Raw genomic sequence first — 69,915 nt, forward strand, 5'->3', positions numbered from 1 at the left:
CTCTATCCTCCCATTATGTCCCCATTCACAGAAGCATTTCTCTCTCTCTCTCTCTTGCTCTCTCTCGTTTTCTGGCTAACTGAATTCTCCTCACTGTCGATAATAAAGTGCACTGAAGCAATTACCTCATGAGCTGAGGCTGCCGCTGGGAGATCTCAGTAAAATGCTCCAGTCATTTCGCCCAGCCGTGCTCCTGCAATGCTCCCCAGACATCCCTTTTTAAGAAGGAATTCCTGCTTCTCTTTACCGGTTCCGTTGCCCATTTCTTGGCACATTCATTCTAATGTTTTGTGTCATTATTATAATATATTTTTCTGTTTCACAGGCTGGGAAGGAATGGGTAATGGATGCTGCTGCTGTTTTGGGGATGTTGTGCTTGTGTGCTGCATGACGATGCAGCAAGGGAGACACTTATCATCTTATCAGTCCTTCTTCACTGACTTCCTTTCCATTCCCTTCTATATCTCTTTCTCTCTGTCTCTCTCTCTCTTCTATCTCTCCCTCTCCTCTCTCTGTTTTCTCCTGCATTCATAAGTACACTCAGGCACGTAGTCTCCAGCTCAAGCCCTGCCGGTCCGACGGGCCTGGCTCTGCTAAATTGAGTTGTGAATGTGATGTAACTCAACACCGGCCCTGCTAGAGAAAGAGAGCGCAATAGAGATGGGAATCACTGATACATCATACTGCATTATGCTCTATTATAATCGTCATCATCAGAAGAAGCACAAATGAGTCAGGGCCATAATACTCCTACAGGGCAGAGCTGGGTCAAAGACATAATGGTTTTGGATTCAAATACGTCTCTGTGCTGGATTGATTACGTCTGGTGCAACTGAGTCTCAAAACTCAGTAGAGTGTAGAGTATTTGAATCAAAAACATTACGTATATATGACCCAGGTCTGCTACAGAGCAGGAGATATTAGAGTGTGCATCCATACAAAGGATTTTATGATCCTGTAATGACATATAAAATGTACACTGCAAATAAAGTTGACATTATTAAAAAATATATAAATATATTTATTCACAAATTGTGCTATTTTACATAATGTAATCAACTGATAAAACTGTGTATTGTTTATTTAACACATATGCACACATCCTCGAACATTAGCATAACAATAAACATATTGGGATTTAAGAAAAGGTTACAGTCATTACAGTATGATTTACAAGTCTCAAAAGAACAGTATTCAACAGTAGCATTTACACATGTTGAATTTGTTTAATGTTTTTGGACCAGCGCAGAATATCCACTCTATGAAACTCCTTAAGGCATGTAAACACTTTAGTTTTCACCTGTGGGATGTCCGCCTGCTAACCATTCGTGGAACCACAATGACCACTGAAACTAACTGTGTTCCTTGAAGCAGTTCGATGTGCACTTCAGCCTTCCACCACCAGAGGGAGTAATTACCTCAGTTATATCATTAAGTATCGCTGGATAATTTCCTCCAGACCCAACTTGAAGTGGTCATTTGCAGTAATTCTGGATCATGATGTCATTTCTGAATTTACAGAATTAAAAGCTAACACAATGCTTCTCCAGGAGGTCTTCAGATCAGAAGTGGGAGCTTTCACATCCATGATGATCACCAACATGATAAGCTCATTCACTTTAATCAAAACTATTTAATCAAATCTAAAGTGGAGAAAAAGGACCAGAAAGCAAGTCCTTCAGAAATGGATACATGCACTACATAGCTCTTACATGTATGACACTATATCTGATTTACAATCTTGAGGCTGTAACTTTGGTTTCCAGGTCAGCGCTGATATAATGAAGGTATTTAACCTGAATTGCTTCAGTAAAACACAAGCGTACCAAATACAGTACGCACCAACCAAGCCATGCACTTTCTTTTCTTTCGCTGGAACAAGTGTCCATGAATAATTTACTTACTATCTGAAATATTGTAGTTACCCGTATTACCTTTATCTACAGTGTATTTATAAATAAAACTGCATTCCGCTTCAATACAGAAAAGGGTGTATGCTGTCCTCTGAAATTAGTCTAATATTACAAGCATATATTACAAGCAATATAAGGCATGTCCCTCAGAATGTGACAGGATGTATAGCGTACTCATGAAGAATTTATTTTCCAGTATCAGAGAATTTGATTCCAAACAATAGCACACAACATGGTTTCATTTTTCTATAGAATGTATGAACGCGGTAGCCTGGATGTGGCCTACCGCGATAACCTTTTCCCTAACCGTGGCGTCATTTATGTTACCAGTGGATACACGTGCATTGTCTTTTTTCTTTTCTTTTCTTTTTTTTTTTAACGTATTTATCAAGAAAACGACTTGTCAGGAAACCATTGAATGCAGCCCACAGATAGCCTTGAGCTTTTACGGATTGAGCTTCATCCGATTGGGCTCAATATGGTGCGAGCATTAAGCGGTCTAAAGCTTTTTTCACTAAAACAATCAGAATTTCCACTATTGATAACTTTCGAGGCAAACGAGGATATAACGTGAGTAACTATTTTTGATGTAGGCTATATCTTTAAATTTGTCCACGTCGACCTTCTGTCCGCTGTTTTTAATATTCATATTAACAATAATAATAATAATAATAATAATAATAATAATAATAATGCTTTTGCTGTTGTTCTAAATTCAATTCCAGGAAGCCCAATTCAACTAATGAATCTACACTAGCATTAACATCAATTTAGACTAATATTGTCTGCATTAATATCTGTGTTTGTTCAGAAATTTACTTTGGACTTTCAGCAGCCTGCAGGATTTATACGGAAGGTCGAAGTGTTTGCTTGAAGTGGACAACTGGACATTACAGTGACTTCAGTGCTCTGTCCGTTCTACTGAGTGTGTGTGCAGTGAGTGTAGCAACTGGAACTAGTGCGCGGCGGTGGGTGACGGTACCTAGGCTATGGACTCTCCGTAATACGCAGACCGTGCGCTCTGCCCTTCTCTGTCTCCACCAGAGGAGTCATGAGCTGTTATGTTCTCCGGGACTCGTCTTCCGTTTTGAGCCGTAAATACAAGCCCGAAGCGACCGTCTTCTTTATCGCAACCAGTCCCAGCCCGAACTGCACACCGACCTAGAACATCGCCAGCGCGAAGCCGTGCGTGAAAGCCCGACGGTGCTCTCGCTGTGGCAGCGACGCCAATGCTCGCCGTGGCGGCCGGTTCAGGGGATGTCGACTGGCCGTCACTTTTGACATCGGCCTCAAACACAGCTGAATGGGGTAGGAAGACGACGTGCCCCCGTACACTGCCACTGAAGCCCTGCAGCTTGGTGCAGCAGCTGGCAACGCACTGTATCAGCAGCTGACAGTCCGTTTTCTTGCTGAAATGGCCCTAACCAGCTACCCTGCCTCCTGGCTAAGTTAGCCAGCTAACGCTAAATCACAGCGAGTTAAATGCAGGCTAAGCTAATTTAGCTACCCGTTAGCTCCCTGACACAACATGTCTTCGCTGGGTAGTTTAGCCTGCTGATCAGGCCTGGGTTCCCATCCATGTGACCGAAGCCATGTCATTTTGCGTCGTTATCCAGGCTAACCGCTTCTTACGTCGGGCAGTTTGTTAGATAATTAGCTAATCAATGGTTAATAGGTGTTTGCATTTTGATAGCAACATCCACTACCGCTGCATTTAACGTTAGCTAGCTCGGTGACACCAGTAATCCAGCCAAGCTAACTTAGCTATACTGCGTTTGTTCTGTCAGTTATTTTTTCTCTTTAAAAAATTATATTATATTCCCTATTAATATATAGGGAATATATACATGTATTGAGAATAGTCTGCTTGCTAGCCAGACATGCTACACGGATAAAACTGCTAGTTTGCCAGTCGGCTGTTTTAGCCAAAGATGTACTTGAGACTTTGGTGTCTGCAGCTGGGGCAAAATACCAGAAGTTAACCGAGACTAACGGACGTTACATTACAGTTGGCATAAGCGAACTATTTGCCATTAAGTCCCATTCGACCCTTGTTTAGTTGTGACATAGTTAACTGTAACGTTAGCCAATTTAGTAATTATTTTATCGGTACGGAATCAAGTTTTGACAAACGAGCCATCGTCCATTTCAAGTTAGTTTGGCTAGACAACGTCAGCACCAAGTTCAACAGCATTGACGTAAATGAGCTAGGTAGTTAAACAGTAGCTTCCTAAATATGCGGGGTTAACGTATTGAGAATATGACATTTAAATTACGTCAAAATAACGTTTACTAGCTACATGCACACCCTCCCTTGGTCTCAGAACATATGTTTTTTTTCGTTGTTCGCTAATTAGCAATCGTTGCTGAGGTATGTCAAGCAAGCATTTTTAAAACTTGGCATGAGCGAGTGATAAGACTAGCTAGTACTGCCAGTGCTACAGGTAGTTAAATTGCATGGATCGTTTAATAACTGCAACCAATCATATTTGCAAGCTAAATGACTGTAAAGTTCAGGGTATGTGTTTGCCAAGTATAATATTTGGCAAACACATACCCTGAACTATGAAATAGTTAAATAGATAAATCTTCTGTGGTCAGGGAGTTGTTACAAGCGAATGACCGAACAAATATGGGTTATTGGGTTAGGTGTGTTATTACTGGTATCTTTATGCTAGTTGCTGCAGTTGTAATAAGCAGGCTGCAGAGTGAACAAACATTTACTAAATAGGAGTCTGTTTCCTGTAAGTGGCAGAAACTGTTTTATACTGCAAACAGATACACTCAGTGATCACTGTCAGATAGACCTGCACACCAGCTTGTTAATGCAAATATTTATTCAGCCAATCATGTGATTGCAACTAAATGCATACAGGCGTGGTCAAGAGATTCAGCTGTTTTTCAGACCAAATGTCAAAATGGGGAAGAAATGCTATCTACGTGACTTTGACCGTGGAATGATTGTTGGTGCCAGACAGGGTGGTTTGTGTATCTCAGAAACTGCTGATCTCCTGGGGTTTCCATGCGCAACAGTCTCTAGAATTAGCAGAGAATGGTGCGAAAAACAAAAAAAAACATCCAGTGATCAGCAGTTCTGCAGACAAAAACACGTTGTTAATGAGAGAGGTCAGATGAGAACGGCCAGACTGGTCGAAGCAGACAGGAAGGTAACAGTAATGCAAATAACCATGCATTACAGTGGCATGCAGAAGAGCATCTCTGAACACAACGCATTGAAATTTTCAAGTGGATAGGCTACAGCAGCAGAATACTTAAAAAAAAAAGTCTAATAAATACCTAATAAAGTGCTCACTGAGTGTATATTATTATTAGCTAGCCAATACTGCAGTTTTTCATAGCTGACATTCCAAACGTGCAGGCAGTGGAACTATCAGATTGGATGATAATGGCACTTTATTTGTAATTTTCCATTTCCTGTCTTGCTCCTCAAGGCTATGATGACGTGCTGGTTGTTCTTGTACATTTCTGGCACCTGAATCACATGTCCAGTCCTGCCTGACCAAAACGGACCGTGCTGGGCAGATGATGTCATTTACTGTTACAATTGTTTGTGACCGTGAACTAAAAACTTCTATTGTTTGTTTTTGAGGGGGAAAATTGAGTGTGGGAACATTCTCGGATAGTGTATGGAATTCTTCATCAATTACCCTTAAGCAAACTGCCAGCATAGAATTATAACACAGCACGCTGTCATGATGAATGAATTCTAACTAGGCCTACTGGTTGCAATGTTTTCCTGGGAAGTGTCTGTTTGTTGCTGAAGTTTTTGATGTTAATCAGCAATGTATCTCTCTCTCTATATATATATATATATATATAGAGAGAGAGAGAGAGAGAGAGAGACTTTGACACTGGTCCCCCTGTGATAGATAAGTATTCATTGACAACTGGGGTCTCCCTGTGGTTTTCACGGTGCAGGGTGTGAAGTGCGGTCCGCTGGGTTTTCCTTGGCATGCTCACTGCACAGCTAGTGTCTCCAGATCAGTGTTTGCTGTGAGTGAGATATCCTGCCCTGGCTCGTTTATTTATAGCACCAAGCGAACAAGGTCTGCAACTCGATCCGGCCCCAGAGTGACGGGATTGTCAGAGGGAGCCACAGCCTTCCTCTTCTTGGGCTTCCCGAACTCCGCTCGCACGCTAGCACGTTAGCACGTGAAAATCTGCATCTGGCCGCCGTTCGTAATTTATGTTTGAGCACTGTACGTGGTTCGCACGTAGCTTGCCCCAGTGCTGGATTGCAGCAGCTAGCTCAGCTAACCCGTGACCTTTGACCCACAGTGTACACGGAACCGAGTTTTGTTTGGGAAGCCACAAAAGCGATCACCGCATCCGGGTAACAGCATATACCTGGATCTGTGTTTGTGTGTGTGTTTGTGTGTGTGTGCGGTAACCACGGTGATCAGACCAACACTCATGCTCAGAGAAAGGGAGCTGCACTTGGTCTCAGGGTTTAGTTTGTTCGGTTAGATAGCAAATAGTCTCCACCTGTCATAACCCATAACCTGAGCAGGTTTGGCACACTGCCCTGGTGTAAAATCCAGCGATGACCAGCTTGAAATACCAGCTACCATTTGTTTCAAAACATAGCTTGAGCCGGTCAAACCATGTTGAGTATGGAGCTGGTCTGACTGGTAAAAACCTAGCTTGAGCTGTTTTTTTCATCAGGCGTGTCAGTGACACTGGATAAGATATGTAATGTAATGAATGGGTTACCCTGTTAACGTGGGGCTTTGTAACCAAAAGGCCTTTTTTGCCTGGTTCGTTTCTGCCTTATCCTTGGCCGACCACCGTTGTTGAGCCAGTTCTTGAGCCTCGCTCCGCAGCTGGTCCCAGAACGAGCCTTGAAGCTTGTACTGTGATGCTCGCTTTAGGCTCCCGTGGCTGGTGCGCTGACACTCTTGAAGCAGCAGTTTCAGAGTGGGGCTGGTCGACAGGGCAGGGCTTCCAAACGTAATTAATAGAGGGTTCTGGGATGGGGGCAGATTTTGACGATGCGCTGCTCTCTCCAGGTCCCATTTGGGCTCTATCCAAGCTTTTAGAGAGGCTGTCACCCGCACGGTCGATCAGAAACACGAGTTAGAGTGTACTGAGGGCGCCTCTGTACACGGGACTCGTACATAAATTGTGAAGCGATGCATTGATTTAATACTGGCACTCAACAGTGAAGTGGTGTACAGATGCAGGCTGGGGAGAAGACAGGAAGACAGGGGCCAGGGCATTCTGGGAGCTGTAGTCCCGGTGTCCAGATGGATCAGCTTTGATGCTTTTTGGCAAGGGTCTCAAACCAGCAACTCTACAGTTACTAGAGCAACACCCTACCACTACACTATCAGAAATAAAGTGACAGTGGTGGTACCTTTTTCTTCTTCATGGATACATTTCCCCAAATATACCCTGAAAGTACAGTAGTGTTCTCTTTGGGTACAAATGAGTACATTTAAATAGCAAAAAAATATGCAAATTATATTGCTGGCTTGGGGTAAAATTTTATGCATCAATAAGGTACCTCCCCAGCGACAAGCATTTGGAGGAACTTTTTTGTACCTTTATTTCTGAGTGAGTCGGCTAACCTGCCACCCAAACCACCCAAACCTGTTGATGTTCTGAGCGTGTTCAGAAAGCCCTTTCTCCAGCAGTTTGTCTGTGAACACTAGGCCTGCGAGGTGCCCGCTGACAGCCCTAATGGCGGTGGAGATTTAGCGGTGGCCAGGCCGGGCAGATTTAGTGCGCTGCTGAAGAGAGAGAAAGAGAAGAAGAGTCTCTTATCTGGTCAGGTGATCTGAGAGCCCGCGGGTGGGTTACACACCCTGCTGCGGAGGCGGCCAATGAAAGAATAATGTGAAACGGAGACGGTTTGGGGGGGAGCGTCGGGGGGTTACGAGGGGGAGTGCGTCGGAACGGGCCAGGCCTGGCAGGATCTGGCTCTTTCTGTGTCAGGGGCTTAAGGCTTTATGGGGATTTGGGGTTTTGTGTCTGTCGGACACCCAGGGTCACGCTCATACCCGTGTGATATGCCCTCCTCCTGTACCTCAGATACACCTCCTCCCTCTCTCCTTCCCTCTCTCTCTTTCTCTATTCAATTCAATATGCTTTATTGGCATAAAATACACTCCCTGTAATCTCTCTCACTCCCTGTCTCTATCAGTTTCAATTTCAAGGTTCTTTATTGGCATGGCATGCACTGTGTTGCCAAAGCAAATGTTATAAAGAACAAACAGCAGTAAAAAAACGAAAAACTAGTCAATTCTACAACATAACTGATATACACATATCCACATTCAATATGACGATCAACAATATACACACGACCGTATGTGTGCTGTCTGATATACAGTATGAAATAATTCATTAAGTGCAGATGTTATCAGTCATTGCGCTTGGGTGTCGGTGACTGGTTGCCAGATATGGAGCAGCTCGTGGGGCTGTGTGAGATATCCTGCCTTCACTGAGGGGAACAGAGAACATTTGCTTATCAGTGGCAAGTATTGGAAATATTGTTTTAATTTTGACAAAGAAGTCCATGCAAATTTCACTATGTGCACTCCAGTGTAGAAGAGGCAGTGTCTTTCTCTCGCTTGGTCTCCCTGCTGTCTGGACCACAGGGCTGCAGCTCTCTGTTGTTATTTCCTTGCTCTAGTTGGCTGCCCTCCCAGAATGAGCTGGAAACGATACAACCCTTGACCCCCCCCCCCCCCCCCCTTACGTAAACTGAAGGCAGTTCTTTCCTGTCCTGCCATGGAGGGGAAACCCTTGAGTAGCTTCCCCCTATAGCTCAGCGCATCTCTCTTTCTGCCTGTCTCTAAAAATACCCTCCTCCCCCTGCTGTCAGTGCCTCTCACCCTGTCTAGTCCTAGCGCTCTGCTCTAGGTACAAGGATTAGCCTGGCACTTAGCCACGGGTACAGGGATTAGCCTAACGCTCAGCCACAGGTATTGGAATTAGCGTAGCACTCAGCCACGGGTAGAGGGTTTAGCCTTGCATTCAGCCACAGGTACAAGGATTAGCCTTGCATTCAGCCACGGGTACAAGGATTAGCCTAGCATTTAGCAACAGCTAAGGGGACTAACCTTGCACTCTGCCACAGGTATGGGGACTAGCCTAGCACTTAGCCATGGGTACAGGGATTAGCCTAGCACTTAGCCACAGATATGGGGATTGATTAGCCTAGTGCTCCGGTAGTGGACACACACACACACTGCCACACTCATCAACTCACCACTGCAGCAACATGATGCGGAGGGTTTGAACCCACCTACGCTGCCAACTAATGCCAAAACAGACTCACATACTCTTTGTTACTCCCATTCGGACACACGTACCATAACCTCACACAGTCTCACACTATGGGGGCCCCAGGTATTTCACTTTATTACTGAACACTCTCCTGCTCTCAGCTATGAATCTGTGTGTGTGTGTGTGTGTGTGTGTGTGTGTGTTTAGCCAGTCCATCTGTCTGCAGTTGAATCATTCAGGCTCCAATAAAAGAAGTGTGTGAAGAGCCACATCCCCGATGCGATGGCTTCTCCTTCATAACAGCACCGTAATTACATTCAGCTGTCTTCCTCCAGGTCCTCCAACACAGGCTTTTCACTTTCTCTCTCGCTCCCCTCTCTCCCTCTGCGGTTACCTTTCCCTTCCCTCCCATGGCTTCTTTTCACTCTTCAATAGCATGAACTCACTGCTCTGACTGGCGCATATCATATTTTTGGGTGCCATAGCAACCTGCCCAAACTCCTCCCCCCTCAGCATAATGGCTGTCATGATAAGAGCGTTGGTTGTGACGCTCTGGAGTTTCTCCCTTCAGTGCTGGGGTGGGTGTGTTGTTGTGGGCGTTGTTACTGTCCTGTCATTTCCTGTTCATTTCGTTACCTTGGTTTGGCCAAAGCAACTCACACTAAGTGCGTACCAAAGGCCATTGAACAAATGCAAAACACCAATCAGATAAGGTATAATTCTCATAAAGTATCGGTTATCCATAGCCATGAACACCAGGTCCAGTTCACATGGTAAATATAGGTATCAAGTCAGTAAATTTATGGTATGTCATGAGCTAGAAGTGAGGCAGAATTGCAAGAATTATGGTAAATAACTACAACTTGTAGTACATAGTACGACAACAACAAACTACAATTTCATCATAGGACCCCAGATAAAATGTAACATTGTCCTGTACTGGTAGACTTTAGCTGGTATCGTATATCATAAATATCACGCACACACACACACGCACACACACACGCACACAGACACACACACACACACGCACACAGACACAAGCACACACACACGCACACACACACACACACACGCACACAGACACCAGTAAACCCAAAGCCCACATGAAACTGTATATCAGTAGGGGACCCTGTACTGTTAGAGTCTGGTACAGCACACAGTGAAAGTAGAGCTTTGAGCCGTCAGGCATGCTCACTGTGGGATGCTGATGGAGAGGTTTGGAAGGCGGGGGAAGTTGTCTGTCTGATTCGGTGGAGAGCTCTGGGCTTCTTCCTGGATGGGGGCTGTCTGTGTGAAGCTGGGTTTCCCCACTGTGTGCTTGGGAGAGCTGAGAGAGACAGGCAGATTAACGCACACACACACGCACACCCACACGCATACGCTGGGTTTTGCCCCTGGCTTGTAGACAGACGGCTTGACTCAGGAGGGAGATGACCTGTAGTAACCCCCTACTCCGCGTGCTCCCTGTCTTGCTCTCAGCAACATGGCTATTAGAGAGAGAGAGCCTTCTGCAAGGGGGACAGAGAGAGAGGGAAAGAGAGGGAAAGGGGGAGGGAGGAAGAGGGAAAGAGAGGGAATAGTCCCCAGTCTGCTTTACTGGTGTGACATCACAGGTTACTGTAGTAACAGAAACAACAGAATGTGTTGTTTGCTGTAAGGTCACACAGTTTTGATCTGTGTGGTAAACATGCGCCCTGACACAAAAGGACCCTTTCTGCTGGGTTAGTGAGTCAGACAGCAGTCCTAGTTTTCTGTTTCTGCTCTGGGACAGGGTGTGTGCAGTACTCTGGGACAGGGTGTGTACAGTACTCTGGGACAGGGTGTGTACAGTGCTGCTCTGGGACAGGGTGTGTACAGTACTCTGGGACAGGGTGTGTGCAGTGTTCTGGGACAGGGTGTGTGCAGTGTTCTGGGACAGGGTGTGTGCAGTGTTCTGGGACAGGGTGTGTACAGTACTCTGGGACAGGGTGTGTACAGTACTCTGGGACAGGGTGTGTGCAGTGTTCTGGGACAGGGTGTGTACAGTGCTGCTCTGGGACAGGGTGTGTACAGTGTTCTGGGACAGGGTGTGTACAGTGTTCTGGGACAGGGTGTGTACAGTGTTCTGGGACAGGGTGTGTGCAGTGTTCTGGGACAGGGTGTGTGCAGTGTTCTGGGACAGGGTGTGTGCAGTGTTCTGGGACAGGGTGTGTACAGTGCTGCTCTGGGACAGGGTGTGTACGGTACTCTGGGACAGGGTGTGTGCAGTGTTCTGGGACAGGGTGTGTACAGTGTTCTGGGACAGGGTGTGTACAGTGTCCTGGGACAGGGTGTGTGCAGTGTTCTGGGACAGGGTGTGTGCAGTGTTCTGGGACAGGGTGTGTGCAGTGTTCTGGGACAGGGTGTGTACAGTGCTGCTCTGGGACAGGGTGTGTACAGTACTCTGGGACAGGGTGTGTGCAGTGTTCTGGGACAGGGTGTGTACAGTGTTCTGGGACAGGGTGTGTACAGTGTTCTGGGACAGGGTGTGTACAGGACTCTTGGACAGGGTGTGTGTAGTGTTCTGGGACAGGGTGTGTGCAGTGTTCTGGGACAGGGTGTGTGCAGTGTTCTGGGACAGGGTGTGTACAGTACTCTGGGACAGGGTGTGTGCAGTGTTCTGGGACAGGGTGTGTACAGTGTTCTGGGACAGGGTGTGTACAGTGTTCTGGGACAGGGTGTGTACAGTACTCTGGGACAGGGTGTGTGCAGTGTTCTGGGACAGGGTGTGTGCAGTGCTGCTCTGGGACAGGGTGTGTACAGTACTCTAGGACAGGGTGTGTGCAGTCTTCTGGGACAGGGTGTGTACAGTGCTGCTCTGGGACAGGGTGTGTGCAGTGTTCTGGGACAGGGTGTGTACAGTGTTCTGGGACAGGGTGTGTACAGTGTTCTGGGACAGGGTGTGTGCAGTGTTCTGGGACAGGGTGTGTACAGTGTTCTGGGACAGGGTGTGTGCAGTGTTCTGGGACAGGGTGTGTACAGTGCTGTTCTGGGACAGGGTGTGTACAGTGTTCTGGGACAGGGTGTGTACAGTATTCTGGGACAGGGTGTGTGCAGTGTTCTGGGACAGGGTGTGTACAGTGCTGCTCTGGGACAGGGTGTGTACAGTGTTGTGGGACAGGGTGTGTACAGTGTTCTGGGACAGGGTGTGTGCAGTGTTCTGGGACAGGGTGTGTGCAGTGTTCTGGGACAGCGTGTGTACAGTGCTGCTCTGGGACAGGGTGTGTACGGTACTCTGGGACAGGGTGTGTGCAGTGTTCTGGGACAGGGTGTGTACAGTGTTCTGGGACAGGGTGTGTACAGTGTCCTGGGACAGGGTGTGTGCAGTGTTCTGGGACAGGGTGTGTACAGTGCTGCTCTGGGACAGGGTGTGTACAGTGTTCTGGGACAGGGTGTGTGCAGTGTTCTGGGACAGGGTGTGTGCAGTGTTCTGGGACAGGGTGTGTGCAGTGTTCTGGGACAGGGTGTGTACAGTACTCTGGGACAGGGTGTGTGCAGTGTTCTGGGACAGGGTGTGTGCAGTGTTCTGGGACAGGGTGTGTACAGTGCTGTTCTGGGACAGGGTGTGTACAGTGTTCTGGGACAGGGTGTGTACAGTATTCTGGGACAGGGTGTGTGCAGTGTTCTGGGACAGGGTGTGTACAGTGCTGCTCTGGGACAGGGTGTGTACAGTGTTCTGGGACAGGGTGTGTGCAGTGTTCTGGGACAGGGTGTGTGCAGTGTTCTGGGACAGGGTGTGTACAGTGCTGCTCTGGGACAGGGTGTGTACGGTACTCTGGGACAGGGTGTGTGCAGTGTTCTGGGACAGGGTGTGTACAGTGTTCTGGGACAGGGTGTGTACAGTGTCCTGGGACAGGGTGTGTGCAGTGTTCTGGGACAGGGTGTGTGCAGTGTTCTGGGACAGGGTGTGTACAGTGCTGCTCTGGGACAGGGTGTGTACAGTACTCTGGGACAGGGTGTGTGCAGTGTTCTGGGACAGGGTGTGTACAGTGTTCTGGGACAGGGTGTGTACAGTGTTCTGGGACAGGGTGTGTACAGGACTCTTGGACAGGGTGTGTGTAGTGTTCTGGGACAGGGTGTGTGCAGTGTTCTGGGACAGGGTGTGTGCAGTGTTCTGGGACAGGGTGTGTACAGTACTCTGGGACAGGGTGTGTGCAGTGTTCTGGGACAGGGTGTGTACAGTGTTCTGGGACAGGGTGTGTACAGTGTTCTGGGACAGGGTGTGTACAGTACTCTGGGACAGGGTGTGTGCAGTGTTCTGGGACAGGGTGTGTGCAGTGCTGCTCTGGGACAGGGTGTGTACAGTACTCTAGGACAGGGTGTGTGCAGTCTTCTGGGACAGGGTGTGTACAGTGCTGCTCTGGGACAGGGTGTGTGCAGTGTTCTGGGACAGGGTGTGTACAGTGTTCTGGGACAGGGTGTGTACAGTGTTCTGGGACAGGGTGTGTGCAGTGTTCTGGGACAGGGTGTGTACAGTGTTCTGGGACAGGGTGTGTGCAGTGTTCTGGGACAGGGTGTGTACAGTGCTGTTCTGGGACAGGGTGTGTACAGTGTTCTGGGACAGGGTGTGTACAGTATTCTGGGACAGGGTGTGTGCAGTCTTCTGGGACAGGGTGTGTACAGTGCTGCTCTGGGACAGGGTGTGTGCAGTGTTCTGGGACAGGGTGTGTACAGTGTTCTGGGACAGGGTGTGTACAGTGTTCTGGGACAGGGTGTGTGCAGTGTTCTGGGACAGGGTGTGTACAGTGCTGTTCTGGGACAGGGTGTGTACAGTGTTCTGGGACTCCCACCCTTGGTGCCTCCCTTCCACACTTCCACTGGAAACCCTGAATGTTGGGAGTTTAGGGTCATTTCACAATGGGATGGGGACAGAGGCAGGTGAGACCTCGATCTGACACACCCTGTCTACCGTTGAGGAATCCCAGAGTGAAGAGAGGGCAAAGGTCACTGTGTCAGATGATACTCTGTGTGGGATCAGGTGATCTCCCCTGGGAAGACCTTTGATCTTGATTTGACTGAGATGGAAGTGGAGAATTTACGTGGTGTGTGTGTGGGTGTGTGCATGCGTGTCTATGTGTGTGTGTTTGTGTGTGATTCAGTATCTCTGTGTGTTTGTGTGTCTATGTGTGTGTGTGCGTGTGTGTGTGTGTCTGTCTGGGTGAGTGTTTACCTTCTTACAGTCCCAAGAAACATTTGGATAAGTTCTCGATTCAATGAATCCTTTCACCCAAAATTTATTTTGCTGCGTGTAAGGCATATTGCTGTGTAATTGAAAATTGTGTCTTTTGACACAAGACTAGACTCAACACCATCCCTCCCAGTCCGCCCGCTTTCTTTAAAAAAGCTGAACAAACAAAAGCCCGGATCCCAGGCCTCAGGCCCAAACCTGAAATGGGGGGGAAAAAATGATAATAAATCGTTTTTAAAATACATTTTCATTCAGCAATAATTTATGTCACATGTGTAAGCCAAATAAAAATCCTTGAATCAAACGCAAATTAATCATTAGTATTAGTCATAAAAATAAGTCCTGTGGTATTGTCCAATCGAAGGAGGAAATTAGAATCGTGTCGCTTATTCTCTCTACTGCTTCTTCTGTTACATTAGCAAGCTCTCACCTGCTTTAAAAAAACAGCTCAAGCTAGGTTTTGAAACAGCGGGTAGCTTGTTGACCAGTTCAGACCAGCTCCGTTCTTAACGTGGTTTTACACCAGCGTCTGAGAAGAGAGCTTGTAAAGAATTTTGCTCGTCACCGATGTGAACATGATGACATTTCCCGTGATTCTCTCAAAGCAATCCTCTCTACAGTTGCACAGACAGAGGAAAATGTGAAATCTGATTGTTGTCCAGTTAGCCAAACGGAATCTGAGAGTATCGGATAAACGTTCTTAAGTGTGTGGTCAGCGCTGTTCAGTTTTTAGCCTCTCATCCTCCATTTTGTGGAGAAACCCAACAGCTGTTTTCACAAAACAGCGGTTATTACTTGGGCTGTGATGAACTATTTTTTTCTTGGGGTGGGGGTCGGATCTAGGGCCCGTGAACATCGCGGTCCGGCCCCGCCCTGGAGAGGAAACATGGAACAGGGCCTGCGCTGAAAAGCCAGCTCAGTTTCTCTCTGGCTCATAATGCGGCGTCAGGCGGGGTTCTTTTTTTTCTTACCCCAAATGAATGTTCACAAACTTACATGACCCCCCACCACCCCATCCGCGCAGACCTCGTGCCTAACAACATCGTTCAGCCGTGAGTATATTGCCGATATACCATAACCTCTTGTGCCTCATTGCTATCTAGTGGTTGGATTGTTGAGAGCCTACATTCTCATGTTTTTCAGTATCACAAAATGACAATATTTTACGTTTTTGTGAAGCCCTGGTGTAAGGTTAGGCTGTGGACCAGGAGGAAAAAACTGGCTCAATATCAATATCTCTGAAATGATGTTTCACATTGGACTGAGCTGTGTGCCTTGAAATGCACACATATGCACACACACACACACACACACACACACTTTTTCACACTCCAGCTTTCCCTGGGGACTGGGGATATAAATTCCTCTCTGCTCTAAAAATAAAGAGCGGTGTGTAACCCACTGTAGGCCCAACACAGGAGATGTGTGTTTCTCTTTCTCTCTGTCTCCTTCCCCCACTTTCTCACTCCCACATTAGCTCTTTCTCTCATTGGCTGACTCTCTGTCACTCTTTATCTCTCTCTTTGTCCCCCTCTCTCTATCTCTCCTGTCTCTCATTCTCTCTCACTCCTTCATTCTCTCATTCCCTCTCTTTGAGCCCCTGCGCTGCTCTTCCCCGGTTCTGGGAACCAGCTGAGTTACACACGCACTCACTGCCCTAACTGGGCTCTCCTCTCCTTTCCCCTCTCCTCTCCTTCTCTCCTCTCTCTCCTCTCTCCTCTCCTTCCTTCCACTCTCCTCTGCTCTCTCCGCTCTCCCCTCCTTTCCTTCTCTCCTCTCTCTCCTCTCCTTCTCTCCTCTCCTTACCTCTGCTCTCCTTTCTCTCCTCTCCTTCCCTCCACTCTCCTCTCCTCCTCTTCTCTCCCATCTCTCCTTCTCTCCTCTCCTCTCTCTCCTCTCTCCTTTACTCTCTCCTCTGTCTCCTCCTCTCCTCTGCTCCTCTCCTCTCTCCTCTCTCTCCTCTGTCTCCTCCTTTCATCTGCTCCTCTCCTCTCTCCTCTCCCCCTCCTCTCCTCTCTCCTCTCTCCTCTGTCTCCTCTCTCCTCTCCCCTCCTCTCCTCTCTCCTCTGTCTCCTCCTCTCCTCTGCTCCTCTCCTCCTCTCCTCTCTCCTCTCCTCTCCTCTCCTCTCAGAGGAAAGCTGATTTGAGTGTTAGCTGAAGGATGCTGTGCAGATGCCCCGTTGGCCTGTGCTGATCCACCGTTTGGCATTTATACAAACCGCTGCCAGAGTGGACCAGCCTTTCATTCCTGTAGTCCGTCTTCCCTCTGTTTGTCAGGGGTGTGGCCAGCCTTTCATTCCTGTAGTCCGTCTTCCCTCTGTTTGTCAGGGGTGTGGCCAGCCTTTCATTCCTGTAGTCCGTCTTCCCTCTGTTTGTCAGGGGTGTGGCCAGCCTTTCATTCCTGTAGTCCGTCTTCCCTCTGTTTGTCAGGGGTGTGGCCAGCCTTTCATTCCTGTAGTCCGTCTTCCCTCTGTTTGTCAGGGGTGTGACCAGCCTTTCATTCCTGTAGTCCATCTTCCCTCTGTTTGTCAGGGGTGTGACCAGCCTTTCATTCCTGTAGTCCGTCTTCCCTCTGTTTGTCAGGGGTGTGACCAGCCTTTCATTCCTGTAGTCCGTCTTCCCTCTGTTTGTCAGGGGTGTGACCAGCCTTTCATTCCTGTAGTCCGTCTTCCCTCTGTTTGTCAGGGGTGTGACCAGCCTTTCATTCCTGTAGTTCCGTCTTCCCTCTGTTTGTCAGGGGTGTGCAGCTGGTAGGAGGCTGCAGTGAGGAGGCTGCCGTTTATAATCATTTGGTTTTGTCTCCCAAGAAAAAGGCAAGTAAGAAAGCAAAGCATAAGACAGACACACTTATACATGCACACGCGTAATATTGAGTCCTATATTGCTAACTCAGTTTGCCAGGTACTGTATGAGTGTGCTTGTGTGTGAGTATGCGCTTGCATGCGTGTGTGTGTGTTCATGTGCGTGCACGTCTTTGTGTGTGCATGCGCGTGCATGTGCGTGTGTGTGGCTGAAGGCAGAGGGACGTGGGCCTTTCTCAGCACACAGACGTTGCTCCAGACAGATTCAGAGATAAGAGGTCCCACGTGCAGTTTCGCTCAGTTAGCAGAGCGCTCTACGCGTTTCCTCTGTTTCTGTGTGTGCAGCTCTGGAACCTTCCACCCACCCTGTTCCCCCTGCACGGAGGCGCTATGCTAATGAGTCCGATAGACTCTCAGATGGGCCTGTTTCCCCACGGCTCTATGACGGGCCGGTTCTGTTTCCCCCGTGGCTCTTAGACGGGCAGGTTCTGTTTCCCCACGGCTCTATGACGGGCCGGTTCTGTTTCCCACGCGGCTCTTAGACGGGCTGGTTCTGTTTCCCCCGTGGCTCTCAGAAAGGCAGGTTCTGTTTCCCACGTGGCTCTCAGATGGGCTGGTTCTGTTTCCCACCCGGCTCTTAGACGGGCAGGTTCTGTTTCCCCCGTGGCTCTCAGAAAGGCAGGTTCTGTTTCCCCCGTGGCTCTCAGATGGGCTGGTTCTGTTTCCCACCCGGCTCTTAGACGGGCAGGTTCTGTTTCCCCCGTGGCTCTTAGACGGGCAGGTTCTGTTTCCCCACGGCTCTATGACGGGCCGGTTCTGTTTCCCCCGTGGCTCTCAGATGGGCTGGTTCTGTTTCCCACCCGGCTCTTAGACGGGCAGGTTCTGTTTCCCACGCGGCTCTTAGACGGGCTGGTTCTGTTTCCCGCGCGGCTCTCAGAAAGGCAGGTTCTGTTTCCCACGTGGCTCTCAGAAAGGCAGGTTCTGTTTCCCCCGTGGCTCTTAGACGGGCAGGTTCTGTTTCCCCACGGCTCTATGACGGGCCGGTTCTGTTTCCCACGCGGCTCTTAGACGGGCCGGTTCTGTTTCCCGCGCGGCTGGCGGGGGATGGCGGGAGGTTAATCCCGCTCGCGCCTCGGTTAGCGTCTCTGGTGAAAGGTGAGCTTGCGGCAGCGGCAGTGGCGGCGGGAGTGTTTCCGTGGTTACGCCTCACTCACAGCAGCAGCCAGGTGGAAATGTGTGTAGGATGGAGCTAAAAGGTCACAGCTCTGTTTATGTCTTCTCTTTTCACATCAGGGGAAATTGCGAAGCGCCAAGAAATCAACAAGCCTGCCCTCTGTGACCCTCTGATCTTCTGGGCTTTTATGACACTGTTTCACACACACTTACAGCATTTACACACACGGACACACATAAAACATACACACATACCCTCACACACACACACAGACACATACACATACACACACACACTCTCATACACACCCACACATTTTAGACAGCATTATATTTGAGGTCATTAGTGAGCTGGTCGAGCCCAGTCTACAGAAGAGCATGGAGCAGGTTTATTAATTAAGCACAGCTCTGGACTTTGAGTAGGTTTATAAAATCAGAACCAGCTCAGAGGCATTCCACCTCTCCTGGAAGGTCTGGGAGTCTCCTGGCATTCAGCACCTGCTGCATTAATATTGTGCCTTTATTCAAACGCTTTATAATTAATGCCTCTCAATTACCGATTCACACACACACACACACAGCTCGTCAGCTCGTCGGGAACTATTGGGGGTTTGGACTCTTCGAATCACCAAGGGCAGGGGATCATACCGACAACCCTCCAACTGCCAGACAGCTGCTCTTACCTCCTGAGCCCCATACCAGCGAGTGGCAGACGTCTCCCACAAATCAGCAATCTGCCCCACAGACAGAAGTGAAGTTTGGAGTTATGCCCATTAATCTGTGGCGAGTTGACAAAAGGTCATGAAGCAAGGAAACAAAGAGTGCGGGGGAATCCCCCAGGTTGTGTGTTTTGCCAGGGAGGGGGTGAAAGGGGGAGGGGGGAGTTCTGAGGGTAGGGGTGTACAGTAGAGCCCTTAAAGAGAGTGGCCCTTGTCCTGGAGGTGGTAACCTTCGTTGGGTTGGTGCTGGAGTTTGGCAGCGATGCTCTCCCCTCATTTCAGCTGTAATTACTCAGCTGTTCCTGATTGTGGAGGTCCAGGCCTGGTGGTTAGAGAGAGTTAGAGAGAGTGTTTCTGACTGTGGAGGTCCAGGCCTGGCGGTTAGAGAGAGTAGGAGAGAGTGTTTCTGACTGTGGAGGTCCAGGCCTGGCGGTTAGAGAGAGTAGGAGAGAGTGTTTCTGACTGTGGAGGTCCAGTCCTGGTGGTTAGAGAGAGTTAGAGAGAGTGTTTCTGACTGTGGAGGTCCAGGCCTGGTGGTTAGAGAGAGTTAGAGAGAGTGTTTCTGACTGTGGAGGTCCAGGCCTGGTGGTTAGAGAGAGTTACAGAGAGTGTTTCTGACTGTGGAGATCCAGTCCTGGTGGTTAGAGAGAGTTAGAGAGAGTGTTCCTCTTCGCCTTGTGTATCTGCTGCTTTAAAGACTTGTTAAAATCACTTTGAAGGACAAATTGATCTGAGAACAAAATAAAAAGGTATTTTAACTGCCAGTACAAAGCCTGGAACATGTCATATCTAATGGGCTGGTTTATTAGTTTGAAGTCCTTGTGTGAGGGCATGCTCGTGTTAATCGAGTCCGTGGGTCAGTATGTTTCCTATCGCCCTTTCCTATCGCCCTTTTAAACTTAATGGTGGATGCATTCTTTTGCCACAAGTTCCCTAAATTCATTGCAAAGCCATTGTGGTATGACATTTTGGTGAAAAGCCATAATAGGTATTGCATTGGTTTTAAAACAGTGATGTGGGCTACAGTACATAAATATAGTTATAATATAATAATATTATCTCTATCTCTCTCCCCCCCCCCCCTCTCTCTCCACCCCCCTCCCTCTTGCTCTCTCTCTCTTTCAGCACAGTGCAGGGTCAGTGAGAGAATGCTCCCCTGTGTCATCCACCCCTGGGCCAGCGTGAGCCGAGCATCTGAGTGAGGTGAGTGTGGCGCCGCCCTGGTGGCCGGATGACTTCAGTGCAGTGCCCTGTGCTGTGCCCTCTTTCCAGAGCAGTTATCTCAAACTCCATTCCTGCAGGGCTGCTCAGTCTGCAGGTCTCATCAGCAGTTTGAGCCTTGTAAATAAGGTGTGTGGAGTCTTTAGCCAATCGGTCCTCATCAGTCACTGAAGTAGTGAAAACACTGAAACTAGCAGATGCCCTCCAGGACTGAAGTTTGAGAACTGGGAAAGGGAATCTACCATTTGTGAGATTGTTTTCCTGCAATCTGATTGGTTCTACCGAGCTAAGAATGGGATTAATGTAGGGGAAAATGTGTCTGTGTGTAATTGTGTCTCTGCCTGGTTCTGCCTTCTCTCAGTCGAGGGCAGTGCCCACTTTGCATTCAAACCTGCAACTTTCAGTCCTAGTTGCCTCACCTTCACAACATCCTGAGTGTCACTGACCTCCTGTCTCACCAGCACAGCTCATTGGCTGCTTTCTGTTGAAGTAGGAAGTTGTTGGAAGTGGAAGTTTTGGGCCGCTTGTAGCCTTGTGGTTAACGTACATTACTGGGCCCTGGATGGTTGGCCCAAGCCTCTGTGTAGCCATGATAAAATCTGCACAAGGCAAGGCCCTTAGCCCCACATTGCTCCAGGGGGATTATCCCCTGCTTAGTCCAATCAACTGTCAGTCTCTTTGAATAAAAGCGTCTGGTAAATAACAAATTATTTATGTCTTATTATCATTAGAAGTGGCGCTGAGGAAAAAACAGCATTTTCATCAATCATCTCCTTAATCAGCTGCTCTCTTGCATAGCAGTCTACAGTTGTTTTTATGCCAAACATGTGACTCCAGTGGGGTACAGTGGGCAAAGGCTGCAGGTGTTGAACAGGAGACTAAACAGGTGACGTTTCACGGTTGGTTTAGAGACCAGACCAGTTGGCGTGGTAACAGAGTATCTCCCCGCAGTGTCTGCAGTAATCTCCTTCACCTCTCCGCGTTGTTCAGTCTCCACACTCGTTCTCGGCTCGCCGATGTTTTTAAAGCACTCTTAAAGCGCGGTTATTATAAGCATGTTGCGCTGAAGTGCCGTTTCCTGAATATTTATGAAATGCTAATGGAGGATTGCTGCTTTCGGATTGGCTGTTCTGAAGCAGTTCTGTATCATAAACGAGTGCACTTGCCTTTTGCTTCTTGAATGGAGTGACAAAGTCTGTTTCTGAGTGAGGTGCATTTACCGCCCTTCTCTCTGAAGAACCCGTCTGTCGTAATTGGTCTAATTATTTAATCATGTGCCTTCAGGATCTTTCAATGACACTGAAGTCAGACGTGGGTCAAATGCGTATCTGTTTTGGATTCATACTTTTCATACTTTTCTATGCTTTACTGAGCTTGTCTGGTGTATTAGTGCCTATGAAATACTCTCTAAAAGTTTAAACCCTACCTTCTGGTCCTCTTGCATGGCTCACTTGTACCAGGCAAGATCAAGCAAAGCATATTTGACCCACATCTGACGCAAGTACATTTCACAAACAGGTTATACGGCCAAAATTATGGTCTTAGTACACGGTATTTTATTTATGAATATGAATGCACGACTGAGTAATTGTGAAATCGCGTGGATTCAGGAGACATGATATTTTGATTGTTGATGAAGGTTACTGGAGAGTAGGCGGTGCTTGTGTGCAGCGGGAGTGATTGACAGGTTTGGGCCTGGGCAGTTGATTGACGGCTGTAATGAAGGCCCCAGCTCTGTGTCCCACACACCCCTGACAGAGTGTGGAGTGGGAGGAGGAAGTGTGTCCCACACACCCCTGACAGAGTGTGGAGTGGGAGGAGGAAGTGGCGTGTGTATTCTCGGGGTGGGGACATGCAGAAGAGGAAGTGAGACTGAGGAACAGGATCGGGCTTTGGGCCTTTCCCGCCAAACGGGCGGTGGCGTCATCGTCAGGGGTTGGCACGCGAACAGCTGTGACCTCTGATCGTCCGCCATCTTTAAGGACATTCCAACCTGTTCAATGTTCCTTCCAGGAGCTGGAAGTAGAAGCTAGGAGCTCCCAATCTTTCCTTTGTGCAAGAAGGAATAAGCGCATCCTTTGCAGTATTTTTTTCGTGGGAGATCAGAATTTTATGAGATACTCAAACCACCCTGTCTGGCGCCAACAATCATTCCACAGTCAAAGTCACTTAGATGACATTTCTTCCCCATTCTGACATTTGGTCTGGAAAACACCTGAACCTCTTGACCACATCAGCATGCTATTACACATCTAGTTTCTGCCACATGATTGGCTGATTAAATAATAATAATAATAAAGTGCTCACTGAGTGTATGTATTTTTTCAGATTCATAGTTAATGTTTGTACTGCTCTCTTTTTGTATTTTTGTCTGTGTCTGTACACGTCTCTCGCCCTCTCTCAGCTCTCCCTGTAGGAAGCCCCGCCCCTCAAAACAGCAGATTTTGGACCTCTGTACCCCTGCGCCCCCCCACCCCTCCCCACACCCCCACCACCTCCTGCAGTCTCAGCCAATCAAATGCACCCCGACAGTAAACTGACCAATCATGGCAAGCAAGTGAACAGCGGCGCCCAATCACAGATCCCCAATGTGAACCAGCAGCAGCATCAGGGGCCTGCCGGCAGCCTGGGGTCAAAGGGCGTGGGGGCGGGGAACCATGGGGCCAAGCCCAATCAGATCTCCCCGGGGAACTCTGGGCTGAAGAGTGGCGGCGTGGGGGGCGGGGTTAAGGGGAAGGCCAAGAGGGAGAGGAGCGTATCAGCCGATGCTCCCGACAACCTCAACCCCGCCCTCGAACCCGATTCAAAAGGTGGGCTTATTTAATGCACACATCCACATACACCCACTCACACGCTCACTCACACTCACACACACACACTCACTCTCACACACACGCTCACACACACTCACAAACACACACTCACTCACACACACGCACACATGCTCACTTACACACACACACACTCACATGCTCACTCACACACACTCACACACTCACTCACACACACACACTCACACACACACACACCACACACACACTCACTCACTCACTCACTCACTCACTCACTCACTCACTCACTCACTCACACACACACACACACACACACACACACGCTCACTTACACACACACACACTCACACTCACACGCACTCACACACACACACACACACACACACTCACACTCACACGCTCACTCACACACACTCACACACACAGTCACTCACACACACACACACACACACACACACTCACTCACTCACTCACTCACACACACACACACACACACACACACACACACACACACACACGCTCACTTACACACACTCACACTCACACGCTCACTCACACGCACTCACACACACTCACACTCACATGCTCACTCACACTCACACACACACTCACTCACACACACACACACGCACACACACTCACTTACACACACACACACACACACACACACACACTCACACTCACACGCTCACTCACACACACTAACATGCGCACACACTCACACACCAGGTCATGTTTACTGGTTGTATGTGAGAGGGGAATCTGCATTGTGCTGCAGCTGTCTGTGTGCTTGTGTCTGTGTGTGTGTGTGTGGTGTGTGTGGGAGTGTGTGTGTGCGCTTGTGTGTGTGTATTTGTGTGTGTGTGTGTGAGTGTGTAATTGTGTTAGTGGAGGATGATAGACTGTAATGTGATTTTGTGCAGCTGAGTCATTCTGTTCTTCTTGTAAAGAAGCACTGAAATCTCCCCATGACACGCAACACACACACACACACACACCTGCTCAATCCCACACAAATGCACACATACACACACACACACACACACACGTACAACCACACAAACAGGCAGAAACCTTCCCATTCACGCATGTATGCATGGTGTGATCATGAAAGAAAATACAACAAAGAGAGGAAGAGAGAGACAGAGGGCAGGATCTTTGTAATGAAACATCAGGCCTCTACCCTACCTCCTTCTTTCCCTTCTTTCTCTCTCCCACTCAGCCCCTCTCAGTCTCTCTCTCACTCTTTCTCACTCTCTTTCTCTCTTTCTCTTTCAACCAATCTCTTTCTCGCTCCCTCTCCCCCTCCCTCTCCCTCTCTCGCTCTCTCTGATCTCCTTCTGCCCTGAAACTCACACACAAACACATAGAAATGAAATGGCAGTCGGTGCCTTCCCCACAGTTGGGTGAGCGAGGCTCTCCTGGATAGACAGAGAGACAGAGACAGAGAGAGACAGAGGTAGAGTCAGAGGTAGAGGGAGAGAGAGAGAGGGAGAGAGAGACGGAGGCAGAGAGAGAGAGAGAGAGAGAGAGAGAGGTGGTGATGAAAGGGAGTGTGAGTGTCCCAGAGGCTGGCTGGCTGGTGTGACTCACACTGGCAGCCGGCCTTCTCAGAGAGGGGCTGTTAGAAAGGTCACACTGTGCTGGGTCCCCTGGCCTTGGGATTTTAAGTATACTAAATCTCAAGAAAATGTCTTCTGTCCTACTTGACAACTTTCTATATATATGTGTTGACATTGACATTGGCTCAGGTGGTAAGAGCAGTCGTCTGCCAGTTGGAGGGTTGCCGGTTAGATTCCGCCCTGGGTGTGTTGAAGTGTCCCTGAGCATGACACCTAACGCCCAAATGCTCCTGATGAGCTGGTTGGTGCCTTGCATGGCAGTGTGAGTGTGTGTGAGAGGCATTAATTGTACAGCGCTTTGGATAAAGGCGCTATATAAATGCCACCCATTTGCCATTTACTCAGTAGTAGGCAAGTAAGCGGATTTGCCCGAGATGTCAGCCCCCTGCGTTTTGAACGAGCCCGTTTCACAACGTGCGCTTCCGTCCTCCGGCCAGCAGATGGCGTGATGCGCAGCAAGCGGCGCTGCGTCCTGGAGAAGAAGCAGCCGTACAGCGGGGACGAGTGGTGCTCCGGGGCCGACAGCGAGGAGGAGGAGGAGAAACCGCCCGCGGCCCCCCACCGTGAGTCCGCAGGGGAGACCGGGGGGGAGGGGGGAACGGCAGGTGAAGCGCCTTACAGGGCGACAAATCCATCAAAAACACTGGTTTATCAGGTGTGCATCCCAATACTAGAATATACGTGTTTCCCTCTTTCCCGCACTCGTCTCTTCCTCTGTGGAAGCATGGGGGGAGGAGCTGAGTGTCGGGACACACCCCAGAGGCTGGGTGGATATGTCTCACATCAGAGCGTTGAGCTGATCAGGCTCATAGGAGTGTAGCCCTGGCAGGTGAGGCTTGTTGTTCAGTAACACAGTCAACAAGGTTTGTTCAGTCCCAGCCAGCTGAGAGCGCATATCTCTTTACCGCGACAGGAAACGGCGTTCTGTGCATTCATAGTGAGCCTTAGTACCCAGCCTCAATTGGGGACTCAAATATCTGCTGGTTAACACGAAGGTGACTGCTGGATTTGGTAAAGAATTTATAGTTACTCTGGCCAATTTCTTACAAAGGGTCAATACCGTGTCTTGGTATGTTGGTATTGGTATCGCACACAGGAAGTGGACTGCTCCTGTTTCCATGGAAACCGAACCCAGTTTGTCCCCGGTGTGCGTGGCTTCAGCGTTTTTTCCCAACCCCGCTTCTACTCCTTAGGTTCCGCCTTGCGTCCCAGCACTGCTAAAGCGTAGTGTCTTCTAGCACGTTAGCACGTTAGCGCTCGCCATCTAAAATGAAATGTGCCACCCGGCATCGTCCATAAGAGGGGAGTTGTAAATTGTAAATTGTGCTCACCTGCCAGGATGCCCTCAGGCACACAGATGCCCCGGACAGAGAGGACAGTCCTGGGGCTCTGAGTGAACGCTCTGGACGTGAATGAGCTCATGGATGTGCGCCGTCACTCAGCTGTACAGGGCGTGGCCCCACAGGGCAGAGCTGGGCTGCTGTGAGCCGTGTGTTTGAAGTGGCAGCTTTGAAACACACACCGGTTTATTATGACACACCTGTAGCACGGCTCGCACGGCTCCTATTCCCTGCTGTAGGCCAGGCTTAGATACACTCAAACGCACACACACACTCACACACATGTTTAGATACACTCAAACGCACACTCACACACTCACACACATGTTTAGATACACTCAAACGCACACTCATGCACACACACACGCACACACACAGGCTTAGATACACTCAAACGCACACACACACACTCACACACATGTTTAGATACACTCAAACGCACACACACACACTCACACACATGTTTAGATACACTCAAATGCACACACACACACACTCACACACATGTTTAGATACACTCAAACACACACACACGCACGCACACACACAGGCTTAGATACACTCAAACGCACACACACACACTCACACACATGTTTAGATACACTCAAACGCACACTCACACACTCACACACATGTTTAGATACACTCAAACGCACACACATGCACACACACACGCACACACACAGGCTTAGATACACTCAAACGCACACACACACACTCACACACATGTTTAGATACACTCAAACGCACACACACACACTCACACACATGTTTAGATACACTCAAATGCACACACACACACACTCACACACATGTTTAGATACACTCAAACACACACACACGCACGCACACACACAGGCTTAGATACACTCAAACGCACACACACACACTCACACACATGTTTAGATACACTCAAACGCACACACTCATACACACACGCACACACACACACGCACATACATATACTCACACACACATGCAGATACACGCAGGCATGCATGCTGTATCTGAGCCAGTGTGGCAGCTGTGAGCAGGAAAAGCAGCCTCTCATTCTGGAACAGGAGAACACACCTCACCTTGTTCAGAGGCTGAAGTTTCTGTTCAGTACCTATGAGAGTCTGGAATGGGACCCTTGTCTGTTTGTGATTGGTCAAAACCGTAATGTCTGGTTCACGTGGTTGGCTAGCAGTTTAACCTGTCGCTGCGGTTGGCCGTTGCCTCTGACAGCAACTCCGGGTGGCTGCATTTCTGCAGAAGCTCTTCCTGCAGCTCTGTCGTTTGTGGTTTCGTGTTGGAACCTGTTCTGTGCTGGTCGTTGCGGTTTGAAGAGCTGGGGAAGGCACCGGATATCACAGATCCACCTTTCTGTGGCTGTGGCCTCGGTCCCTTCGCAGTGCTTCCATCCGCAGAACACCACCAGCAAAAACCCTGCTGAAGAAAACTGCTCAAGCTAGGTTTTGAAACAGCTGGTAGCTGGTTGACCAGTCAGACCAGCTCCATGCTCAACATGGTTTGACCTGCTCAAGCTATGTTTTGAAGCAGCTGGTAGCTGGTATTTCAAGCTGGTCATGGCTGGATTTTACAGCGGGGAAGTCAACAGGAGTGACGGGGTGTTCTCATGCACTATGCTGTGTAGAGGGTGCCATCTTGTGGTGTCGTGGTGCACCACACCATCAAGTTTGAAAGTACCGTGTTGTTGTGAACTGAATTTTAGCTCAATATCTTAATATTTGAATAGGATGTTAAATAAATGTGGCCTTTTGTTTTAGATTGTTGTTTTCTTTTTAAATGTATCCCAAAAATCTCACTTAACAGATGGATGCGACACCAGCGTTGTATTTGATCATATGCCCATTTTTCAAGACACATGTGTAAGGTTGAGGAGGTGCGGAGAGCCAGGTGCGACTAAGGGAAATCCCTTTTAAGCGGACACACAAACGTGCCCGCCACTAAGACCCCGGGGGGTAGGGGAGACAGCTCTGAGACACGGAGACAACTCCGAACAAATAAAAGGAAGAGCCCCAAATAACGGCTCAGAAAATAAAACTACCCTACAAAACTAGGGCGAAACTCACAAACCAAAAATAAGTGCGTAACTGCTAGCACTTCTCTCCCGGACCGGGGAAAACCCAAAGTAAAAGTACAACCCAGTATAAAAGACTGGGCGAAACGAAAATAAAGATACAGGAGACGCAGCTCCGTAATAACACAAATCAAAATACAAAATACCGGGGACAACGTCCCTCACCCACGGACTCACACGAGCCGAAAATAAAGAGAAATAAAGAACCAAACGGAAGGGATTGAGCTCCTTATTTTTATGTCTTATAGACTATAGTCTTATCCTACCATGTGTTTTGTTTTCTATCGTATTATACTTTTTATTCTCTTATCGAGAATTTTTTTGTTGTAGTATGTTTTATTATGCTTTCAATGTTTTGCTTACTTTGAAGCGCTTTGAGCTGCCCTGTGTATGAAAGGTGAGTTTCAGTTTGATTTATAATGAAGGGATTCATCATCTGTGGTATGGAGTGAATTCCTGCTTGCTATTTATTTGCACTTCGCTTCTTGATTGAGTAATTGAATTATTTATTTTAAAGGGGAACTACCAATGGTAGGCACAGTCCAGCCTCTCTCTGGCCCCGCTCCAATTGGCCCCGTCAGCGAATCGGGTGGCCCTGCTTTGGGTAGGGGGCCGGGGCCAGGACTAAACTCTGAGCTTCCTCGACCTCTCGAGCACGTGGTCTACGTCTTCACTACCAGCCTGGCTAATAGGTAAGCCTGTTACATCACAAACACACACACACACACACACACACAAACATATTTACACATGTAAACAGATTGACACATACACACACATTTCTGTTAGCTGTTCATTGTCATGTAATGCTGCAAACTCAGATTGTTGTGCTTCTGTTAGGTACTAATCAGATCGTTGTTATGTTAGCCTCTAACTCAGATTGTTGTGTTTATGTTAGCTGCTAACTCAGATTGATATTTCTATTATCTATTAACACAGAATCATGTTTCTGTCAGCTGCTAACTCACAATGTTATGTTTCTGTTAGCTGCTAACTCAGATTGTTATATTTATATTAGCTGCTGACTCAGATTGTTATGTTTCTGTTAGCTGTTAACTCAGATTATTATGTTTTTGTTGTTTCTCTTCATTCCATAGTGCTGCAGAAGCAGTCATCCATGGCCATGCTGAATCCATTCTCCTGTTTCACCAGCAGAACGTACCCCGTACCAAACTGGACCAGGTTATTCTTCTTTACAACACTTTCCTCAAGTTTGACTTTTATAGAATCACTGAAGGAGCGCAAAACTAATCTTCTCTCTCTCGCTCTCTGTCTTTCTCTCTCACTCACTCTCTCACTCTTTCTCTCAGTGCACCTCAGGGAAGCTCCCCGGCCTATCAGAGCAGCTGACCTCCAGTGGCACTCCTCCTATCAGCACGCCCAAATCTCAGAGCGCCACGCCCCGTCCTGCCTCTGTGGGCGGGGCTATCGGGGGGCACCTGCACCCAGCGGGGGGGACCCCCAGCTCCACAGGACTGCCCGAAAACGAGCCCCCTCCGGTGGCTAGACCCGGTACTGTGGCCGGAGGCAGCACGCCTCACCAGACGGGGGGCGGTGTTTTGGGGGCCCCAGACGGACCGGGGCTGCTGTCCCACCCCAGCGCGGGGGTGTCCCCCTCCCCCAGCTCCCCTGTGCACCTCCAGGGCGGGGCAGAGGGGCAGAGGAGTGAAGCGGGGGCTGGAAACGGGAACGGGAACTTGGGTCGGCTTTCGCGGGAGCAGCTGGAACATCGCGAGCGATCCCTGCAGACCCTGCGGGACATCGAGAGGCTCCTGCTCCGGGCCCCCAACGAGGGGGGAATCCCCAACCCCAACATCAACAACCTCAACAACAACGGCAACCCCAACCGCCCCCCCGACGACCACCCTGGCGACGGTATCCCCGGCAACAACGGCGTCCTGAAGAAGTACGAGGAGCCTCTGCAGTCCATGATCTCCCAGACCCAGAGCCTGGGGGGTCCCGGCATGGATGACCCCCTCCACGGCCTGTCCCACCCCCACGCCCACCTCTCCTCGCCCCCTGGGCCCCTGGACATGGGCCCTCTGCTGGGGTCGGACAGCCTGACCCCCGAGCAGGTGGCCTGGAGGAAGCTGCAGGAGGAGTACTACCAGGAGAAACGGAGACTCCAGCAGGACATGCACCCCCACCCTCACCCCCACCAGCACCCGCACCCCTACCGCATGATGCCCGACATGGGCGTGTGTGTGATTCGGGGGCCCCCTCCGCCCTACCACAGCAAACCCGGGGAGCCCCAGTGGGGGCCGGTGATGGGCGGGCCCGGAGGGGGTGGGAACGGACGCTTGATGGACATGCACCAGGAGGGGCCCCGGGGCCCACGGTTTTTGGGGCAGATGCAGAGGGGGCCGCCTCGGGGTGGGGGGGGAGGTGGGGGCGGGGGCGGTTACCCCGGAAACCCGGGTGGGGTCCTCCCCATGGAAGCTATGGCGCACCAGAGACCCCCCAGGCCCGGAATGGGCTGGCTGGACGACGGCCCCCCCCCAAACATGGTGCCAGGAGGCGGAGGAGGGGGGCCCTTCCAGATGTGCTACCCCCCGCCCCAGCACCTGCAGGGGGACCCCGAGCGACCTCTGACCCGGGAGGAGATGTTTCGGATCCTGGAGAAGCGGCAGCTACAAGGGCTCCATCGGCTGGAGCTGGAGAGGCTGGCCAAGCAGGGAGGGGGCCCCCGCATGATGGAGGGTCCCGGCGGCTTCCCCAACCCCTCCAGGGGTGAGCCCATGGACTTCCCCAGCATGCGTGCCATGATGGGCTCCCCGGGGGGTGGAGGGGGGCCCCCCCTCAGAGACTTGGTGGACTCCCCCCTGGGGCCCAATTTTGGCGGGGGCCCCCAGATGAGCGCCCAGCAGCAGCAGCAGATGATTCTGGCGCAGAAGCTCCGGGCGGGGCTCGGGGGTGTGGGCGGGGGAGGGGTCCCGCTCTCGGACATGCTGAGCCCGGAGGAGATCGCCCAAATCCGGGCGGCTCAGAACGGGAGAGGGGGGGGTGGGAAGGGCATGATACCCCACTGCGGAGGAGGGGGTGGTCCGCTCCAGTTTCCCCCCAATCAGGGCCCTTTCCCCGGCCCTGGGGGGGGTGTGTACCTGCAGGAGGAGGGGCCGGACATTTTCGGGCCTGATCCCCAGCTTGGTGGGACGTCCCGGCTCAGCCACATGCCCCTGAGGGGGCCGGATTTGGGCCCCCGGCACCCGTCCGACCTCTCCATCAACGTCAACCCCATGGGCTCTCCGGCCATGCCCCGACCCCCCCACCAGCTCAAATCACCCCCCCTCAGCCAGGCCCCCTCGCCCCTCATGCCCTCACCCTCCCCCTCAGTGCTGAAATCCCCCCAGGGCCCCCCCCTGCCCTCGCTTCCCCCCTCCAGCAGTGCCGGGACCCTGTCTTCCTCCCTAAAGTCGCCCCAGGTCATGGGCCCCTCGTCCCTCGGGCTGCGGTCCCCTTCTGCATCCCCCGGTCACCTCCGCTCCCCGACCATTCCCATGGCCTCACCGGGCTGGGCGGCCTCCCCGAAACCCACCCTCCCCAGCCCCGCGGGACCCCCCAGTGGCAAGGGAGCCGGCAATGGAGGGGGGAGCTCCACAGAGACAGGTCAGAACTCGCAGGAATAATAACGAGACAGAAAGAACTTGTCTACATTTGTAGAAAGTGTATTGTGAAATTTATGTTGTCATTGTGAAACGTTTGTTTATGAATGAGGTAATATGAATGTGTTTATGAAAGTGGTGATATTAATGTGTTTATGAAAGACGTAATACCCCTAGTGTCTGCGAGAGCTGGGGTGGAAGATGACTCTGGATAACGTGGCTTTTGACCGTGAAACGACTTTGCAGGAATAATAACGAGACAGAAAGAACTTGTCTACATTTGTAGAAAGTGTATTGTGAAATTTATGTTGTCCTTGTGAAACGTTTGTTTATGAATGAGGTAATATGAATGTGTTTATGAAAGTGGTGATATTAATGTGTTTATGAAAGACGTAATACCCCTAGTGTCTGCGAGAGCTGGGGTGGAAGATGACTCTGGATAACGTGGCTTTTGACCGTGAAACGACTTTGACTGTGAGCAGAGGGGAAAGTGTTACGGTGTCTAGTTTGGAGGGGGAGGGGAAGAACCGACAGGTATGCCCTTGCGGGTGGAAAAAGGTGACATCATCGTGAGGATCCACTAGGGAAGGAATAGATGCTTGGATGAAAGAAGGCAGGGCCCCCACATCACTAACCACCACCCTGCACCTCAGTTCAAGTCAGTCGGATGAAGTCCAGCGGCAACTGGCACACCAAAGTTCACAGGATATTAGTACCCCTGTCATAGAGGAGCCAGGACCTAGCACTGAATTACAGGCTGGTGGAGACCAGGGGGGGTAGTGGAGGGCAGGTGGCAGGCAACCAGCTCAGGAAGGAAAAGTCTAAAGGGGCAGATACCGGGGTGACTGACACTAAGAAGTGGAAGAGTATTAACAGTGTCTTCAAAGGAATTCTGGCCAATTTCAAAAGGACAGCTGAGAGAAAGGGCAGATAGATTGGGCCATGTCCTTTACAATTATGGAAGGGAGAGATTTGGAGTTGGAGGAAAAAAGGGAATAGAGAATTAGCTCATTAAATGAAGCTGGAAGCAAGCAGGTGATGAGGAGAGAGAGTATTAATGTGCTGCAGGCAGAGATGAAGAGTGTGTTAGTTGTGTTGAGGAGGGCAGAGCTCCACAGGAAAGGGAGGATGAGGAGGGAGTGAACCAAGGCAGCTATTTTTTTAAGGAACCATTTTATTTCACAAATTTATCAACTTCATTCAGCAAGGAGAAATCTGGCAGTTTAATTGTAGAAAGGCAGGAGTTGGTGGGGGTATCTTCATACAATCCTTACAGACGGCGAAAGGGCTAATGAACTGGTACTGCCAGCAGACTTGCCTACAATGGGAGAAGTAGGATGTCAGATAGATATTAGCCCCCTTCGGTGGGAAGAGGTGCAAGGAACTGTGTATTGTGCTAGGGCTGCATCTGCTCCTGGACTAAATAAGACCTTTTACCAGGTTTATGAAGGAGCACCTGATGTATTAAACTATTCATGGAGGTTAATGACCATAGTGTGGAACAAGGGAGATATTCCAAGGGCATGGTGGAGAGCAGGAGGTATTTTTATACCCACGGAGGAGGAGGAGGTAGGCATTGGGCAATTTCAACCCATCAGCCTGCCCAATGTTGAGGGACAAATCTTCCTCAGCATGGTGGCTCGGAGGGTGGTCGCATAGAGGCAAATGTATTAAGTGACACCTATGTGCAGAAAGCAGGAATTTGGGGGTCCTCAGGTTGCACACTGGTATGCTTTGGCACCAAATTCAGGCAGCCCAGAAAGAGGGACAGGATCTTCGTGTGGTGTTTTTGGACCTTGCAAATACTTTTGGCTTGGTCCTGCATAATCTTTCGTGGAAGGCATTTCATTTTTCCAAGGTTGTCGAGGTTGTATGGAGCTGCCAGTGACAAGGCTTGTAGAGAAATGTAGGTGTGTGAAAGTGGTGAAGACCGTGGCTCCAGTAGTTAAAACACGAAGGAAGTGGAACCTGAGGGAGGCCATCCAGCACTAGAACACAGAGATGTGATTGGCCAGGTGCCAGAGCAGGGCGGGGATGGGATCTGGTGATGCATGGGCTGAAGAGAGGAGGTAGCAGGCGGGTTTGTGAAGGCTACATCATTGAGAGGAATTGATCTAGAACACACAGATTTGGCTGCTGAGGTGGGGGAACGTGGGTGGCGTGCGTAGCATGTGAGACCTGTACAAATAGGTGGTAGGGGGTTTGTGGATAAAACAGCGACGTCTCGGAATTTGGTCGACCGCTAAGGAAAGCAGTTTAAGAGCTGTCAGAAACAGCTGAAAAAGCCAGCCAGTGGTTGTGGATGAGGAGAGGCCTGGCTAGTTGGAGAGCACCTAAAAGTAGCTGATAGCTATCAGGTAAGGCCAGAGGTTGTTCATGAATCCATATGAGACCGGAGTCCTCATAACTGTCCGCTGCTTTAGCTGGATCTTAACACCTGAAGGTGCATTCTCTGATGTTGACCACAGTTTCCCCCCTGTGTTCCTATTTATCCAAATCACAGGCCAATCGCTGCCTCAGAGGAGCTCAAACTCCACCCCCATCAGCCAGCCAGCCTCCATGAATCCCAGCATGCCGTTCACCTCCTCTCCGGATGTGACGGCTGCTCAGAACCCGCTGTCTATGATCATGTCCCAGATGTCCAAGTACGCCATGCCCAGCTCCACACCCCTCTACCACGAGGCCATCAAGACCATCGCCACCTCTGATGATGAAATGACTCCAGATCGCCCCCTGCTGCCCGGAGTCCACATGGCAGGTACAGTACACACATGCATTGATGTAAGGGGTGTAGCGTGGTGGTTAGGGAACTGGGTTTCTGGGATTGATTCCCAGCTAGCTGCTGTTGTAACCTTGAGCACAGTACTTCATCAGAATCGCTTCAGTAAAATATTCACCTGTATAAATGTGACTGAATGTGACTGTTTAACAGGGTTAAACAGTCTGTTCAGCTGTGTAAATATTCTGCTCTGTTCTGTACTGTGTTGGGTTCCAGGAATGGGGAATCATCAGTCCTCCCAGCAGATGATAATCGCATCCCAGAGTTCCATGGGGCCGCACAGTGGTCCCCAGAGCCCCATCGGAATGGTCCTCCAAGGCCAGCCTCAGCTATCCCACGACCCCTCTGGGTCTATGCTGCACTCCCCTAACACGATGGGTATACCCATGAACCCGGCAATGCTGGGGGGGGGAGGGGGCCCCCCCGACGGGATGGGACCCTGTAATGTGTCCCCCATGCTCCCCCAAAACCAGCTGGGGGGCTTCTCCAGGATGCAGGGGTCCCTGCACTCCCCCGGGCCCGGGATGGGACAGCCGTACCCCCAGCCCCCTCCGGAGGACATCCTGCCCCACCAGCAGCCCCACGGCCTGGTCAAGCGTGGCCCGCACCCATCCGAACCCTTCCACCCCTCCCTGCCCCCCATGGGGGATGGGCCCGACCTGAGCGAAGTGATCCGCTCCACGCCCACGGGGATCCCTGAATTCGACCTGTCCCGGATCATCCCCTCAGACAAGCCCAGCAGCACCCTGCAGTACTTCCCCAAATCCGACCGGCTGGGCGGCCCCCCGCACCTCAAACCGCACCCCTCCGCCCCCTCCTCCAACCCCCACATCGCCAACCTGCAGAACATGATGGCCGAGCAGCAGCTGGCTCCGCCCATGCACCCCTCCCACCCGGGACGTCTGGGGGGGCCCCGGGGGGGCGGGATGGGGCCCATGGGACACCCGGGGCCCCCCATGAACAGGACGGGTCTGTCGCCCCAGCAACAGCACCACCTGCAGCAGCAGCAGCAGGCTATGATGGCCAACAGCCTCCTCCACCACCCCCATCCACACCCACACCCACACCCACACCCCCACCCCGGCATGATGCCCTCACCCCACCACCAGCAGGCCCTGATGCTGATGCAGGCCAAGCAGAGGGGCCTGCCTGTCCATGGGGACCCCTACCCGCCGCAGGGGCCTCTCCTCTCCCCCCAGGGCTCCATGATGGGGCCCCCGCACCCACAGGCCGGCATGATGGGGCCCCAGGCCCTCAGACATCGCGGGATGTCCTTGGACAGTCCCCTGGGCTACGGGCCGGGAGGCATGGCCAACGCGCCCTTCTGAACCTGAACCAGAACCAGAACCAGAACCTGAACCTGAGACTGAGCGTGCGCTCCTGTACAAACCTTCTTTTTTCATGGTTATTTTATATCCTGTTGTTATGTTGTTGTAAATGTTATTATTATTATTAATTTTATTATTATTATTATTATTGGGATTGTCGTATTATTTTAATTCTGCAGTAATGTGGAATACAGTGGTTTGAAAGATTGGGCTCATCTTGGGAGCGAAACAAAATGGAGGAAAAGACAAATTCAGCACCGTTGGTTCAGAGCAGCGCCACGACAACAGAAGAAAATCCTTGTGAAGCCATTTCGTTTTTATATTTGTAAAATATGTACATTTCACAGATCAGTGCATTCGATTGCGGGCAGGGCAAAGGGGAGGGGGGACTTCATTTGTATCAATTTAAATTTTATTTGTTTTGGGTTTTTTTTCTTTCTGGCTACTGAGCTGTTGTGTAAGGGAATATATAGGTGCTGTAAATAAGATGCAATTTGTGATTGTTTGCAACTGTTCTGTATAACTGTGTTTTAATAGAAGCCTAAAAAAAAGAGGTGGTAAAAATGTGCCTCGTGGTCGCTGGTCTTCTGTTCACTGATGACTTCCTAAACCTGGCATGGGGAGAACGGGCTGGGCAGCCCTGTCTGTGTCTGACATCCAGAAGGTTCCAGAAGCCTGGACAGAACCACCACTGCCCCCCTGATGTCCTTGGTCACACCCCTTTTTTCTCAAGATGCTTCAAATGATAATGTGTTGGCTTCGGTGGCAGGTAGGCGGGACAGTTGAGTTACAGTTGAGAGTTGATTATATTGTGCGGTGATGGAGGCTGTGGCACTGGTCCAACATGGACAGGAAGTGATCCCGGGGACACACGCTGAATTAGCACACATCTCCGCGGTCTGGTTGGAGTTGGTGTTAGATAAGAGCACTTAACCCTTTGACGAGCACGATCTTGAATGTTATTTTATTTTTCAAAAATTCGAAGTGTTCTAGAACTCCATTGCTTACAAATGCCAGCAGGGGTTGCTATGTCAGCATGACAATGCTCATTCCAATCGCATATTTGTGATCTTACACCACAAAGCGTTGTGATGACTAACCGATACTTGCTGACATTTTGGATCAGCGGTAAGGTGGTTTCCACAGCGATTCGATTTCCATATCAAACAAATTGAAACTCCCGTTTTTCTCGAGCCCAAGATCAGTCCATCATATTCGTTGTAAATGGTAAATGCGCTATATATTGGCATTTATATAGCACATTTATCCAAAGCACAGTAAAATGTATGTTTCTCATTCGCCCATTCACACACACTCACACGGCAACGGCGGTTGGCTGCCATGCACCACCCAGCTCGTCAGGAGCATTTAGGGGTTAGGTGTCTTGCTCAGGAACACTTCGACACACTCTTACCACCTGAGCCAATGTCACCCCAATATTGTAATGATATGTATGCTCATCCCCTCTGTTATCCAATCAGCATGTCTGACCACTTTGTGGGGACTATTGCAGTTTCTAATGAGAAAAATATGGCGACCAAGGCACTCTTGATATGGATGCATTAAAAAGCCCTTATTACATGGCTAATGTAGCCGTATAATAAGGGTTTTTTAATGCATCCATAACAAGAGTGACTTGGTCACCATCCTTTTCTCATCATTCTCATCACCCTTGTTCCAAAGAACAGCTTGTTGGATTTCACTGTTGACCACAGACACTCTCTTTCTCTTTTCTCCATTTTCTCCAATACAGTTGGACCCAGTCAGCACTAATAACAATACCTGTGATCTGCCATGTAGGACCACCTCAGTGGACCCCCAGAATTCCAGTTCTGAGGCGTAATGTAGAGACATGGAAAAGACCACATGACTCAGACTGAAATGGGGGAATCTTGTCCGGGATATAGGATGCATTTCTCAAATGATTCATTTTAGATATCTGGTTTGCAATATTTTAGCTGCTTTTAGCAGTAGTCAACCAGCTGGCTTTGATCAATGTTTGATCAGTTGGCGAACTACCCAGTGAGGTGATGAGATCTGAAACGGCCCTTGAACAGGACGGACGCCTGGCTTGGAGCAGGACCTTGGCAGTGGTCTTCATTGATGTGATACGTTATGTTTTACTTTGACAAATAAAATATAAATCATAAGTACATTTTAAGACAAAATATACTTAATTTCCCTAAGCTGGAGGAGTGGCGTAATGTTACTGTAACCATTGTAGAAGTGTATGATTGTGGAGCGACATTGGCTCAGGTAAGAGTGGTCGTCTGGCAGTCGGAGGGTTGCCAGTTCGATTACCTGTCAAAGTGTCCCTGAGCAAGACACCTAACCCCAAAATACTCCTGACGAGCTGGTTGGTGCCTTTCATGGCAGCCAATTGCCGTTTGTGTATGAATGGATGAATGAGAGGCCTCAATTATTTAATTCCATTTAGTTGAATGGAGCTGCAGTTTGGTAGTGTGCAGTACCCTGCAGTTTTGCTCAATGTTAAAAACGACAGTTCCATTGTTCATTATAAATAAACCACCTTTAACAGGCTGTGATAGAAATAGAACAATGCTATGGAAATGAAACCAGTCAGCCATGGCAGTGGTGATGTTAGTGTCGTACAGTACTGTGAGGAAGGTGCTTCTCAGAGTGACAAGGTGCTAGTCTGCACGAGGGCGCTGATGCGTCGCGGACCGCTGTTCCGTTAAACCTCAGCGCTGGCGGCGCAGGGGTTACAGCTGCAGAAAATCTCTGGCTCCAGTTTGTTTTTCTGAAGGCGGTTTCGGGGAAGGACTGCGTGTAGATGAACGCTGTGCGACTTGATGTTTCCGTTCCGGCAAAGGCGAACCCATCTGGTATAATCCCAGCAACCACTTCAAACTTCTGCTTTTTAAAAAAAAAACCTGTTAACGCAACTTGCGAAACAACACAATGCTCTGATATACAGTACTGTGCAAAAGTCTTAGGCACCTGCATTACATTCTGTACAGATAAAGATTCTTTCAAAAATAATGAAATTAAAGGTCCTAAATAAAGTACTATACATTTTACATTACATTTAAATAATTTGGGAGAATAGTTAAAAACTGAATCAAATCAATATTTTTTGTGACCACCCTTCGGTGATAAAACTGCATCACTTCTCTGAGATGCTGTCCTGCAGTTCTATAAGATAATCAGCAGGGAGGTTGTTCCCAGCATGTTGGAAAACTTGCCACTGTTCTTCTGCAGGCTTTGGTTGGCTCCTTGCTTCTGATCTCAGACAGCTTTGATCGAGATTTTATGTAAAAAGTAGTCAAGTAGTAGTTTAATGAAATAGTCAAGTAGTAGTTTAATTAAATACAAAAATGTCTGTAAAATTAAATCTTTTGGAAAATGAATATTCGGCAATCTCAAATGCGTTCTTTAAAAAAACATATACATAATAAAGTCTTCTGCACAGTGCTGTAGGTCTCCAAAACATCTTGAACTTGATATGTGAAACTGTACCCTGCTGAAAAGAACAGCTCAAGCTGGCGTTTTTTTAACAGCTGGTAGGTGGTTGAGCAGTTCAGACCAGCTCCCAGCTCGACATGGTTTGACCAGCTCAAGCTCGGTTTTGAAACAGCTGGTAGCTGGTTGACCAGCTCATACCCACCTAGACCAGCTCAATTTTCAAGCTGGCATAGCTGAATTGTACAGCATGGTACAGTCTGCATGTCGAACCCTGTAATTGTAAGCTCCAAAATTTTTGGACCCATATCTTGGAACAACTTTCCTTAATGTGTGGCTGAATAGGGTCATTCCCGTGAGCGATATGTCCGCTCTATCCTGAGGTTATCCCACAGACCGTATAAAAACCGGGTTATCCGTAACGACCTAAAAGGCCAAAAGGATTCTGCCTGGAGGCGCATGAGGTGAATACCATGGCAGTCTCTGGCAGGATGCATGTACATTGTGTGGAGAAGAGGTGGGTGGTTTAATATGCAAAACATCATAGCTTACATACAGTATGAATCATAACAACATCTTTGTATGCGTCTCTCCTGTTACGGTTAGCCTTTTCTATTTGCCTACAGTTTGATTCCCCCCAGTTTGATTCCCTCCCAGGTTCAAGTCTTGAGTGGAACCATAGCCTTTGCACACACAGTCCAGCTTGCTTCTTTAAAATGCATGAATGAATCCCTGAATACAGAACCATGCTAAGTACAAGACATTATTTAAAAATAATCAAGTGGATTAAGGCACTTGATTCCAGCACACTTTTTTTGTAAAACAAGCTTGTTAAACGCAAAGCTATAAGCGCATAGTCATTCGATGTAAGAATTGTCATGTCCCGCCATCACATTTTGCTCTCGTATCTAAGCAAGCAAAAAATGAACCAAACAATATTGAGGCCCAGTAACTGACGTATTATTTTTAGTGCAGAAAATTTCAACCAAACACACACATTTAAAAAAAACACTCTCAGCTGAAGGATTGAATCCCAATATCCCTTGGATTTGATTGGCGGGCGGGTGGTTGGAGCGAGGCGAGTCACATGGTCTTGGTGCTGGTTGTGACTCCCTCAGACCAGGAGGTGCGGGTGGTGCTGTGGAGGCTTGAGGAAGCCCGGCCGGAGCCCCTGGCCCAGAAGCAGGACAGCAGCCTCAGCTCCCGGCGGAAGTGCACGCCCTGGAAGGCGTAGAGCAGCGGTATGAGGCAGCAGTGCGCGTACCCCATGCTCTGCGTCACCGCCAGCGCCTTATTGGCTCGCGTCAGGTCCTCGCAGTTGTCCGGGGCAACCTCCTTCGCCATGAGCAGAGTGTCCAGCAGGGCGACGATGTTGTAGGGCAGCCAGCAGAGGCAGAAGGCGGCGGTGATGAGCAGCGCCAGGCGGACCGCGCCCCGCTTCTCCAGGCTTCGGTGGCGGCTGCGGCACAAGGCCACGACCACGGCCGCGTAGCAGTAGCTCATCACCGCCAGCGGCAGCAGGAAGCCCAGTGTGTGCTCCAGCACGCGTCTCGCCAGGACCCAGTTGCTGCTCTTGATACCGTCATGGAGACGGCAGGCCCACCGGGACGCGCCGTCCGGCCCCCTCACCTCGTCCACCGACAGCAGGGGGCAGACGGGGGCGGAGACTAACGCGCTGACCAACCAGACGGCGGCGCAGGACAGGTGTGCGCTGAGCGGGCGACGCCCCTGCAGGCTGCGGACAGCATGCACCACGGCGAGGTAGCGCTCCACACTGATGCAGCCCAGCAGCAGCGCCCCGCAGAAGAAGTTGAGGCTGCACAGGAAGCGCAGCGCCACGCACAGGAAGCGGCCAAAGAGCCAGCCGAAGGCATGCTCGGTCATGGAGAAGGGGAAGGTGAACAGGAGCAGCAGGTCGGCGAGCGCCAGGTGGAACAGGTACACCTCGGTGATGCGCAGGCGGGACCGGCGCCTCAGCAGCACGGCCAGGAGGAGCCCGTTCCCCGTCACGCCCAGGAGGAACATGAGGCTGTACACCACAGGCTGGAACACGGAGAGGAACGCCGCCATCTCACCTGCCCGGTCACACGCCAGCTCAAAATTCTCGAGCGAGTAGTTATACGACGGGTCCGAGTAATTCAGGAAGTAAGAACTGTCCACTTCCTGGGAAAGAAATGTCAGTTAATTCCACAAGCAAGCCTTTGTGACACCGGGTCTGTGTTGGGAGTAGAATGTGCAGGATGCGGTTTCGAACACAGCCTGGGTCATGTCATAATTCCCTGTCTTTCATTGCAGGAGTTGTTGCATTTGATTCTGGCATTGAATTAAACACATGATCATTCAGGAAAATCATGAGTCAGTCTGAAACCTCATCTTTTTATGAGGCCATAAATGAAATTTATACAGTTGTGGAGATCAAGGACACACTGAGATGAATATCTCCAGAGCCTGCCTGACTGCCTTCATGCCTAAGCCATAATCCTGCCTTAATATACATGTAGGACACACCGAGGAAGACTCCTCTGGCACCGTTGCCATGACAGCAGGTAAACGGCATCCAAGGCAAGGATATTTGTGGCATTGTGGTTATGATATTAGTCCATCCATCCATCCATTATCTGAACCCGCTTATCCTGAACAGGGTCGCAGGGGGGCTGGAGCCTATCCCAGCTTACATTGGGCGAAAGGCAGGAATACACCCTGGACAGGTCGCCAGTCCATCGCAGGGCACACACACCATTCACTCACACACTCATACCTATGGGCAATTTAGACTCTCCAATCAGCCTAACCTGCAAGTCTTTGGACTGTGGGAGGAAACCGGAGTACCCGGAGGAAACCCACGCAGACACGGGGAGAACATGCAAACTCTGCACAGAGAGGCCCCGGCTGACAGGGATTCGAACCCAGAACCTCCTTGCTGTGAGGCGGCAGTGCTACCCACTGCACCATCCGTGCCGCCGTTATGATTTTTTTGAAACACGGATGTAGGCAGGAAATAGATGAAGACGATCGGGGGCGACTGTGGAAATTATGTCTATAGAGGAGTCAGACCTTTTTAAGTTCCCATCCTGCCTTGCAGCTGCCATGTTTATGCTGTGAGAACAGTGGCACTGAAATAAAACTTGTGCTTTAGAGCCAAATTACACATATGAGTACTTTATTATGAACATTTTTACTTTACTACACCTACTTATTCATGCGATTATCTAATCAGCCAATTGTGTGGCAGCAGTGCAATGCATACAATCATGTAGATACAGGTCAGGAGCTTCAGATAATGTTCACATCAACCATCAGAATGGGGAAAAAATGTGATCTAACTGACTTTGACCATGGAATGATTGTTGGCGGCAGACATGGTGGTACATTGAGGCCATGAAGGGATGCACATGGTCAGCAACAATACTCAAATAGGCTGTGGCATTCAAGCAATGATTGATTGGTATTAACAGGCCCAAAGTGTGCCAAGAAAACATTCCCCACACCATTACACCACAGCCTGGACTGTTGATACAAGGCAGGTTGAGTCCATGGATTCATGCTGTTGGCACCAAATTTTGACCCTACCATCAGCTTCAGCAGAAATCGAGATGCATCATTTTCACGGCCTTCAACTTTCCAGCTTTGGTGAGCTTGGGCCCACTGTAGCCTCAGCTTTCTGCTCAAACCAGTCTGGCCATTCTCTGTTGACTTCTCTCATCAACAAGGTGTTTCCACCCACAGAACTGCCCCTCAATGGATGTTTTTTCTTTTCTTCTTTTTTCACCATTCTGAGTAAACGTGAGAGACTGCTCTGCGTGAAATCCCAGGAGATCAGCAGTTACAGAAATACTCATCAGCCTGGCACCAACAATCATGCCATGGTTGAGATCACATTCTGATGGTTGAACATCAACTGAAGCTCCTGACCCATATCTGCATGATTTTATGCATTGCACTGCTGCCACACAATTGTATGAATAAGTAGGTGTACATAATAAAGTGCTAAGTGAGTGTATCTTAAATGTCAGAATGAAAAGAAATGTGATCTAAGTGACTTTGACTGTGGAATGCTTGTTGGTGCCAGACAGGGTGATTTGACTATGACAGAAACTGCTGCATCTAGTGAGCAGCAGATCTGCAGGCAAAAATGTATAGTTAATAAGAGAGGTCAGAGGAGAAGGGTCAGACTGGTCAAAGCTGACAGGAAGGTGACGGTAATGCAAATAACCACTCGTTACAATAGTGGCATGCAGAAGAGCATCTCTGAACAAACAACGCATCATAACTCTGAGTGGATAGGCTACAGCAGTAGAAGTCTAAACATTCCAAAAATAAGTATAATAAATACCTGATAAAGTGCTCAGAGATTGTAGTTTGGAATCACCTTTCCCTTTTCTGCTTTTTCTGATCTCTTATTAAAGGATAATTTTTATACATTTTGGTTTCACCATTACTTTACTTTCAGGGTACATTTGGAAAATTTGATCCTTGAAGAACAGAAATGTACCTCCACAGTCTCTTTATTTCTCAGAGTGTTGATATTCCTATTTTTTTCTTTTTTTCTTTTTGTTAACAGGACATTGAAATACTACACAGGCAAACGATGTAATAGTACTGTATGTGGCTAGTGACCTCCTCCACATAAGTGAGAATAAATAAATACAAATTTCAATTAGATCACATACAATTATTAAAGCCTTGGTAAATGAGTCCTATTTCTGGACCACCGGGTCTTTTATTCTTTCAACGAAGTGCTGTATATTACATACAGACATTATATAAATCAATTTCAAAATGCATTCGTCTTTTTTTTCCTTTTTTTTAAATCAGAAATTTGATGAATTTACAAGAGTTAGCATTCAGCTCACACAATTCAACTAATTATAAATGCTCGGTATCACTCAATAAGTACTGGTATAATTAAAGCATCTGTCAGTTTAACAGAGGCTTGAAAAGTCAGTAATTATTTATGACAATAAATTACATTCTCTCTTCTGTGCGTTGAAACTAGAACATTTTTTATGTGGAAACAGTTTTTCGCAGCATAACAGATTTACAGCGTGGGTGTCGAAGAGTTTCGTATTTACATGTGGAGCGGCTAATGAAATAAAAAACATCTCAAATCAGACGGTCCTTTCACAAACCAGCACAAGGCTTCATTAATGCATAATTAATAGAAAAGTTTAAACATTTTAATCGGAGTGAATTTACTCATACAAGCATTTGAAACAATAGAACTTTATATAATTAGTAGTCAATGCTTCATCTAATTCGCTGAATAGCCTAATTATTTGTATTAGGCCAAGGGCATATGCAATATACATTTACAACTATAATCTCCTTGCCAGTCACACTCACCACAAATAGTGCGTCTGTGATATAAGTCATGCTGTTCTGGTTGCCGATAGAAGACGTGTAATAAGTGTAGCGTACTGTATGTACTACCACAGTAATAAGCCAACCGAGACAAAATGAAAACTTTTTGAACACCGTTTCCTGTGGAGGATGCCGTGCCTGGGGGCGTAGTTCGAGTTCTAATTGAAAATATTAAGACACTTATATACCCGTTGTAAATTTTTCAGCCCATTTGAAAATATCTGTTTTATTTTTCAACAGAATTGTACTGTTCTGTGATTTCATTTTAAAATATTTGAAATATTTCCAATATTGCGATCATAGGATGATGCGCGTCAAATCAGGGTTGGTGTCCTAACTTTCACCATTCAAAGAAGAAACCAGTAAATTAGGCGACTGACAATTTTAAAAGGAACATTTATTCTCAACAATAGTGCGTAATTATATGATAGTATATCCTACGTTGTGGATATTGGCATTCATTGTAATTTCTAGATCTGCAGAAGTTTTTTCGAGTTTTAACACGGTGTTTAAGATAAACATTTGATTCTGCTAGCTATTACAGTGGATGATGCGCTAGCTATTCCGAGTTGGTCTTCTGCATGAACATGAGGTCATTGTTGACAGCCCGGTGGTTTGGAAAAAAAATGCCTACGTTGTTGAAGGTGTGGTTATCATGCTAAAACATCAGTCATTTTCCAAAATCTATTTGGCCTCAAATGAGAAACTATATGTGGTCATAAATCAATATGTGCATGCGAAACACACGTATTGTGATAAGCAGAAAATAATCAGAATCAAGAAAGCCATAAGGAGGTTGATTAATTATTGGATTTTGTCAGCTGATGAAACTGGGAGGGTTTAAGAAGGAAGGGGGCCATCTTGGACTTTCTGTTTAAACAAAATGTACAACACATGAAACAGACAGATGTAACCAAAAGCTTAGCTACAGATCATCGCAGCCATCGGCGGTAAGTTAACACTTACAAAGGCGTGTTAAGCCATCGATTTTACATATCGTAAGCTCCACGTTCCCTATGTTTGTGCGTTTTATTTAATAGTTTATTCCCGTGACGTTGACCGACAATCTTATTTTCTGGTTTCGTGCCGAAGGTTGGCTAACTAGTAGCTAGCTTTCCTGTTTTCGCTGGGTTAGCTCATAATGCTTATTTTATTTTTTCAAGTTAGGACTAAAATCTATTTCGACAACGTTGGCAAATACCGGTTTATTTGCTTTGCAGGTTGTTGGCAGTTAGACTAGCTAATAATATAATGATAATCAGTTGTCAGATCTCTTGGCTGTATTTACTAGTTAGCTAGCACTGGGACTGGCAAGCATAACGTAGGCTAACGCTACCTATTTTAATTTGCACTTCCCTGTGCCGGTTTTATTCAACGTTAGTTGACCAACTAGCTACTTGGTAACGTTATTTTTAAACCGTGCAGGTTATTTAGCTATCGTTTGGCATAGCTACCTAGTTAAGTCTTCAGCCAGCAAGTTTGTGGCCTAGCTAGTGTTGGCTGTCTTGAGGGTTTATGAGCTAGTCTCGTCGATAGTAACTAACGTTAGCTAGCAAACTGACGAAAAATAACTAGCCAGCTACAGTTCGCCGTTTTGTTAGCTAACGTTAGCTAGCGCAATTTTTGACTAAGATTTGGTCTAGGGAGCTCACTGTTACCAAAGTAAAATTCACCATAAAATTTACCGCTATCCAAGTTAAGCGATTGAATGTATTAGGAAACTGTCTAGCATAGCGAACTAACCGGTTGAAAGTCGGCTGGCAAACGTCAGCTAGCTAGCCTCGACGCAATACAAATACTTCGACAACGCCGCCCAAACCCCGGTCACCATTGGACGCCAAACAGTCGTTTCTGTAGTTCGAGTGTAAGTTGGCTAGACGGCTAACGTTAGTTGCGTGGCTCATAATAAATGCACGGTTTCGTTTTCTAAACAAACATAACTTAGCAGGCATAGCTAACCAGCTAAACGGAATTGCAGGCCCGGTAGCTAGCGCTAACCTTCACTGTAAGGTGGCATGTTGAGGACGGGGACCTTTTTTTGTGACCTCGGGCAGGATGGTTTGCTGCAGTAACTTATTGGTCTTATTCCCTTTAAGCGGTTGGATATTGTCATTTTAACTATATAAGGGTAAATTTAGTTGGTAAAGTTAGTTTTCTGTATAAAGTGTCTAACCATCGCCTAATCTGCTGGCGGCCTGACGATCGCTCGCTAACATTACAAGCAACTGCTGTGTTAAATCGATTTATGCCTTCAAGCCAAGCTGTGCTAAAGCATCAGTTTACCTAGATTATTAGTGTTAGGAGTACTCATAATAAACAAACGATATTTACTGCTTCTATGTGCTCTTTAATGCCCTAGATGTTGTACTTTCGCATACATGGATTGACTTATGTACAGGTTATTTCGTTGAAAATACCATATTGTGCCTAATGCTCATTTTCTTTCTGCCTAGGGTGAAAATGATGAAACGGATATAAAACGGAAAAAAAAATCGGAAAAGGAAAGCCTGGATTAAAACAATAACATAATAAACTTTTGCTGCACTAAAATGACTGACTCTATGGTGTTTTCGCCCATGGATAGATGTTTGATGAACCCGTCTACATAAACGTGGGGATTACACAAGAATTGTTCCAGTTTATTTGCTTCCAGCTTTGCAATATTGACTCATTAATTGAGCGACAAGGAATACAATGCCCTTGGGCTGCTGAGAAACAAGACAAACAGACTTGTGGATAATATATATATATTTTGCCTCAAAGGAAGAAGGGGAGAGATTGCAAATTTTCTTGCATTAACTTTGGATATAACATTCTCTCTCTGTCCCCCTACACCCCCCACGCTCCACTGTTTGGACTTGGAGGTTAATATTTGTTTATTTTGGAACAGTCATGAGCACGGCAAGAACGGAGACCCCAGTTATCCTGGGTTTAGCCAATCAGAACGGCCAGATTCGGGGGCCTTTGAAGCCCGCTGGGGGCCCTGTGGGGGCGGGGGGAAGCCCCCAGCCTCAGCAGACCGGCCAACTGAACGCTTCCAGCGCGATCAACAATGGCGGATCCCAACCCGTGCCCACAGCCAACACCATCAAGTGAGTCCCTCCCTCCCTCACTGGCTAATCGGACTCTTTCCAGTCACTTATTTACCTCTTGCATCCTTTCCGTACTCCTAGCTCCACCCATCGGGGAGGTTGAAGGCGGTGAAGACTGAGGGAATCGAGAGTATGTGAATTAGGCAAATGGAATGTCATCACCTTCAAATGTCAGTTTGTTGTGTCAGTTGCAGTCGTAACAGATGGGAAGAGATGGATTCCCCCCCCCCCCCCGTGCAATACGCATTCCAAAAAAATAGTTCCGCAAAGGATGCACTTGTATTTTCCTGTTCAATGAATTCTAGCTCCTGGAAGAAAGATTTCATAGATTGGAATGCCCTTTAAGGTGGTGGACCTCGATCTATTTCTGGGTCAGGCTTGAAAAAATGATGAAATAAGCTATTTGAATTGAGCCCCTGTTCTGCTTATGCCCCTGTGCCACACAAGCCACAGTTCACTTCGCCATTCTGTACCTGTATGCATATTTAATTGTGCTGCTGGGTTGAGTAGTGTTAGTTGAGTTGTCTTACAGCTGTAACTGAGGGATAGAACTTTACCTGAAGACCAGTCATACCTTTTTTATTTTTCTGCTTATTTGATTTATTTTTGTAAATACCGCTTGGCCCCCACGACTTCCACCAAATCCTCCTGGGGGATCCTGAGGCCTTCTCAGGCCTTCCCAGACTGTAGTCCCTCCAGTGTATCCTGGGTCTGCCCTGGGGTCTTCTCCCAGCTGACTGTGCCCAGTGCACCTCTAAAAGGAGGCACTTCCTCAAAATCACTCAGTAAACAATCTGGCTCATAAGGTTTAGTTCTTTATTATGGACTGACTAAGCTGTGTAACCTGTTCTGGATGAGTCTTCTAAATTCATGAATTTAAATGAGATCTAAGCAATTGTTTTTTTTTTTGTTTTTTTTTCCATACCTGTTTTTCCACCCCAGTTCGGAATGCCAGATTTTTTAATAGGCCTTGTCATTGGCTCTTCCTCTTGTGCAACTGTGACATCACTTCAGCTGCCAAGCTGTGCAATGGTGCCAGGGGACTGCATTCCATGCGCAGTTGCAGGCACATTCCAGCAATCTGATTGGCTAGATCAGTCGCTCTATTATAGTTGGACAAGCTAAACCCTGCAGTTGAAAAGCTTCCTTTCCTCAGCAGAAATGTAACTAATTTCTGATTGGCCTGAGGGATTGCTGACCACACTGCACTGGCACAATCCATTTGATTTGATTGGACGCTGTAGATGGGGACATTACTGCATTAAGGACCTGAGCCTTTGCTTGACATCCCATCACGAAGGCCAAGAGTTTAACAAAACTTTTGAAAACAAATGTTTAAAGCTTTTCACCCACTTTTTGTGGATGTTCTGCACACAGCTCTGCCAGTACTTTTTAGCTGACAAGATGGGCAGTAATAACCAGCCCAATAACAATTGAGGGTCAAATACTCTGTGCAAACCCTGCCTTTTGGTCCTCTTCCTTGGCTCAATTGAAGCAGGCAAGACCAGTTGGGCAGAGAAAAGTAATCCAACTGTATTTGACCAAGGTCTGCTAATAAGAAGTCTGTATTTATCTTGAAAGTTTACAGTGGGGCCAGTTTTCATGAAAGGGGAGAAGCTGTATTCTTCAGGGAATAGATATTCGATATTAAGTACCAAGTAGAACGGCATGATTCACTTTCTGCTGAAATTCAGTTTCATTTTCTGATCCCTGAAAGTGAAAGTCCTTTCCTGTGCGTGCGTGCGTGCGTCCGTCCGTCCGTCCGGGGGGGGGGGGGGGGAGAGGAGGAGAGGAGGAGAGGAGGAGAGGAGGAGAGGAGGAGGAGTGTCCTTGCATGTAGAAAAAACTGTACTCTGTACACTTGTGTGCTTTTTTAAATAAAGAAAGTTGCATCATTTGAAATGTTTGTCTGCAGGGTTGGTGATGACTGGAAGAAGAATTTAAAACTTCCTGCGAAGGACATGCGAATGAAGACTTCGGTAAGGGAAATGCAGCTGTTCGGTTCATCTTCCTGAAGCGTGACGTGCGAAGCCGAACTTCGGGGTTCATCTTGTAATGCTTGATAATAGCGACCGATAATAATCCAGCATTTGTAAAATACCTTTCCCCAGACCCTTTAGATCCAGGAGAACATCTAGTTCTCAAAAGCCATGAATAGATGCTCTAATTCCCTTGTGTTAGTGTTGTGCATGGATGCGCATAAGCAGTATTGGTTTGTGTCTGCATTAATGTAGGATCAGAGCAGGGACAGAGAAGTCCTTTCCTCCCTGTTCTAGTTCATCTTAATTGAGCACAGAAAGTTGCAAGGTTGGCAAATCTAGGTGCCCTCCAAAGCTTGCTTTTATTTTGGACTGGGGTGATATTGTATCCCCGCTGTTGGTCTGGGAGAGTTGGCAGAACTGCCTTAAGCATTCCTTCGCCCTCTGGGGTAACATGCGTGTGCGTTTTCGTGCCCACACCTCAGGATGTGACAGCGACCAAGGGGAACGAGTTTGAGGACTACTGCCTGAAGCGGGAGTTGCTGATGGGCATCTTTGAGATGGGCTGGGAGAAGCCCTCTCCCATTCAGGTGAGTGCCAATGTTCTAATGCTGATGTAACAATCACCAGTGGTAATTGAAAGCAATTGTAGTTGTAGAACAATTAGAATTTGTAAATATAAATATATTTTAAAAAAATACTTTCCCCCCCCCCCCCCAGGAGGAGAGCATTCCCATTGCGTTGTCTGGAAGGGACATTTTGGCCAGGGCCAAGAATGGGACTGGCAAGAGTGGTGCCTACCTCATTCCCTTACTTGAACGAATTGACCTGAAGAAGGACTGCATACAAGGTGAATTTAAGGGGAACTTGGTGACTCCAACCAACACAACGCCCCCCTCTGTTGTGGAGGATTGAAGCAGTCTTACACTTTTCTGAGCACTTCACTTTAGCTGGGTGCCTTAAATGGTGCGGTTTGTAATTGTCGTTTAGATTGTTCTTAAATAAGCTTGTTAATTTTCTGTTCAATATCACAATTCTGTCCAAAGTAACTGATCAAGTTATTTGTCATTGAAGTTTCCTCACCCATGGTTAGCGTGAATGCGTTTGGTGATGCATGTGTCCCTAATGGCGCCCCCTTGTGTCCAGCCATGGGCATTGTGCCCACCAGAGAGCTGGCTCTACAGGTGAGCCAAATCTGCATCCAGGTCAGCAGGCACATGGGCGGGGTCAAAGTCATGGCAACCACCGGGGGGACCAACCTCCGGGATGACATCATGAGGCTGGATGAGACGGGTAAGAATTAAAGGCGTATTACTGGACAGTATAAGAATGACCTGCATGTTATTGGACAGTGTACATTTTATGCTGCATTCACATGGATTACAGTAGGCTGCAAACTGGATATCATTGTAGTGGATGAGAACACAATGGTAAAATGTTTTTAGGACGGCAAAGAATTCCATCCATTGCTACGGCAGGCAACACTTGGCGTCAAAATGTACAATTATTTAACTTATTTTTGTATTCAATGGAAATGCAAACAGGATGAGAAACGATACCCAATGGACATGAAAAATGAAAAAAATCTCTCCCCAACACATACAGCTATACCGTGCACAATCCTCCTTTTCCTGTCCATGTTGGAAACTGCCTGGCACAATTCTGTGTTCTAGCAACATCACCATAGCAATATATATATTTTAGGGTTGCCTGCACATTATTGGATGGTGTGGACAGATTTGACACACAGAAATTAATTATTGTCCTCTGCTGCAGTGCATGTTGTCATCGCCACCCCTGGACGGATCTTAGACCTCATCAAAAAGGGCGTGGCCAAAGTCGATAAAGTGCAGATGATTGTACTAGATGAGGTGAGTGAAATGGATGACTGGATCTTTTACATATGCTTGTTCTGGATGCATTAAGCCATTAATCCTTTCTTTTTTTTTTTCTTCTAAACAATATATTATCAAATATTATGGCTTGAAACTGATCTGTGTTTCCTGTGAAGGTCTTGCATTCTTGGTCACCATGTCATTTGAGGTTCCCCGATGTAATGTTTCTATTATTGAATATGTTACTCCGTCTGAACTCAGCAATAACCCTTCTTTCACCTGTTCTCTTTCAGTCAATCAATTTTATGAACTAATTTCTATCTAAAATTATAGCCCGGCCTTTTTGTGGACTTGCTCACTGTGCGGTCACACAATGCCAGTGTTTAGGCACGTCTGTCTTTGTGTAGGAGTGTCTGACTGTCTGCTTGCGTCCCTGTGTCTGTCCAGGCCGATAAGCTCCTGTCTCAGGACTTCCTGCAGATGATGGAGGAGATCCTGAGCTTCATGCCCAAGCACAGGCAGATCCTGCTCTACTCGGCCACCTTTCCTCTCAGTGTGCAGAAGTTCATGGTGAGTCTAGAGCTGGGCTCCTGAACTCCGTGTCCTGGGGCATTTTCTCCGGACACGTATGACGCCTCCTGATTTTCATCAATGAGCTCACTAGCGGAACCAAGCAAGAACAATAATTGGTGAAATCAGGTGGTGTAGGTGCATGTTTGGACACATCTGCTGCCAGTGTGGTTCTCTGGTCCTGAAGGTGAGTCGCCTTTGAGCTGGAATGTCCAGTCTGATGAGGGCCGGTGTGTGTGCTGGTTTTTGCTTTGGCCCAAGTGCTGCACCGCCTGATGCAACCAAGTAATTAATCATGGTCTTCAATCAAGTGAAGCAGAATATAAGCAGAAGATAAGCAGAATAAATGTTGTAGTTCTCTGCAAAAACAAAAACCTGCACCCTCACCACTGCTCGAGAACTTCTGGGAAAGGAAGAAAATGTTTGAGATTTGCTTTCTCCAGTCTGATTGGTTCTTGGGAGTTTTAGCCAGCATTATGCCATGTGTCAGTGGTTGTGTTGGTTTGAAGCCCCACCCTCCCAAGGTCATGATTCTTCAGAGGTAACTGGTCACTGGTTATTGGTTTATTAGCGAAGCCCCGGCCCAGAGTGATGGCAGATACGTCTTTACTAAGTGACTGTAATGTACATTTAATCCCACATCAGTCTCAATCGGGTCTGGCTCTCGGCAGCATGTCGGTGTGGGAGGGAATGTTTACTTGTGTTGGATTACTACCGTAATGAATGTAAGTATCGGCGTGTAGATGCGCGCAGGTGCTCTGAGGCCTTCCTGTAGGCCAGTGGTCTCAAACACGTTGCCACGGAAGGCCATGTGCATGCAGCTTTTCATTTCAACCAATTAATGCTGCTTTGAATTGAGTCCAATTACTCATTCAGCCATCTTCATTTCATTGCAATAAAACCACTGGATTTTTTGGACAAAACAAACACATTCACCATATACGTTATACGCAAACCTACAGCCCTAATTCAGAAAATGATGTAATTGTATAATGAAGATCTGATGCTGGAATTAAGACCAGCATGGCACTGAGTTTGAGGGCTCTGCTGTAGCCTGAGGCTGAGTGGGCAGGCAGGGTTTGGCACATCGCTCCTGGCCGTCTCTGCTGTCGCCTGGGGACGGTAGAACACCTGCCGTGCACACCTGTTCCTGCCACTTTCCCCACACATCCGGTTCGGCCCCGTCTCCTCTGGCAGATGGCTTATCTGGAAGAGCAGGAGTTTAATCTGGTGGCTGTGTCTTTGTGATTGCAGTACCGGTACTTGGCCAGCAGGTGTCAGCGTTGTCACGGTAATGTGGAACGGGTTGAGTGCAGTTGAGGTAATGGTGTATTTTAGAGTGAGGCTGTGCTGGATAAATTAATGGATCAGATTCATAAGTGGCCTTGCTCTGGCGGAGGGCACTCAGAGCCCGCGGCGCTGGGTTTCTGTACTCCCGGCTGATTGGGTCGTGTTTCGGCGGAAGTCCTCTGTGGGGAAAGTGCTGACTCATTGCTGTGGCTGCTTTTGCCCCTGTAGAACTCCCATCTGCAGAAGCCCTACGAGATAAACCTGATGGAGGAGCTGACCCTGAAGGGCGTGACCCAGTATTACGCCTACGTGACGGAGAGACAGAAGGTCCACTGCCTTAACACGCTCTTCTCCAGGGTAAGTGCCCCCCACCACGCCGCTTCTCCACCCAGAGGTGGAGCGAACTCTCCGTTCATCTACAAACTGCTCACACCATATTTCAACTTGGCGCCTGGTTCTGCTAATTTGCGGCTCAATGAGATCTCTAGCTCTTGAATGAGGAGTGCTTCGTTAGGGTTGGAGTGAACCTACTGCATGGTAGATCTGCTGGAACACGGTTGGGCAGCCCTGATCTTGCTGTTGAATGCCGTGTGCTTTGTTAGGGTTGGAGTGAACACCGACAGGGTGGTACATCTCCACGGACAGGGCTGGTTTAGAGCAGTGGTAACCAACCCAGTTCCTGGAGATGTACTAACCTGTAGGTTTTCATTTCAACCCTAATTTGCTGTACCTGACTACTAATTAGCAGCTGAATGAGGTCTGTAGCTGTTGAACGAGGTCTGTAGCTGTTGAACGAGGTGTGCTTTGTTGGGTCTCCCGGAACAGGGCTGGTTTAGAAGAACAGTAAGTGCCCTGGGAAAAAGGTCTTCCTTCCTCGGCCAAGCTCATTTTGTGTCTTTGATCCCGTTTTCTCTCCAGCTCCAGATTAATCAGTCCATCATCTTCTGCAACTCCTCCCAACGTGTGGAACTGCTGGCCAAGAAGATCTCCCAGCTGGGCTACTCCTGCTTCTACATCCACGCCAAGATGAGACAGGTCAGCCCCTGACCGCTACCTATTGAACAGGGTGTGCTTTGTGAGGGCTAGAGTGAACACCTACAGTATAGTAGATCTCCAGGAATAGGACCCTGATCTCCCTCCTTATGGAGTGAGCTTGGCTATTGGCTGCGAGCCACGGCTTCACCGCCAATCTTGTGTTGGCCTGTAACTAACAGACTCCTCTCCTGCTCTTTTGCCCACAGGAGCATCGTAACAGAGTGTTCCATGACTTCAGAAACGGTCTCTGCCGGAATCTGGTCAGCACCGGTGAGTGTGCTCAGCTTGCGAGTTTCTGCTGGGACGTGTCTAATTCCTAAATGTGTTACTGTGAAGTCTCTTCACAGGATTGTCAAGTGGGGCTTTCAGAAAGCTGTTTTTTGGATGTCTTCAGTTATTTCAATTTGTTTTATTAAATTTTCACTCGGCCATCACAAAAAGAGGTCCGTTATTTTAATGTCTTGACCTATGATGTTATCGAGTTTAAATAACTTCTATAATTATAATAAAACAATTTAATTCTCCAGTAGGTGGATAACATTTTCTGGACAGTGTTAAAGATGTTGATCCTGCCATTCTCATCAGTGATGACTGGGTCAATTACATAATTGTTTTGGATTGAATTACCTTTCTGTGCTTGATTGATTTGGTGCAATTATGTCCACCAAGAGGACCAGAAGGCAGGGTTTGCACTAGCAGAGCATAGGTACCAGTACACCAGACAAGCTCTAAAGCGTAGAAAAGTACTGGAATCCAAAACCGTTATGTAATTGACCCAGGTTTGCTGTGAAATTGTCAAATGTTAACATTTGTTGCATTTAGATAAGTAAATTCATTTTGAAAAAAGTTTGAACCAACATACCTTCACACTTGAGTACACTACACACTATTTTACTGGTAGCTGTTTGACATTGTTGACTTTACTCCCACGGCAATTTAGTTCATTGTGGAATGCCAGAAGGCTAGACTGCCTATAGATTTCTGAAGTTACACGGTTTTATGTAACTTCTCTTTTTTAATAAAGTTTGTCTGATTTGTAAGACATTTGTCCGTTAAATGTTTATTTGCTGCATATGTAGATTTATCGATTTGTCGGTCTTTGTTGTGTGTAGATCTCTTCACCAGAGGAATTGACATACAAGCTGTGAATGTGGTCATCAACTTCGACTTCCCCAAGCAGGGAGACACGTATCTACATCGCATCGGTCGATCTGGTAGGCGGCCCATCTGCGATTCTCCCAGAATGCTCTCTGGTGCATGTTACAGGCCTTCCCCTTGGTGGACTGGCTGCAGGGATTGAGTGGTGGGAATGGCTTATCAGCCTTGGGTTGTCTAGCGGTTCTCCTCATTCCCTTGAATATTCTCATTCAGTGTAACATTACAGTGCCAGTGGTTCCCAAACCTCTCTAGCCAGTCCTGGTGTTCCACCTCACGGACCCCTGATTCATCCATTCAGCGGCTTAACGGATCCGGTGTCCTTGAGGTGGAACACATCGGACACCTGCACTGGCTGGGGGTACTCCGAGAGGTTTGGGGAGAGGTTAAACCATGATTGGAGCCTTAAGTAGGGCAGCCAGTAGCCAAGTGGCTAAGGTGCTTGACTGGGACCTGGAAGGTCGGTGGGTCAAGCTCCGCTGTAGCCACGATAAGATCTGCACAGCTGTTGGGCCCTTCACCCCACACTGCTCCGGGGGGATTGTCCCCTGCTTAGTCTAATCAACTGTAAATTGCGTTGGATAAAAGCGTGGGATAAATTACATAATATATTAAATTGATGTACTGTGGAAGTGCTGCTTTCTTCCCTCTGTAAGATTGACGTTTTTGTTGAAAGCTGGTTGGCCGTTGCGCAACAGCGCCAGAGTAACGGTGATGTGTTTTTGCCCGTCTGACCAGGTCGCTTTGGACACCTGGGCCTGGCAATTAACCTGATCACCTACGACGACCGCTTCAACCTGAAGGGCATCGAGGAGCAGCTGGGCACCGAGATCAAGCCCATCCCGGGAAGCATCGACAAGAGCCTGTACGTGGCAGAGTACCACAGCGAGACCGGGGAGCTGCTCAAGCTGTGAGAGGAGGTGGGTTCCCTCACTGCTCCATGCACCTCCGCACGAAAGAGGCTGGGAGAGCGAGCTGTGGGCAAAACGCTGCACATATCATCTTTTTATTTATTTATTTATTTTTTTCTTGGGAACAATTTAGATAAAATGTTGATGGATTCAAAGCGCCTCGATGAACACTTCATTAGAATGTTGAATGTGCTTCAGATATACGCAGGTGAACACGCACATCTGCAGTCAGGTCCGTGAAACATCTGTCAGGCAAAGGGCTTTATTTCAGCTGTTGCAGTTTACTAAATATTTTATTACTATTTTATAAAAAATCCTCAAGCTGCCAACAGCTAATGATGATGATGATGATGATGATGATAATAATAATAATAATAATAATAATAATGAATACATGATCTTAATCAACGAATCTTAATCAATTACTGTGAAATGTTTTTTTATTTTTATTTTTTTACCTTTAGAATTCTTTATTTTAATGTCCTGTTTTCTCCCTCTTTTGCAGGTCCTCACAGCAGATTCACCCCCCTCCCACCCTTTTTCCCATCCCCCTCTTTCTTGTGGAAGATTTATATTTTTTTAAGATATACTTTCAGCCCGTCTTCCTCCCCATTTTTTAGGAGCTTTTTTTCAGTGCCGCCAAAAAAGAAGCCGTGTGCTCGCACACGCGTGTGCCAGACGCCAGAAACACTCGCTCCTCCTGAAGACTCGCAAGCGGCACTTTCCGGAAGAGGAGCAGCGGGGCTCTGTCCATCCGCCCCGCGTCGCGATCGCCCCACAGCCAGCGGCCGGCGGCCCTCCCCTCCTCCCGTCCCCTCCTGCTCCCTCCCTCCTTCCCTCCCTCCCTCTCTCCCCAGCGTTCAGGCTTTCATTTTGGGCTTTTATGTGTCTGAAGTGCCTTATGAAGCAGCAGGAACTTCAAAGTAATAACAACCCACAACCACCCCCCTTCCCCCCCCCCCCCCCCCCACGCCCCCCCGCCCCCCCACTCCGCGTTGCTGGATCAGACCTGCGCTTCCAATCGCCGAGTTCCACCGTTTTGATCATTCTGTTTGAGAAATCGGATTAGTCCTCCTCCTACTCCACCTACTCCACTTTTTTTTTTGTTGTTTTTTCGTGCTAAAAGAAATGCAATTGGTTCATGGGCTGGGGACGGGAAGTGGTGGCGGCCGCTCGCTGACAGACTGACGGACACGGTGGAGAAGCACTGCCCTGCCCGCTCCTCGTCTCCTCTCCTCACCGGGGCCGCGTGGACTCCAGCTGGGATCAGGTCGGGGCGTCACATAAGGAGCACACACTTGGCTCTCAGCGAGAGGAAAAAAAAAACAAAAAAAACCAAAACAAAGGGCTTGGATGCTCTTCTCCTCGGTCTGTAGAGTCCCAAACACTAAGAGACTTGAACAGAGTTCAGAGACTGTGTTCCAGAGCTACCCCGGTGTCTAATTCTGACCAGCTCTTCATCGCCCCCTGCTGGAAGGACCGCAGTCTCGCCCCCCTGGTGTTGGGCGAACACACTCGGCACGGTGTAAACTTTGTAAATACTTTATTCACTTTTTAAGGATTGTTTTAAAACAGGTGTGTGAGGCTGGCTGTTGTGATAACATTTGAAATGTGAGCAGCACCTTTTTGCGCTTTAGGGTCTTGTCGCCAAGGTAACGAGGGGCGAAGGCGAGACCATGTTACAGAAGCTTAAGTAAAAAAAAATTGTGACCCTGAGCACCTAAACGGGCCAATGGGGCGCCCCTTGGATTTTAAAGCCTTTTCTGTTTCTAGGACTGCAAAAAGGAGTCAGGGGAATTGCAGAAATAAGAAATTCTTCAGGCGTTTAACTGTTAAAACTACACTGCATGAAATTCCTCTTTCTATCGCTTAACGAAATATCGCACTGCAGTGTTTTTTTTTTTTTTTTTTTTTTTGGCTCGGTCAATTTAATTATGGGCGCAGTCATTTAGCATTTTGCGCTTACGATTTAACCGTTTAATCCCCGCCCAGCCTCATCAACAAAACCAGTGTTTGACTTGAGTTCCTCTTTGCAGATGGCTTGATGTTGAGCCAAAATGTTTATGTAATGATATGGAGGGGGGGGGGGGGGGGGAACCATTTTTCTTTCGTATTCTACTCTGTCTGTAATGCAGGCTTCAGGGGTGGTGAGTCTGCAGCAGTGAAATGAGACTCTAAAGATGACTCAAACCGAGCCGAGCCTTCCCCGGGCAGGAGCTGCTGTGCTGGGTGACTGGGGGGGGGGGGGCGGGCCTGCTGCGCTGGGTGACTGGGGGGGGGGGGGCGGGGCTGCTGCGCTGGGTGACTGGCGCAGTTTGGGTGTGAAATGAGATGCAGTGGTTACTGTGAGACCCCTCCCAGGTGCAGCTGTTTGGCAACAGAACGCCATTTTCACTCTCACTCTTACTCAGTAGCAAAAAAAAAAATACTCTCGGATAGTTAAATGATTTAAAAAATGTTTTGCCCCTCTATTTGAAATGTAGCAGGACGGAGGGAATGTCTGCAGAAGTCCTTTGGCTTTTTTTTTCTTTTCTTTTTTTTAAAATGATGCTGCACATAAAATATAAATGAGTGTATTGCAGATGGAGCTGCATTTAGACTCGAGCACTGGGGTGGGGTAATGGGTGAGAGCGCTACTGTCTTGGCTCTGAACCAGCAGTGGCAGCCAACTGAGGCAGGAAGGGGGGTGGGTTTGGGATGGAGGGAGGGGTGGAGGGTGGGTGGGATGGAGGGGGGGTTGGGGGGATGAGTGGGCATAGGTGTGGCCCTGGGCGTGTTGACCAAAACGGTGATATATTTAGTTGTTCTGCATCAGCTGAGCCGAGTTCTGCGTTTCTCGGTCTCTGTTGACAATTGCAGCAGTTGAGGCTGTTCTGAATTTGATTCTCTGGGGGCCTAAAAGTTGGGGGGGGGGTGGGGGGGTGGGTGTGACTGCGGTGCGTCCCTGTACCTGAGATATGCATCCTCTTTTTCATGCATACTTCCACATGGGAGAAGGAGATGAGTGGAGGAAAGGAGGATACAGATTTTAGAGTATTGGGACACACCCCAGGGTAAAATTTCATTTGGGTCCTGGATGGTATTAATATTTAATTTCCCCCTCGTGCTGACTATGCATTGTGGTTAGTTTTGGGGGAAGCCCCAATGTCTAAGGTAAGATGCTCCTTTTCATATATATATTTTTTATTCCAATGAGGGATGGTGTGTGAACCATGCATTTGAGGAGGTTTAAGTCGTCAAATAAACCTCCTCCGAAATCAGTCCAGTGCCCCTCCTCTTTCTTTTTTTTTTTTTTTTCCGCCCCGCAAGCTTTATACGTTCCAAGGTCAGTATAACCTTGGTGTTTGGGGAGAGGGGGTTTTGAACTACCTTGAATGTCCCCATGGTGCGGATCTGGTTACATCATCCCTCAGTGGACTGAACTGGCCCCTGTTCTCTCCATTTTAGACTTCTGTGACCTCATTATGCATTCAGGCCACAGTGTGGTATAATTCGTTTGAGATGTAATAACGCAGATAAATTGAGGCTTTTTTTTTGGCTGGGGGAGAACGGGGGACTCCTGCAGGTATTTTGGCAGCTACCTGTAAAAATTTTTTTTCATTTTTTATTCATTTTTAACCACCTGCGAGTGAACTCTACAGCTCCTCCCGAATACTTTGGAAGCCAGCCTGTCTCCATGAGAGACGCCCATTTTCTCCCTGCCCCGATTGGCTGTAGAGTTCACTCCGGGGTGGTTTCGTATTAAAATGCTGTCCAGAAGAACGAGATGGGGAGCGTCTTGCCCTTTTTGTTTCGTCCCGTCTCCATGTCTGGCACTGCAGTTGTGCCGTATTACGTCAGCCATCTTAAATCATCTCGTTCTTCTGGAAGGGTTGGGTTGGGTGGGGCGGGGCCGCTGCCCGGATGCGTACTGAGCTGGAGATCCGCCAGCCGTTGAATGACATTTCTGAATCCTTCACCGAAAATGAGAATCTTTCAGCCGACGTTTCCCGGCTGGCCTGCTACGGTAGCGCGCGGGACCTGGAGGTTTTGTTTCCCGGCTGGCCTGCTACGGTAGCGCGCCGGACCTGGAGGTTTCGTTTCCCGGCTGGCCTGCTACGGTAGCGCGCGGGACCTGGAGGTCCGGCAGGTTTTGTGGCGGTGATTTCGACATCTCCCGTTTAGGACGCATCCGTTTGCTTGTGGATCAAGTTTTTGTTTGGGTTTTAATTTTTTTTATTTTTTTTTTATTTTCTTTATTTGGGTGGGGGGGGCGGGCGGGCGAAGGGGTTGGTTTGGGGGGGGGGGGTTGAAGGAGGGAGGCGGGTTGAATGTGGTTAATTTAATTGGAATGTTTGTGAACAACCACTGAACCCACTGGGTATGGGGGAAAACTTATTTCTAAAAATAAATAAATTTAAAAAATAGATGCCCAAAATGTTTTGGTAAACCATTGATTTTTTTTTTGTTTTTTTTGGGAAGACTGTTCAACTTTAAATCTGTTGATTGCCTATTGGCAATTGAAAGGCTGGTTTGCTTCCATTTTCCTTGACTTTGAAATTACAGTGAAAGTTTTGACCGTTTTGTTTTTTTTGTTTAAAATCTGGCCTTTTTTTGTTTTTGAATTGGCAACTTCTCAGTGAAGCTTAATTTATTTTATAATATGTGATTGTATAAAACGTGAGGAGTGCTATGGTTTATATCTGAAGAAGCGGGAAGCTTGTGTTCTAAAATAAAGCTCACTGAAATTCTACTAGTCTTGGTTGTTTTTTTCCCCCCATCCCTCAACCTTTGCTGGTATTCTGGTCCCATGTTTTCCACACGGAGGTCGGAAGGGTGTAGCTAGTGCTTGCGCCTGTCAAACGTAACCCTGGACTAATTTCTGAAAAGGCAGGTAATCAGTCCAGCAATGCAAGAACATTTGACATGCAGGTATATTACATTAGGTATTTAACTGACGCTTTTTCTCCAAAGTGGCTTAGTTGATGAGATTAAGCAGGGGACAATCCCACTGGGGCGATGTGAGGTTAATGGCCTTTATCAAGGACTGCACAGATTTTGTGGCTACGCTGGGTCTTGAACCACCAACCTTCCAGTCACGTACCTTGGCCACGTGGCTACAGGCTGCCCCCCGTGTGCATGTGCTAACCTGTCTTCTTAACTTCGTTGAACTGTCACCAATACTGAGGTCATTTTTCATGATTAATCATCGACTAACACTTGGTGATGACAAAGTTGAGACCGCATTTGGCAGGAACGCTTGGGACAAAGCTCAAAATTATAGTTGATCAAAGAAAATTCGGGTTTGGGGTGGCAGACCTGCACGAAATGCAGACCTGCAGCTTCGGCACGACCTAGACATGGAAATAATGGTCTTGGATGGCTAAAGGGAAAAACAAGTTTTTATTTAGCCCTGATGGTATCTGGTCTCGACTGAAACTATGATGCTACATGATTGTTTGCGTACCAGTGTACAACACCTGTTGCATCGAGCTGCATAACTGCATATACAAAAACTTCGATCAAACGCAATGATAACCTGTATAGGTTCGTGTAGGCTAGCCTTCCAACTCAAATAAAGTGGTACAAAGGGCAGCATTGGCGGTCCATAAAGTGTCAATGAACTTGCACAGAATAAAAACTGATCTTCACATGCCATGTCTTTCCTGTAGTACTGCGGCAAATACAAAAACATAGTTTGTTTTACTTGGAATTCTGAACTCTTTGAGCGGGCGGAAAAAGTGCAAAGATGTTGGTTAACGACTATGACCAATGCTAAAATGCGTAGTGTCGCAAGTGAGCACAAGTACGGGCAACCAGACTTTTGGGAAATCGTGGGACCCGAAGCAAGATGTGTTAATACTGTCAACTGGTGTAGTATGTTTGCGTCATGACGCTTTTTTTCCGTTTAACGCGACATAGGAACTATAAATGGAAATTATGACCCCGATGATTATTGACCCACATACAATTCTAGTTGAGCAAAGGTACCAGCGCTTCAGTAGTGCGTCTAGCAACAGGTTGTTGGACTATCAGATATGGACCGTGTAATATTTTGGACCAGCTGTTTGTCGTTCGTACCCGCATTCAGGTGTGCGTTCCCCCCGCCCTGTGACAGGTAAGCCCCCTTTTAGAATCCACAGATGTTTGAATTGGCCTGCTTGTTTTCCCAATTACTCCTTTCTGGATTCGAGTGGGAAATATTTTTCATCGTTTCAAAATTTGTCATGAGCAAATATTTGATGGATCCTTATGTAAATGTAACCAATTCAAATTTATAAATATAGGCTACTTCAAGGGCTATGCTATATTTTGTAGTATGTTGACTGAATTAGACATAATAAAGGGCATTGGACTTTGAACCTGTCATTACCAGCTTGTTAATTATTTCCAATCGTAGTGATAAAAAGTCCACCTTCGCAATTTCCGGACCAACCTATTCCTGCATCAACAGGTTGTGAAAGACACATTGTGAAATGGATTCATAAAATATTTTTGCCATTCTGCAATTTAAAAAGTATTTTATTGGGTCTTGTTTTGAAAAGAAAATCCAGTCAACTTTGATTTGAGGAAACTCTAGCATGCACTTGAAATTTAAATTAATGTAGCAATTTTATGGGGCAGTACCGCATATGCTGTAGTTAATACAATCCCTTGAATAAAGAGCTGAAATGTATTCCTAGCTGAGAGTATGAAGGCTGTATTTAATAAAACACATCAGTTGTTCAAAAGGTCAGAACTCCCATATTGCAAATGGTGGTACTCAATAAAAGCACACGCTTGCTTCATTTGTTTTACTGCCAAATACCTGCCTTTGCTTCGCAAAGGGAATATTTGATAGATTGGCAGAGATTAACAATAATTGTGTGTGTGTGTGTGTGTGTGTGTGTGTGTGGCAGTGAAATATACTGTACAGGAGAGCTCCTGAGACAGGTCCAGATGGCCAAACTGTTTGACGATGACAAATACTTTGTGGACATGAAGCTGAAGGTAGCGCCTGGTAAGTGTGAATGTCTGTCCTAAACGTCCGGCCGGAGCCTTCTTCCTTCCACACTGCGGTGACGTTCCTTTGTTGCGTCTTAACGTTCCCAGGGGTGGTTCTGTCAGCATTCTGGAATCTGACATCTGGAACGCCGGGCGGCACCCTGAATCCCTCCCAAATACGAGAGTTTCTCGCCTCTTTCTTTGAGGAGCCTGGAAAGGAGTTTGAACCGTGGACTCCGCCCGACTGGCACAACAAGTACGATCCGGACCAATTGTGTCAGATGCATTGATATCCACACATGCGCTGTTTTGGGTCATTTGGTCATTTAAAAAAATAGGGTGTAGCAGAATTTGGGGGAGTCGTGAGCATGTTGGATAACCTGCTACAGAATTTCACATCATCTCCGTGTGCTTCAGTCAGAGTTTCATCAGTTCCTTTGTATTTAACCTGGGGACTAATCATGTCCCTGCCTCTTAAATATGCCCCGGTAAAATTGGCTATTATTGTATTGATTTGATTTTAATTTATTTACCGGGTCTTTCTACCATTACTAACATGGCAGTGTTTGGGCTGAGTTCTCTGGTTTTACTGGATGATTGATTGGTTAATTGATCGATTCATTGATTAACATGCAGGCCACAGTTCCTGTCCAAAGTGTCGGATGTGAATCTGCGCAGCTGGGCTGAGCAGCTGCACCAGCTGTGGAAGTCTCTGGGCCGGAAGGTACTGTGGAATACAGGGCAGGGAGAACTCTTTGATTTCGGGAATGACGTATGGTGGGTCCACAGCATTGTACTGGGACCTCCCCTGCAAGACGAACGACATGTCATAAGTCATTTCCTCTGTTTTCCTCTCTCTATTTATGTGTTATGATATTGCACTGTTTGTGTCGACTTTTTCACATTCATATGACAAACCCCATAATCCCATAAAACAAATTTATTTCATGCAAATCCACTGGTTATTTTTGTGGATGGCGTGGTAAGGCCATCAGATCAGTCAGGACGTTGTGGCTGTGTTTGTGTGTGGGGGCAGATTCGCGCTGACGTGAGGGACCATCCGGAGCTTTACTCCCAGATCTACAGCCCCCACCCCGTTATTGTTCCTGGGGGGCGCTTCCGGGAGCTCTACTACTGGTGAGTTCTGATTGGTCGTCAGGGATCACAAGGTCACCGCACAATAAGAGTCGCAGATACTCTATATAGAAACAAGATGATCAACTCCACTGTGCCTTCTGTTCTTTGGGCTTCCTTATTCTTGGACAAATATCTCAAACAGTAGTCCTAGACTAATCAACTGTAAGTCACTTTGGATAAAAGCGTTTGCCTAATAACACATTATTATTATTATTAATCTCTGAGGAAAGTCTCCTCGGGGATGAAACGGGCTCTGCGTTTTCCAGGGACTCATACTGGGTGATCAACGGCCTCCTGCTGTCTGAGATGAGAGAAACGGCCCAGGGAATGATCCAGAACTTCCTCGACCTCGTTGACAGGCAAGCTGCACCAGAACCCCCCCCCCCTTCCAATATCATCCTCGCTGTTTACTGGACCGTTAGCCGCCTCAGGCACTCAAACTGATCCGTACTTAACAGGGAATGTCTCGGCCGGTAATCCGTGTTTATCAGGTTGTTAAAAGGGGAATGGGTCTCCAGACACCTCTTATCTCGGCGTTGTGTTTGTGTTTTATTACAGATACGGGTTTGTCCCAAACGGAGGCCGTGTCTACTACGAGCGTCGCAGTCAGCCCCCCTTCCTCACTCTGATGGTGGAGAGTTACTACCAGGCCACCAAAGACAAAGACTTCCTCCGGTAGGTAAATGGTAACTAAATGTATTAAATGAAATAGACCTCATTTATATATAATGGTTGCCTACTCATTCACACATGCACTCACACACCAACGGTGACTGGCGGCTATGCAAAGCACCCGCCAGCTTGTTGCAAGCAGTTGGCATTTAGGTGTCTTTCTCAGGGACACTTCGACACACCCAGGGCGGGGGATTGAACCGGCAGCCCTCCCACTGCCAGGCGACTGCTCTTACCTCCTCAGCTAATTACATTACATTACATTACATTTAGCGAACAACAAAGTGCAGATCGAACACAGGGACAAGTGTGATGAGGACCCTAGAGGAACCTAGTATGGTTCCAAGTCCTAGCGTGACCAAATAGATACAATTGGAACCCTTGAAGAATACACAAACTTACGAACTAGCATTCCACAGTTGGCAGCTAGAATACCCTGAGTACAGCAATACTAGAAGTGCCATTATAATCTATGGCATGCACAAAGCAGGAGTATCTGCACTATGACTGAGACCATGAGATTCCATCAAAGATGATGGCGGAGCTAAGACGATGCATGTTGTAATGTAGAATACCGTGTGCATAAGTTGTAATCAAGTTGTAGTCAAATTGTAGTTCACCGGGGAACTTTGTACACGTGCACTGTGTCCACACAATTTTAAAATATTAATATATGCAGTAATATTCAAACACTTTACAGGTATTAAGAAAGACAATGATTTTGATAAGTAGCTTGAAAGCATGCTTTCAAAAAATGTAAAAGCTTTTGAAGCTTTGCTTTCCAGCCAAGCTAAGCTAATAAGGCATTTATTTATTTATTTATTTATTTATTTTTAACTGTTGAATCGATACTTTTGGTCTTCCTCAGTGCTGCTGTGCCCATTCTAGAGAGAGAGTATGGCTACTGGATGCAGAATCGCTCCGTATCCGTGGAGAGGAACGGGACTGTGCATGTTCTAAACCACTACAGTGTCCAGGTGGGACGGCCCAGGTATGGGATACAATGTCCTTTCCAAGAGCCTCACGCATTCCACAGTTTTCCTGATTATTCTGCAAATGCTCATTGTCATACCCTAAATGTCTCTGGGGCAACTCGTCCCTGCTTTCTACCTTCCTTAACTGCACTGACTAAAAGCCTAGACCCTCCCAAATTTGGATCATGGACTGAAGTAAAAATAACTTTAAAAAAAAAAAGCTATTCTCCAACTCTATGATCCTGCTTTGTGAACCCACCCCCCTGCCAAGGCGAATGTGTGTCGATATGCACAATATCCTCACTCTCCAAAAACGCTCCCCCTTTCAGACCCGAATCATACACAGACGATCTGGAGCTGGCTGAGGGATTAACGGAAGGTAAAATGCTCCCCTCTTCCTCTTGTCTTCCTCCTCTCTGCATCGTTTGTTGTAAATAGTGTATGTGGGAGTGTTGGGTCCCGCTTGTGTGTGTGCAGACGTGTGTTCAAGATGGCAAACTTTTGTGCCAAACTATGTTTGCAGCTATTACTGTTGAACGGTAATTGAAAATTTAATTTGGTACACCACCAACGCCTTTTTAATACAAATGCATGCGACTTAGGTCTAACAATGCCAGCTAGCGGACTCATTGCTTGATTCATTTTAAAAAGTGTGTTATAACAGCCAAATAATTGTCCACTTTTTTTTCTTTCTGCATTTTCCCCATCAGCAGCCATTTCTGTTTGCTGCACGGTGCCTTTTCAAACTGTTAGCAACATTAGTGGCAAACAAAAAAGAGAAGAGAGTTCATATCTTGGCTGGCATTAGCTAATGTTAGCGCCAAATAGAAAAAGGTTAATATGTTGGCGAGCATTAGCTAACGTTAGCAGCAAACTGAAAAGGGTTTAATATGTTGGCTAGCATTAGCTTACGTTTGCCATCTTGAATGCGTTTCAGGTGCTCAGGAGAGCCTGTGGGCGGAGCTGAAAGCAGGAGCAGAGTCTGGGTGGGACTTCTCCTCGCGTTGGTTCGTCGATGCTGAAGGTCAGAACAGCGGCTCACTGAAGGACACCAGGCCCAGCCTCGTCCTCCCCACAGACCTCAACGCCCTGCTCTGCCGCAACGAGCGCACGCTGGCCTCCTTCTACGGCATTCTGGGTAAGCAGAGCGGACTTGCGCAGACCAGACCTGGCTCAAATACATAGTTGTTCTGGCATCAAATACTTTTCTATGCTTTACTGAGCTTGTGTGGTGTAGTGGAACCTATGAGTTGCTCACAAAAACCCCACCTTCTGTTCCTCTTGGTTGACTGGATTGTGCCAGGCAGGATCAGTTGAGCACAGAAAATTTTTTGAATTGATCTAAATTACGTCTTTGAACCAGGTCTGGTACACACACAGATGCACACACATAGGCGCACAAGCATACACATGCATGTATACTCACATACACACACGCACATGCACAGACAGAAATACATGCACATGCGCACACACACACACACACACACACACACGCACACAATGTGGAATCCTCCCTGCCCTTCTCTCTCCCAGGTGACTCTGCGGGAGCAGAGCGCTTTGCCCAGGCCGAACAGGACCGGATTCGGGCTGTGGGGGCTGTCCTGTGGGACCAGGAGAGGGGCATCTGGCTGGACCACAACATGCTGACCAACAGCAGACACCCCGCCTTCTACCCTTCCAACCTGGCGCCTTTATGGGCCCGCTGCTTCTCCCAGCCCACCATGGGAGACCGGGCACTCCAATACCTGCAGGTACTGTACACTACCGCCCTTTACCGACCTGTTTACCGCACTTACCTATTACCTGGCCTGCACTCCTGGCTCAAAACAAATTAATCATGTGGCCGTATACTGCGGTGATGTTTCATTCACCTTATTTAAATAGATTGAGCTACAATAACCTGTCAATCACTGACTTTGATCACATCGGTAAACAAATGATTTGCTCTCGGAAGCAAGCCACTGATTGGTTCAGTTTGTTGACTGACAGCATGTGTAGCACCGCCTCCTCACCGTTATCCTGTCCTGTTCACAGGAGAGTGGGGCCCTGCAGTACCCTAATGCCGTCCCCACGTCCCTCAACAACAGCGGGCAGCAGTGGGACCTACCGAATGCCTGGGCCCCCCTCCAGCACATGCTGATTGAGGGTAGGCCTTCACCCCCCCTCTGCTGGGACCCTCCTGTCATTAAGGTCCACTGTGCAGAATTGAGCTATTTTTAATTAATCATTAAAGAAATGAACAAAATGTAGAACAAAGTGTTTTTTTTTTTTTTTTTTTTAAAGGTTTGAGCTCTGAAATTAGCTCAGCAGTTTTCACATCAGCCCTACAGCTGATGGAATATTTCAAGATTCAATAATGCTTCATTTCGTTTGCAGTTGAGGAAGCATTTTTAGAATAGACAAACTAGCGAGCTACCTTCTTAAGAGGTAAAGAAAAGGAATGCAAAGCTAGAGAGTTACGCTGCCGTTAATGCTCCCTGGTAATATACTTTATTTACATATATATATTGAAGTTGAGCAGTTTTTGTTCCAAGTTTGGTCTTGTAACAAAAACTTGTGTCAGGTCAGTGTGGTCACATGAGTTGTATAAATATACAAAAGTAACACCCTCTAAATGAATCTCACATTCTCTGACTGCAGTGATTTTGAGATTCACATTTTTATCTTTACCTTTTTAAGGTAGTCAGTTTGTTGATCTCAGTCAACTCATTGCGAAATTAAGTGACTCAAAATGGTGTTTCGGCTCAAAGTGATTTGCATCTAATCCGTGTTCTTCAGGTCTGTGGGGGCTCCCCTCAGAGAAAGCGAAGGAGGAAGCCTTCAATCTCGCCCAGCGCTGGATTCACACGAACTGGAAGGCCTACCTGAAATACGACGCCATGTTCGAGAAGGTGAGGCCCTGGGGGTTTGTGTCTGAATGTATCTGTATATAGCACTCACCATGTGCACAAACACAGACACCTGCAGGGGCTTTTTGCTGTGTTTCTCTTCTGTGTGCTGCCTGTGGTTTAGCTCATTCAAATGACACAAGAGCCATCTTCTCTGAAAGTTCCCCTTTTGGAAGGCAACACACACATACTATGGAAAAGAAATACAATTGAGACCATATTGCATGGGTATATTTGTTTAATGAGCGGACCAAACAGATTGAAATTTGGTGTTCTGCTGTCCTCCTGGTTCAATGCCATTTTTTCCTCATTAAACTAAGTTATCCATGCAATAAGGAGTGTCTGTGTGTCTGTGTGTCTCTGTGTCTGTCTCTGTGTCTGTCTCTGTCTCTGTGTCTGTGTCTGTGTCTGTGTCTGTGTCTGTGTCTGTGTCTGTGTCTGTCTCTGTCTCTGTGTGTGTGTGTCTCTGTCTCTGTCTCTGTCTCTGTCTGTGTGTGGTCTCCCAAAAATAGCACTACTGCAGAAACAGTCTTCTTCTTTGGTATGTCTTTTCTAGTACGATGTTACCGGTGATGGCAAACCTGGTGGCGGTGGGGAGTATGAGGTTCAGGTCAGTCATCTTTTCTGTTTATGGCACTGGCTGTTTTTACTTAGTCTAACCTCCCAGCTAACTCACAATGTTACTGGGATGTTTTGGCAATGTGAAAACATTGTGAGTATGTTTTCTGTTAGCTGCTGTATCAAGTATGTTTTTGTAACACTCAGCTCCTTGAATGCTGGTTAAATTTGAA

At 47.7% G+C, this 69,915-nt stretch overlaps 4 protein-coding genes across 5 annotated transcripts in view; 3 read left to right on the plus strand and 1 right to left on the minus strand.

The window, feature by feature from the left end:
* Positions 1-2,777: 2,777 nt before the first annotated feature.
* Positions 2,778-37,991, plus strand: bcl9l (bcl9 like). Of its 2 annotated transcripts, XM_061216914.1 has the most exons (11): positions 2,778-3,221; positions 20,195-20,272; positions 22,695-23,100; positions 25,145-25,267; positions 28,645-28,819; positions 29,225-29,309; positions 29,438-31,733; positions 34,233-34,487; positions 34,725-36,187; positions 36,324-36,605; positions 37,590-37,991. In XM_061216914.1, exons 3-9 carry the CDS (start codon positions 22,809-22,811, stop codon positions 35,834-35,836), a joined length of 4,338 nt encoding a protein of 1,445 aa, XP_061072898.1. In that variant the 5' UTR covers positions 2,778-3,221; positions 20,195-20,272; positions 22,695-22,808; the 3' UTR covers positions 35,837-36,187; positions 36,324-36,605; positions 37,590-37,991. The 2 variants fall into 2 exon arrangements, with proteins under 2 accessions (XP_061072898.1, XP_061072897.1); XM_061216913.1 differs by having other exon boundaries at positions 34,725-36,605.
* Positions 37,992-39,145: 1,154 nt separating this feature from the next.
* On the minus strand, positions 39,146-44,705 carry LOC133108594 (C-X-C chemokine receptor type 5). The gene is made up of 2 exons (XM_061218191.1): positions 44,603-44,705; positions 39,146-41,422 (listed from the first exon to the last, which is right to left on the minus strand). The coding sequence occupies exons 1-2, from the start codon at positions 44,630-44,632 to the stop codon at positions 40,343-40,345; spliced, it is 1,110 nt and encodes a 369-aa protein (XP_061074175.1). The 5' UTR covers positions 44,633-44,705; the 3' UTR covers positions 39,146-40,342.
* A 787-nt stretch (positions 44,706-45,492) lies between these two features.
* ddx6 (DEAD (Asp-Glu-Ala-Asp) box helicase 6) lies at positions 45,493-57,416 on the plus strand. The gene is made up of 14 exons (XM_061217338.1): positions 45,493-45,570; positions 47,074-47,712; positions 49,628-49,691; positions 50,177-50,281; positions 50,412-50,541; positions 50,838-50,984; positions 51,468-51,562; positions 51,974-52,096; positions 53,615-53,743; positions 54,305-54,421; positions 54,628-54,691; positions 55,534-55,635; positions 56,315-56,496; positions 56,993-57,416. The coding sequence occupies exons 2-13, from the start codon at positions 47,513-47,515 to the stop codon at positions 56,488-56,490; spliced, it is 1,452 nt and encodes a 483-aa protein (XP_061073322.1). The 5' UTR covers positions 45,493-45,570; positions 47,074-47,512; the 3' UTR covers positions 56,491-56,496; positions 56,993-57,416.
* Positions 57,417-62,043: 4,627 nt separating this feature from the next.
* The window catches only part of treh (trehalase (brush-border membrane glycoprotein)), an 8,845-nt gene continuing 973 nt past the window's right edge, over positions 62,044-69,915 (plus strand). Inside the window, exons 1-14 of the mRNA XM_061217609.1 lie at positions 62,044-62,584; positions 63,366-63,466; positions 63,559-63,706; positions 64,087-64,174; positions 64,487-64,587; positions 64,854-64,946; positions 65,146-65,262; positions 66,128-66,250; positions 66,563-66,612; positions 67,171-67,371; positions 67,770-67,987; positions 68,271-68,382; positions 69,015-69,127; positions 69,681-69,734. Coding sequence (XP_061073593.1) covers positions 62,505-62,584; positions 63,366-63,466; positions 63,559-63,706; positions 64,087-64,174; positions 64,487-64,587; positions 64,854-64,946; positions 65,146-65,262; positions 66,128-66,250; positions 66,563-66,612; positions 67,171-67,371; positions 67,770-67,987; positions 68,271-68,382; positions 69,015-69,127; positions 69,681-69,734 — 1,599 coding nt within the window. The 5' untranslated portion in view covers positions 62,044-62,504. The remainder of the gene's footprint in view (positions 62,585-63,365; positions 63,467-63,558; positions 63,707-64,086; positions 64,175-64,486; positions 64,588-64,853; positions 64,947-65,145; positions 65,263-66,127; positions 66,251-66,562; positions 66,613-67,170; positions 67,372-67,769; positions 67,988-68,270; positions 68,383-69,014; positions 69,128-69,680; positions 69,735-69,915) is intronic.

The sequence above is a fragment of the Conger conger genome, chromosome 13 (assembly GCF_963514075.1).
Source record: "Conger conger chromosome 13, fConCon1.1, whole genome shotgun sequence".
Classification (NCBI taxonomy): Eukaryota; Metazoa; Chordata; class Actinopteri; order Anguilliformes; family Congridae; genus Conger; species Conger conger.

What these genes read in the sequence shown, in the direction of transcription:
- bcl9l (XM_061216913.1), top strand. Translation starts at nt 22,809, where the DNA reads ATGCACCCCGACAGTAAACTGACCAATCATGGCAAGCAAGTGAACAGC. An exon ending in CCCGTACCAAACTGGACCAG is followed by an intron (nt 29,310 to 29,437) that starts GTTATTCTTCTT and finishes TCTTTCTCTCAG; the next exon opens with TGCACCTCAGGGAAGCTCCC. An exon ending in GGGGAGCTCCACAGAGACAG is followed by an intron (nt 31,734 to 34,232) that starts GTCAGAACTCGC and finishes TCCAAATCACAG; the next exon opens with GCCAATCGCTGCCTCAGAGG.
- ddx6 (XM_061217338.1), top strand. Translation starts at nt 47,513, where the DNA reads ATGAGCACGGCAAGAACGGAGACCCCAGTTATCCTGGGTTTAGCCAAT. An exon ending in AGAAGCCCTCTCCCATTCAG is followed by an intron (nt 50,282 to 50,411) that starts GTGAGTGCCAAT and finishes CCCCCCCCCCAG; the next exon opens with GAGGAGAGCATTCCCATTGC. An exon ending in TCCACGCCAAGATGAGACAG is followed by an intron (nt 54,422 to 54,627) that starts GTCAGCCCCTGA and finishes TTTTGCCCACAG; the next exon opens with GAGCATCGTAACAGAGTGTT.
- LOC133108594 (XM_061218191.1), bottom strand. Translation starts at nt 44,632, where the DNA reads ATGACTTATATCACAGACGCACTATTTGTG. An exon ending in TCACAGACGCACTATTTGTG is followed by an intron (nt 41,423 to 44,602) that starts GTGAGTGTGACT and finishes TTTCTTTCCCAG; the next exon opens with GAAGTGGACAGTTCTTACTT.